The sequence below is a fragment of the Aquarana catesbeiana genome, linkage group LG03 (assembly GCF_042186555.1).
Source record: "Aquarana catesbeiana isolate 2022-GZ linkage group LG03, ASM4218655v1, whole genome shotgun sequence".
In the NCBI taxonomy this organism is placed as follows: Eukaryota; Metazoa; Chordata; class Amphibia; order Anura; family Ranidae; genus Aquarana; species Aquarana catesbeiana.
In genome coordinates this window covers 645,613,420-645,674,367 of record NC_133326.1, presented here as the reverse complement: position 1 = coordinate 645,674,367, position 60,948 = coordinate 645,613,420, and the positions used below count along the sequence as shown (strand labels likewise).

Genomic DNA, 60,948 nt, shown 5'->3' with positions numbered 1-60,948 from the left:
CACCGTCAAGCGTTCTAGGGACATAAATTACACATATCATTTCTTGACTACCTCTTGCACTTTGGAAGGCCCTGGAGCACCAGGACAATGCAAACACCCAAAAATTGACCCCATTTCGGAAAGCAAACACCCCAACGTATATTCTATGAGGCATAATGAGTCTTTTGAACATGTCATTTTTTTCCCACAAGTTTTTGGAAAATGCGGAAAGAGAATGAAAACGCATTTTTTTTTTTACACAAAGTTGTCCATTTATACAATATTTCTAACACACAACATGTACATAGCCAAAATTACACCCCAAAATACATTCTGCTACTCCTCCCGAGTATAACAAAACCACATGTGTGAGACTTTTACACAGCCTGGCCACATACAAAGGCCCAACACGCAGGGAGCACCATCAGGTGTTCTAGGGACATAAATTCCAAATCTAATTTGACCACCTATTAGACTATTGTGAGGTACTGAAGTGGCACTGATGGGCACTGTAGTGGCATGGATGTGGCACAGGTGAGAACTGATGTGGCATGGATGAGTTGTGGATTGTGATGGATGAGCCATGGATGGGGATGGCTTAGCCATTAATGTGGATGGATGAGCCATGAATGGGGATGGATGAGCTGTGGATGGGGATGGCTGAGCATGGGTGGGGATGGCTGAGCATGGATGGGATGGCTGAGTATGGATGGATGGAAGAGTAAGGATGGCATGGCTGAGTATGGATGGCATGGCTGAGCATGGATGGATGGATGAGTATGGATGGCATGGCTGAGTATGGATGGTGTGACAGACTCACCCGGGACAGAGGCTTTTGGAGGGGACTGAATGCTAGCCTCTTGCCTACCGACTATGGGCCCTGGCATTTGAGGGAGCTACAAGCATTTAGGAAGATATTCTGTGTTATGTAATGCAAAAGGACATTATTAAGTAGGCCATGATGGTCTTTGCCAGCTTGGCACTCAGTGGACAGATGTATGTAAAACAAATGCTGATTAATGAGATCTGGAATTAGCAGAAGAGCTGGTATCAGGGCCGAACTTCACTGAGCTCTGCCCAGCACCAACAGCGGTATCTGTGGAGTTACAAGGAACTTTCCCAGCTGAAGCGCTGGCCACCGGACAGAGGGTCCAAGACCTCTGCCCCATATCTGTGGCAGTTCCGGAGGCTCAGGGTGGGAAGCAGCAGATCAGGATACAGGGGGAGAAGGGAGAGGAGGTGTCCGTCATCCCTCCCCAACAGTCGACCAGGGTGGAGGAAGCAGTCTTTCCTCCCCAGCAAAGATCTGTGCACCTGGGAGACAGTACCACAGACATGTTGTCCTAGCAGCCAGATGAGGGAATGGAAAAGGAAGCAGCCGACTCACCTCCCCAATGGCAGCTACACAGTTTGGGAGTGGAGGAAGCCAGCCTCCTGCCCCAACAATTAGCCGAGTGGAGGATGTGGAGTCCCCACCAGAAGTGCTGGCAACAGGGCAGAGTGCTACCAACCTCTACCCAGCACTGGCAACAACTGTGGAGCTCCAGGGAGCCGGGGCAGTCTCTCCAGCGACAAGCTGATGTAGTAAAGCTTCTACTCCCAGCTGAGTCACTGGCAACAGGGTAGAGCGCCGCTTGCCTCTGCCTGGCACCTACAGTGTTTCTACAGCTTCAGGAAGCTGGGGCGATCGGCCCCTCTGCCCAGCAGCAGACCGAGCCCCGGAAAAGTTAGAAACCACCCAGCTGAAGCTCTGGCAGCCGGACAGAGAGTCAATGACCTCTGCCCCACACCTACTGAAGTCAACTATTCCTTGAAGCCAAGATTGGAGATCATGAGGACTGACTATGTGAATTCACTCTGCCCGACTAACGTATGTCCAGACCAGGTGGAGGTCTGGGACCCTGTTAGTCGACTTTTGATGAGGGAGAATTATTTAATGCAAAAAGACATATTAAGGAGGGTATGATGGTCTCTGCCAGCTTGGGACTCAGTAGACAGATGTGTGTGAAATAATGCTGATTAATGAGATCTGGAAAGCGCAGGTCTTTCACCCAATAGTTTATTGTGCTCATTAACACACCTTTGTCTCCTAGCAAACTATTGGGGGATGTGTTTCTGCTTATGTGTATTGTAAGTTGGGAGTGAGGAGATGGCAAGTCTACCCTGAAAGGTCATATCTCTGAGTCACCTGTCTGGGTAAATGATTAGATAACTAGCTCATGTTAATTAGATTTCTGGTTACAGTTTGTGTTGTCAGCCTGTTGTATATATTTGTGTGTCATCTCAAATAAATCAGTTCAGTCCATGTTCAGCAACCAAACGAGTATTGTCTTGATTGTTGTTTGGAGCGGTTGGAATATCTGATACCTATATTCAGACTGGGAGGAAGCGGTATATGATGAAAGCACTCAATCGGAGTGTGGGACATTTTGATACAGATGGCATGGGTGAGTATGGATAGGATTGGTGAGCATGAATGGCATGGCTGAGTATGGATGGCATGGCTGAGCATCGATGGCATGGCTGAGCATGGATGGATGGATGAATATGGATGGCATGGCTGAGTATGGATGGGATGGCTGAGCATGGCTGAGTATGGATGGCATGGCTGAGTATGGATGGCATGGCTGAACATGGATGGATGGATGAATATGGATGGCATGGCTGATAATGGATGGGATGGATGAGTATGGATGGCATTGCTGAGTATGGATGGCATGGATGAGCATGGATGGATGGATGAGTATAGATGACATGGCTGAGCATGGATGGATGGCTGAGCATGGATGGGATGGCTGAGCGTGGATGGGATGGCTGAGCGTGGATGGAATGGCTGAGCGTGGATGGAATGGCTGAGCATGGATGGATGGCTGAGTATGGATGGGATGGCTGAGCATGGATGGATGGCTGAGTATGGATGGATGGCTGAGCATGGGTGGATGGATAAGTATGGATGGATGGCTGAATATGGATGAATGGATGAGTATGGATGGTATGGCTGAGCATGGATGGATGGCTGAGCATGGATGGATGGAGGAGTATGGATTTTATGGCTGGCATGGCTGATTATGGATGAGATGGCTTATGGCTGAGCATGGATGAGTATGGATGGCATAGCTGAGTATGGATGGCATGGCTGAGTATGAATGGGATGGCTGAGCATGGATGAGTATGGATGGCATGGCTGAGTATGGAGAGCTGTGAGTATGGATGGGGCTGAGTATGGATGGATGGCTGAGGCAGGAATGGGCACTACAGATCCAGCCCACAGTGCTGCTGCACCCGATCTCTCCCCCTCTCCTCTCACACTGTACAGATTGGTACAGAAAGGGGAGAGATGAACCGGGCATGCCCTGGATTGTTTACAAGTGATCGCTCCGTAATTTGATGGAGCAATTACGTGGTAAAGAGTCGCTGCCATCGGCCCTATACCATGATCCGTGATGTGCTGGGTCTCCCGGACTTAAATTGGTTACTGCAGAATTTGCTGCCACTTGCACCTTAAGGGAGCTCAGACCGAGCCCCAACTCAAGACCGGTCTGAAGGAACCCCAAAATATTGGAAGTAGAGGGGGAGATTGGATCGAAAATTCTTCCCAGTAGCATAGGATAAGAACCTGTCCCAGATCTTTGCATATATTGCATTCGTTGTCGGTTTCCTGGCTTTAAGAAGGGTGGATATGACCTCCTGGGAACAGCCTAATGACTCAAACCTCCTCCTCTCAACTTCCATATTCAAAGAGCCAGCCTCTGCGGGTTTGGGTGAGCTAGTTTCCCCTGTGTCAGAAGTTGAGGGAAAGGAGGAATCCTGATAGGGGGACTCAAACTGAGATGCATGGCTAGCGGAAACCATGGTCTCTTCGGCCAGTATGGTAAGACTGCCAGTACTTGTATTGGTTCTCTTAGAAGCCTGAGGAGAATCTTCGAAATGAGTGGGCGAGGAGGGAAGGCATATGCCATTGTGAACCTCCAGGGGCATCCACCCCCTCTGTCTGTGGATGTGGAAGGCGAGAAAAGAATCTCATGAGCCTGGCATTCTCCAGTGTAGCAAAAAGATCCACCTGCGGGGTTTCCACCAGTTTGGCAATCTGGTGGAATATATAAGGATGAAGCGTCCACTCGTTGTTCCCACATTTTCTTGACAAGGTGTCTGCCTCTGTGTTCATTCTGCCTGGGAGATACATCGCTCTGAGATCTACTAGGTTTCTCTCTGCCCAGATCAATATTGGCTCCACTTCCCATAGAAGCGTTCTGCTGCGGTTGCCTCCTTGTCTCTGTAGAGACTGCTGCCCTGTTGTCTAGGTGCAGAAGCACCCTTCGTCCCTTGACCTGAGGTGTTAATGAGGTTAAGGCTAGGAATGCTGCTCTCATCTCTAGGGTGTTGAATACTAGGCCGATGGTGGGAAAAAAACATCTTCCCTGTATCCTGAATTCTTCGCACCCCTGTTCACTTGCATCGGACGTAATTATGGTCCATGAGTGGGAACCCAAATGATGGGATTTAGGGAGATTCTCTGGATTCATCCACCAGTGGAGGCTCCTGCGCATTAATGTTGTCAATAGAATTATCTGAGAGAGTTGTCGTCTCCTCCACTGTGCTAGGAATCCTGTCTGAAAGTGTTTTAGATGCCAGTGAGACCCCAAAACTAGAGGCATACACAAGGACGTTGTGCCTATGAGGCTTAGGCACTGTGAAGCCTTTAGATGAGACTTCTGCATGATCTTGAACATCCTTTGAATGATGACCCTCATCTTCAGTTGAGGTAATGATACTGTGCCCTGGCGTGTATTGAACATTGTCCCTAAATAAATCATGTGCTGTGTTGGTGCTAGCTGGCTTTTCTTGTGATTTACACTATCAACCATCCTAGTTCTGACAGTGACTGCAGAAGTATGTTTGACAGCAGGAGAATATCGTCCAGATAGTGGTAAATCCTTAGTCCCCTCTCTCTCAGAGGGGCTAGGACCGAGATCAATAGGTTCTTGAATACCCGAGTGAAGGTGCACAGGCCAAATGGCAGAGCCTGGAATTTTTAGGAGGACATGACCCACCGCAAACCTTAGTTATCTTTGGAAAGAAGGTAGGATGGGAACATGTAGGTAAGCATCCTGCAGATCTATTGATATTAACCAATCCCCTGGTTGTATGGCTTGGATGATTGTATGTAGTGATCCTATTTTGAAGCTCTCGAGATGGATGTATCTGTTGAGCCTTTTCAGCTCTATCACTGGCCTCCAAACGACCGTCCTTTTCTGCACTAGGAACAGGGTGGAATAAAACCCTGTAAATCGTTCCAGTGAGGGGACAGGCACTGCTGCCCCTTGGAGCTGTAGTGACAATATAAACTGGCTTAAGGCCAGTGCTTTCTGCGGGGAGGCTGGTGTCTCTGTGTTTTTGAAGGAAGTCTGAGGTGGCTGACGAAAAAAGGTCCAAAAGTGACCGTATTGAATTGTTGACAGAACCCATGGGTCCCGTCATCCGACAGCTCAGACTGGAAAAAAAAAATGCTTTAGCCGGGCCCCTAACGGAAGCATCTCAGCCTTTTGGCGTCAAAAAGACTTTGTCCCCTACTGGGGGGTGGTGAGGGTCTTATTTCTTCTGGCTCCTAAAAAAGGATGTCTGTGTGCCTCTCCACGATCTTTTGTTGTCCTTAAACTGTTGCGACTGCCTGAAGTCTCTGGAGTTTGGCTGTCGAAATCTTGATAAGTAGGCTCTTGTCCTCCAGGCCTTACTATCCTGCGGAAGCAAGCCGGATTTGCACCCTGTTACTCGGGAAATAGCACTCATCAGTACCCATCAGTGAAGGAGAAAGCATACTTATTTACAAAGTTTTGTAACAGAAACAAAGAAAAACTTTTTTTTTCTTTTGTTTTTAATTTGTAGTGCAAAAAATAAAAACCGCAGTGGTGACCAAATACCACCAAAAGAAAGCTCTATTTGTGGGGAAAAAAATGATAAAAAATTTTGTTACTTTCGGTATTGTGTTGCATGACCGCACAATTGTTATTCAAAATGTGACAGCACTGAAAGCTGAAAATTGGTCTGGGCAGGAAGGGGGGAAAGTGCCCGGTATTGAAGTGGTTAAATGTGTTTATTGACCACTGATTAAAGTTTGAATGAGCCCTAATATTTTATATATTAATATGTTAACATTGTTTAATGTTGCAAACTTTTAGACTCCATGTCATACATCCAGCACTGTATAGTGAGTGTCATGAATACAGTACAATGTGTGGGATTCTCACATCACAAAGCCTCCTGATAGACAGGAAAAGCAGAAAAACCAGAACTGTCACCCTGAGCCCCTCCCCTCCCCCTGTCCCTGGGTGTCACAATGCAGGGCAGCTCTCTGTGCAGAGGGAAGGGGAGGAGCTCTCCTGCTCTACCTGGCTGTACCTGGCCTGCTGACGTCACACAGGTGCAGGAAGGAGGAAGAGGAGGCAGAGGAAGATCTCAGCCATACATGATCTGAGTGCACAGGATCCCCAATTCACGTCCTACAAGTCACCACCACCACCAGCCTGCACTGACAGCCCCCCCCTGATCACCATGTCTGCCTCTGCTGTGTTTGTCCTGGATCTCAAGGGGAAGGTGAGTGCTGGGGGCTGGGGGAAGGGCACCCTTCACTGAGACTACCACTCCCATCATCCCCTCCAGGAGCTTGCTGGGAGAGATCACAATGTGCCCCTTGTAGGTAGGCGATCACTGTGTCGTAAGTACAGCTGAGTGTGTCTGCTTGTTATATGTGTGACAGAGGAAGTGTGACAATGTGTAAATGACCGGTGACAATTTGCTGGTGAAGCCAATTCAATATGTTACTCCCTTCTACTTTTACATACACTTAGCATTCAAACTCTGCGAAAACTTTTTTTTTTTTTTTTAAAGCAGAACCAATACAAAGGCAAAACTTTTTAATTTAGTTTTTGTGTATAAGGGCTTGTTCACATGCGCTTTGCTTTCTGAAGAGCGATCCACATTCAGATCACTCTTCAGAAAGCATTTGGGGGCCGCTCTGCATAGCACCAGCTGAATGCCATGCAATAAAGTTAATAGGGGGGCCCTCTGCATTGTACATAGTTGTCACATGCCAGTGCGGGATTTTAGGGGTTGAAGTAGGCACCTGTCAAATGCTCTCTGAAGATAAATCTGAATACAGATCGCTCTTCAGAGAGCTTTTGTCAGGTGCCTGCTTTAACCCCTTAAATCCTGCACTAGTGGCCCACAACCTGCGTGCATTGCAGAGCGGCCCTAATGGGTGGCATTTGGTTGGCGCTATGCAGAGGGGTCCCCATGGGTGGCATTCAGCTGGTGCTATGCAGAGGGGTCCCCATGGGTAGCATTTGGTTGGCGCTATGCAGAGGGGCCCCCAAGAGTGGCTTTCGGCTGGTGCTATGCAGAGGGACCCCCAAGGGTGGCATTCGGCTGGTGTTATGCAGAGGGGCCCCCATGGGTGGCATTCGGCTGGTGCTATGCAGAGGGGCCCCCATGGGTGGCATTCGGCTGGTGTTATGCAGAGGGGCCCCCATGGGTGGCATTCGGCTGGTGCTATGCAGAGGGGCTCCCATGGGTGGCATTCGGCTGGTGCTATGCAGAGCGGCCCCCATGGGTGGCATTCGGCTGGTGCTATGCAGAGGGGCCCCCATGGGTGGCATTCGGCTGGAGCTATGCAGAGGGGCCCCCATGCGTGGCATTCGGCTGGTGCTATGCAGAGGGGCCCCCATGTGTGGCATTCGGCTGGTGCTATGCAGAGGGGCCCCCATGCGTGGCATTCGGCTGGTGCTATGCAGAGGGGCCCCCATGCGTGGCATTCGGCTGGTGCTATGCAGAGGGGCCCCCATGCGTGGCATTCGGCTGGTGCTATGCAGAGGGGCCCCCATGCGTGGCATTCGGCTGGTGCTATGCAGAGGGGCCCCCATGGGTGGCATTCGGCTGGTGCTATGCAGAGGGGCTCCCCATGGGTGGCATTCGACTGGTGCTATGCAAAGGGGCCCCCCATGGGTGGCATTCGACTGGTGCTATGCAAAGGGGCCCCTATGGGTGGCATTCGGCTGGTGCTATGCAGAGCAGCCCCCATGGGTGGCATTCGGCTGGTGCTATGCAAAGGGGCCCCTATGGGTGGCATTCGGCTGGTGCTATGCAGAGCGGCCCCCATGGGTGGCATTCGGCTGGTGCTATGCAGAGCGGCCCCCATGGGTGGCATTCGGCTGGTGCTATGCAGAGCGGCCCCCATTTGTGGCATTCGGCTGGTGCTATGCAGAGCGGCCCCCATGGGTGGCATTCGGCTGGTGCTATGCAGAGCGGCCCCCATGGGTGGCATTCGGCTGGTGCTATGCAGAGCGGCCCCCATGGGTGGCATTCGGCTGGTGCTATGCAGAGCGCCCCCCATGGGTGGCATTCGGCTGGTGCTATGCAGAGCGGCCCCCATGGGTGGCATTTGGCTGGTGCGATGCAAAGGGGCCCCCCATGGGTGGCATTCGACTGGTGCTATGCAGAGCGGCCCCCATGGGTGGCATTCGACTGGTGCTATGCAAAGGGGCCCCCATGGGTGGCATTCGGCTGGTGCTATGCAGAGTGGCCCCCATGGGTGACATTCGGCTGGTGCTATGCAAAGCGGCCCCCATGGGTGGCATTCGGCTGGTGCTATGCAGAGGGGCCCCCATGGGTGGCATTCGGCTGGTGCTATGCAGAGGGGCTCTCATGGGTGGCATTCGGCTGGTGCTATGCAGAGCGGCCCCAATGGGTGGCATTCGGCTGGTGCTATGCAGAGGGGCCCCCATGGGTGGCATTCGGCTGGTGCTATGCAGAGGGGCCCCCATGGGTGGCATTTGGCTGGTGCTATGCAAAGGGGCCCCCCATGGGTGGCATTCGACTGGTGCTATGCAGAGCGGCCCCCATGGGTGGCATTTGACTGGTGCTATGCAGAGGGGCCCCCATGGGTGGCATTCGGCTGGTGCTATGCAAAGGGGCCCCTATGGGTGGCATTCGGCTGGTGCTATGCAGAGCGGCCCCCATGGGAGGCATTCGGCTGGTGCTATGCAGAGCGGCCCCCATGGGAGGCATTCGGCTGGTGCTATGCCTGCTGAAAGCAACAGGAGGTATAATTCCTGTTGGCCCTAAAGCAAAGTTAAAGGGGGCAGCGGTTGGGGGTGGTGAAAGCGCAGATCAGTCGCTGGGTTTTACTGCCTCCCAACCTAACGTGTGAGTGAATCCTCAGGGTGAGTTGTAACCCTGTCAGGTTTTTTTTTTTCATCCGTGTCTCATTGAGCCAAAATAGGAAGAGGAAATCCCTCCTAAGTGAGGGGAATCCCTGGTTGTCATCAGAACTAGTGTCCCCATTGGAAGATTTTCTCTCTATTCCTGTTCTGGTGACCACTCATAAATAGGGATTTTCTTTCAGTTTCACCAAGCACTGTAAGCAGGAGAAATAGAGGGGGGGGGAATCTGCCTAATGGTCATACACGCTTCAATTCTTTTATTCTATTTTTTATTCAGTCGATCTGCAATAATGCTAATCTGAATGGGGTGATTAGGGTGTGCCCAGGCACATCCGGCATACCATGTGCACATGCCTATGGATCTAGATCACATCTGTGCGTTTTGAACCTGTGCGTTTTTTTGAAAAAGGGTCAGGGACACCCCCCCCCCCCCCCCCCCCCACAGCAGATTGTGTTTTCAGAGTTAAATCAGTTAGTGACATATCACATCCTCATGTCTGTCAAACACCTTTTGAAAAGCGATAAACCGTGGATCACTGCAGCATGTATGAATGAGTCCTAGGAGAATTGATCAGCTGTTGAAAGTTAATTCAAATCTGAGGGTTTACTGTCACTATAAGTCTACTTTCACACTGGGGCTGCTGAGCGTTAGCGCTAAAGCGCCGCTTGTTTTAGCAGCGCTTTTTGGCTGCTAGCGGGGTGCTTTTAACCCCCGCTAGCAGTCGAAGAAGGGGTTAAAGGCGTCCGTGTTGCTGCGCTTCTGAATCGCTGCCCATTCATTTCAATGGGCAGGATGTTTTGGGAGCGCTGTATACAACGCTCCCAAACCGCCGCAAAGATGCTGCTTGCAGGATTTTTCAGAATGTCCCGTAAGCGCACCGCCCCAGTGTGAAAAGTCAACTGTAATGAATGGGAGGCGGTTTTCAGGCTTTATATAGAGGCTATTTCTAGCGCTAAAATGCCTGAAAACCGCCTCAGTGTGAAGCCAGCCTAAGACTAGGTGGTTGGGGTAGGAGAGGGGATGAGAAAAGGTAGTTCTATATAAATCTGGCCCTAAACTCACTTCATACTAAGATTTGCTGAGGACCTGTTACTGGCTGAGCGGAAACATCTAAGTTGTGGTGTAAATGGCAGATTGTGTCATCTGTGGTAAAGTCCATTTCCTTGCAAGAATCCACAAAGTTTAAAGTGACAGTATAAAAATATTTTATTGAAGAATGTATTCTCACAAAAAGCCCCTTCTATTGGGCTCAGCCTCAATCTCCCAGATTCCTTTTTTTTTTTCTGCGGCTGTGATCTGACTTCCTGTTAGAGGTTGGCTACGTTCATTCTCCATGATCCCACTGTACTGTATGTAGAAGTGTAGCCACCCTCACCTGCTCACTCCTGAGATGGACTAATGGATGACTATGGGATGTTTTGTGTACATAGAGCAGAGCATGTGACTGCAACTAACACGCACTGCTTGTTCCAAACAATCAAAAGTGAGGGGGAAAAGGAGAGGCTCAAGTGCTCACGGAGGACGATGCAAGGAGGCATAAAAATGCAGTAAGAAATTATTTCATGAAAATTGGATTGCAGGGATAGATTAGAAGTAGTATACATGTGGGAATTACAGATCAGTAGAATCCTTTTTAACCACTTGTTTACTGGGCACTTAAACCCCCCTCCTGCCCAGACCAATTTTCAGCTTTCAGCGATGACGCACTTTGAATGACAATTGCGCGGTCATACAACACTGTACCCAAATGAAATTTTTATCATTTTTTTCCCCACAAATAGAGCTTTCTTTTGGTGGTATTTAATCACAGCTGAAATTTTTATTTTTTGCTAAACAAACAAAAAAAGATGGAAAATTTTGAAAAAAAAATCATGTTTCATAGTTTGTTATAAAATTTTGCAAACAGGTAATTTTTCTCCTTCATTAATATGCGCTGATGAGGCGGCACTGGTGGGCACTGATAGGCTGCACTGATGGGGACATATAAGGTGGCACTGATGGGGACATATAAGGTGGCACTGATGGGGACATATAAGGTGGCACTGATGGGGACAGATAAGGCGGCACTGATGGGGACAGATAAGGCGGCACTGATGGGGACAGATAAGGCGACACTGATGGGGACAGATAAGGCGACACTGATGGGGACAGATAAGGCGACACTGATGGGGACAGATAAGGCGACACTGATGGGGACAGATAAGGCGACACTGATGGGGACAGATAAGGCGACACTGATGGGGAGAGATAAGGCGACACTGATGGGGACAGATAAGGCGGCACTGATGGGGACAGATAAGGCGGCACTGATGGGGACAGATAAGGCGGCACTGATGGGGACAGATAAGGCGGCACTGATGGCCACTGATGGGTGGCACTGATGGGCACTGATGGGTGGCACTGTGGGCACTGATGGGTGGCACTGCTGCCTATTGCTAGGTGGCACTGGCAGGGGGCACAGGTGGGCACTGAGGATCTTTAGCAGCTTGCCGTGAGCGGGACTGATGTCCCTTTCACGGCCGCCGGTGATCGGCTTTTTTTTCCTCCTCGCACTGTAAGCGCAAGGAGAAAAAATAGCCAATTACCGGCTCTGTTGACATCACATGATCAGCTGTCATTGGCTGACAGCTGATCATGTGGTAAGGGGTCGGGATTGACCCCTTACTCCGATCTGTGATCAGGCGAGTCTCATAGACTCGCTGATCAGAGTGTGCCTCGCGCGTCCTGCAGGGGGCACGCAGGCAGCTCGTGCACGGGACGACGTCAATGGACGTTGTCCCGGCAAACCAGGTTTGCGCTGTAGCCGTCATTCGGCTATAGCGCGGATCTCAAGTGGTTAACCATCTTGCTGCCACTGATATATGGCATACACCAGTAGCAGTGGGCTGTTAAGCACACACTCCCAGCTGCTCTGGCACGTGTATAAAGCCAGCCATAGATGGATTGAAATTCAGCTGGTTCAGCAGAAACCGGATGAATTTTGATCCCTTTATCGGCAGGCTGGTAGTACTGAAGTCGACCTACTGATCGACTTCAGCACAACCATTCTGTCTTTTTTTTTTTTTTTTCTTTTGTACAATCACTGCCAGTGTCTGTAGCTACTAACAGTGATCATTGTATTCTGATGGCTGGGAAAGCTCTTGCTGTCAGAATACAATGATGCAACGGGAGGAATTCCCCCATCTACACTGACTATGTTGATGCGGGAATCGAGCAATTTTTCTTTCCTTCCACCCGTGGTTGAAGGAAATAAAACTACATACCAGAGAAGGAAAAAAATATTTGATCCCCTGCTGGTTTTTGTACATTTGCCCACTGACAAAGAATCGATCAGTGTATCATTTTCATGGTAGGTTTATTGTAACAGTGAGAGACAGAATAACAACAAAAATATCCAGAAAAATGCATTTCAAAAAAGTTATAAATTGATCTGCATTTTAATGAGTGAAATAAATAATTGATCGCCTTTTAGGCTGGGTTCACATATGAGCCGCGTCCGGCTCACAGTAGGTGTCCAGTGTGTCCTGGTTCACCATTCCAGGTCCAATTTCAGCCTGCATTTTTGGCTGAATTAAGACCTGAAATGGACCAAAAGACGTTTTTGTGCAAATCGCACTGGACCCACTGCGGAGATATGTGAGAGCCTGTCAAAATCTCCTGCTATTGCGAATTGGATGCGGGAACCCGCATCCAATTCACAATGGTGTGAACCCAGCCTTAAAGTGGGGTTCCACCCAAAAAAACAAAAATACCCGAAAAATTCTAAAAAACAAAAAAAACAAAAACATTTGGATATTTTTTTTTTTTTTTTTTACTTACCTCTAAATGCCTGTTGCTAGGTGGTCCCTCGTAGTCTGCCTCTTCCTTTGCCTGGGCTGGTGACATCACTTCCCCCTCGGCACAGGAAGGGCTCGGCTCTGCTCCCTCCCTCCTGTCAATCATCTGGGACCCATTACAGGTCCCAGGTGATTGAGCGGCCAATCACGGCGCGCGGCGCCACTTGCGCATGCGCAGTGGGTGCCAGGCTGTGAAGCCACAGCCCGGCGCCGACTAGTGGAGGGGGGGAACGAGCGGGGCTTCGATCCCCCGCATCGCTGGACCCAGGGACAGGTAAGTGTCCAATTAAAAGTCAGCAGCTGCAGTATTTGTAGCTGCTGACTTTTAATTTTTTTTTTTTTAATGGACCCCCTGGGTGGAACTCCTCTTTAATCTGCAAGATTTTTGGCTCCCAGGTGTCTTCAATACAGGTAACGAGCTGAGATTAGGTGCACTCTCTTAGCCTCGGTTCACACCAGAGGCGGCACGACTTGCAGGTCGCCTCACCGAGGCGACCTGCACACGACTGTCCGGGCGACTTGCAAAACGACTTCTGTATAGAAGTCTATGCAAGTCGCCCCAAGTCGCCCCCAAAGTCGTACTTGCGTCGCTCCGATTAGAACGGTTCCATGATACTGAACAGGACGCTACTTGTCAGGCGACCTAGGTCGCCTGACAAGTCATCCTAGTGTGAACCGAGCCTTAAAGGGAGTGCTCCTAATCTCAGCTTGTTACATGTATAAAAGACACCTGTCCACACAAGCAATCAATCAATCAATCAGATTCCAATCTCCCCACCATGGTCAAGACCAAAGAGCTGTCCAAGGATGTCTTAGACCTACACAAGGCTGGAATGGGCTACAAGACCATCGCCAAGCAGCTTGGTGAGAGGGTGACAACAGTTGGTGCGATTATTTGCAAATGGAAGAAACCAAAAATAACTGTCAATCTCCCTCGGTCTGGGGCTCCATGCAAGGTCTCACCTCGTGGAGTTTCAATGATCATGAGAATGGTGAGGATGGAATCAGCCCAGAACTACACGGGAGAATCTAGTCAATGATCTCAAGGCTGGAACCATAGTCACCAAGAAAACAATTGGTAACACACTACGCCATGAAGAACTGAAATCCTGCAGCGCCGACAAGGTCCCCCTGCTCAAGAAAGCACATGTACAAGCCTGTCAGAAGTCTGCTAATGAACATCTGAATGATTCAGAGGAGAACTGGGTGAAAGTGTTGCGGTCAAATAAGACCAAAATCAAGCTCTTTGGCATCAACTCAACTTGGAGGAGGGGGAATGCTGCCTATGACCCCAAGAACACCATCCCCACTGTCAAACATGGAGGTGGAAACATTATGCTTTGGGGGTATTTTTCTGCTAAGGGGACAGGTCAACTTCACTCAGTGTTGCCAACCCCCCCAAGTGAAATTTACTGGCAAGATGCCTAAAAATTACAAACAACACCAATTTTTAAACTGAATTTCTCTATTTACATGAAGGTCATGTTAATATAACACAGCCAGCACAGAGTTCCCCATTACAGTGCAAGGGAGTACTCTGCGAACCTTCATGTAAAGGACAATGCCACAGATCATGATCTAAGGGGGAACTCTGATGTAAGGGGGGGGGGGGCTCTGCGCGCCCCTTTACATCAGAATTCCAACTTACATCAGGGTCTGCAGCATTGTCCTTTACATCAGGGTCCACAGAGTTCTCCCTTGCACTATAAGAGGAAATCCTGCAGACTCTGATGTAAAGGGGAACATTGGGAACTCTAATGAGAGGGGGGGGACTCTGGTGACCAGAGATTACCTTCCGCAGAGTGAATACACTAAGGTAAGGGGGGGTTACTGATATAAGAGTTAACCTTTATTTCAGTGCCCCCTTACATTATTTTGTTCATCCCCCCCCCCTTACATCAGTGCCCCTTCCTCAGACTGACCTCTCAGTTGCACCGTGCAAGGCAGCAGGGCTCAGTCAGGCAACAGGCAGCTTGGCGGATATGGTTTTATCCGATAGTCTCCGCTACACAGTCCACACACAGTCCACACATGTCTGACTTCTCTCGTGATCCCCAATCTAGCAGCACTCCCACTCTTGACTCCTCTCCAGGCTCCCCCTCAAAGACTGCAGACATGATAAAAGATGAAATTGTCAGAGACTGCAGACATGATACAGGAGATGATCAGAGACTGCAGACATAGTACAGGAGATGATCAGAGACTGCAGACATGGTACAGCAGATGATCAGAGACTGCAGACATGGTACAGGAGATGGTCAGAGACTGCAGACATGGTACAGGAGATGGTCAGAGACTGCAGACATAATACAGGAGATGGTCAGAGACTGCAGACATAATACAGGAGATGGTCAGAGACTGCAGACATAGTACAGCAGAAGGTCAGAGACTGCAGACATAGTACAGCAGAAGGTCAGAGACTGCAGACATAGTACAGCAGAAGGTCAGAGACTGCAGACATAGTACAGGAGATGGTCAGAGACTGCAGACATGGTACAGGAGATGATCAGAGACTGCAGACATGGTACAGGAGATGGTCAGAGACTGCAGACATGGTACAGGAGATGGTCATGTGGACAGTCCCCAGGTGCCCCAGCCAGCAACCAAACTTACTAGCAATACTAACTGCAGCAAGCATGCATCTTCCACTGAGTGGACTGTGGAGGGAGCACAGCACTCATAGGTCAGGGGCAACCACTGAGGGGCTTTGTATGGGCCCGCCCTGAGCCTCTGCACAACAATGATGAATGATAACATCAGCACCACTGACTGAATTCAGAAATGCTTGATCTTTGGGTCCCACTCCTGCAAGTTGCAGCCTCACACACACCACAATTATTAATTTTAGAATCTCCCAGCAGCAGGGGCCAGGCCCAGGGCAGCAATGCATGCATTAACACAATACATCATTAATTGCTGCGCACCACTGGTCCACCTGAGACTCCCCCCCCACAACACATGAATCATTCATAATGAGCCATCAATCATCAGCCTGGGAATTTCCGAATCCGACCTCTGGTCCTGCCGCAGCCTACCCATCTAAGACTGACTGACTCACTCTCTTACTGGGTGAACTGGAGACTGGGCCTGAGACTCCTGCGGTGCGGGCACTGGGCTGGCCTGTCTGTCTGTCTCTCACAGTCATCATCAGAGAGAGAGAGAGAGAGACACCATCTGTCCAACTAGTCAAGCGAGCGAGAGGCTCCAGTCCACTAACTCCTGTGTCCCTGACTCGTCCTTTATAGCTTGGCTGGTAAGTTTGGAACTGCAGCTGCTTACTGCTACACTCACCAGGCAGAAACTGTTGACACACTGGGCAGCAGGGCAGGCTGTGAGGTCACAGTGTGCTGTGTGTGTGGTCCAGTATGTACACTCCATAGTCCGCCGCTGCATCTCCATTTCCACTCCACACGAGGCTCAGCCTGGCCGCTGGCTCCTCCGTCCACCCGCTCGGCTCCTGCCTGTTTATAGGCTGGCGGGAAAATAGGCTGATATCATTGCGTCAGGTGGGCTGAGCAGAGGCTGCAGGAGTCAGACTAGGCGACTCAGAATCGGATTTTCTCGGGTATTTCCGGATTTGCGCATGCGCAGTTCTGACCCGATCCGATCACCGCCATTTTTATGGTCACTTTTCCCGTACTACGGGCTTTCATGGGCGCCGGGGCAATGCCTTCTTTTTACGGGCTGCCCGTAAATCTACGGGCGGTTGGCAACACTGACATCACTGCATCAAAGGGACGATGGCTGAAGCCATGTACTGTCAAATCATGGGTGAGCACTTCCTTCCCTCAGCCAGGGCATTGAAAATGGGTCTTCCAGCATGACAATGACCCTAAAAACATGGCCAAGGAAACAAAGGAGTGGCTCAAGAAGAATTGCCTAGCCAGTCTCCAGCTCTTAATCCCATAGAAAATATGTGGAGGGTTCGAGTTACCAAATGTCAGCCTCAAAAACCTTAATGACTTGGAGAGGATCTGCAAAGAGGAGTGGGACAAAATCCCTCCTGAGATGTGTGCAAACCTGGGGGCCAGCTACAGGAAACGTCTGACCTCTGTGATTGCCAGCAAGGATTTTGTACTAAGTACCAAGTCATGTTTTGCAAAGGAATCAAATACTTATTATTATTATTATTATTATTATACAGGATTTATATAGCGCCAACAGTTTACGTAGCGCTTTACAACTTGAGGGTAGAAAGTACAAATACAATACACTTTAATATAGTAGGAATCAGAGGGCCCTGCTCCTTTAGAGCTTCTTATTTCACTTATTAAAATGCAAATCCGTTTATAACTTTTTTTAAATGCATTTTTCTGGATATTTTTGTTCTGTTTCACTGTTAAAATAATTATACCATTGAAATTATAGACTGATCATTTCTTTGTCAGTGGACAAACGTACAAAATCAGCAGGGGATCAAATACTTTTTTTCTCTCACTGAAAGCTATGAGCAGCCTAAATCCGACAAGCCGATTATCGCATTCATGTCAATTTCATTACGTTTTTAGGTACAATACATAGCGTAAGAAAATATTTCGAAACAGCCAAAAGAGAACTTAGCTGCTGAGAATGTAAAAACATCCAAAAGTATAAATAGCATATTAATAAGCAGAACATGTAGCCTATAACGGTAGAGTAGGTATCAGTGAGCCAAGTAATTTGCGGCAGCCCACAAAACAGTAAGCAGATCCGATTATCACATATATTTCAATGGTCTGCCTTATTTGCAACTATTGCACAAAAAAAGTGCAAAATGGCATCACATTACAACACACAGCAATAAGTTACCATGCATTGTGGTGCGACTTTGATGTGTTTGGGATGCTGTTAAGAATGAATGGCACCTGCTAGAAAATAGCACATTCTCATGTGCAAAGGGCATGCATGCAATATTGCACACAACTTATTTTGCATTGTGCTCTGATTATTCCTAACTGTTCTGTACTAATCTATTTTACAACAATGCTACTAAAATTTTTCTAATAAAAACTTTTGTAATCAAAATATCTGGCAGGCATGCTCTTTGAACAATGGCAGTGCAATGTATGGTGGGATGTGTAGTCTGATGCCGCGTACACACGATCAGAAATTCCGCCAGCAAAACTCCTATGAGAGCTTTTTGTCAGAAAATGCGACCGTGTGTATGCTCCATCGGTCTTTTGCTGGCCGAATTCCAGCCAGCAAAAGATTGAGAGCAGGTTTTCTTTTTTTCGTTTGGGAAAAGTTCCTATCCGAAAATGCAATCGTCTGTACAAATTCCAACGCGCAAAATTCCTACGCATGCTCGGAAGTATTGAACTTTATTTTCTCGGCTCGTCGTAGTGTTGTACGTCACCGTGTTCTTGATGGTCAAAAGTTCAGCGAACTTTTGTGTGTGACCGTGTGTATGCAAGGCAAGCTTGAGCGGAATTCTGTTGGAAAAAAAAAAAAATGGAAAATACGCTTATGTGTACGCGGCATTAGGCTAGCCGTACGTGTGAAATGACGATATTTACGCTGTTCAGGCCTCATTCTTGGGCCACGGCATTTTGGAGTATTGCATAGCTCCCAACTGTCCTGATTTTGAGGGACTGTCCCTGATTTGGAGCAATGTCCCTCTGTCCCTCTTTCCTCCTCATTTGTCCCTCATTTTGATCTGATCTATATAGATGTATGTAGCCAATATAAAGGAATAGTAGTGGTAAAAAAAAGCACTTGTGTGTTTTAGTTTTTGTACAATTCTCCTTTAAGGGGCGTGACAAGGGGAGTGTCCTATGCCTGCATACTTTTGCTGATAGGTGTTCCTCATTCCCATCTCAAAAAGTTGGGAGGTATGGTATTGTGGGGGGCAAACCGTAAGAACTGCCACATAAAATAGACTTTTGGACCTCTCCTTTATGCCTGAATTTCCATGCAGTTAGCATTAATAATATGTGGTATGCTGGCACGTGTGCTATAATGCAAGGGTTGAAAACTGGCAAGGAAATCAGAGCCCTTTGGGGCTCCTTTTACATAACTGATTAGGGCCTTCTATCCGGATCAGCATACTTCTGCAGGGGTGTTTCTGATTAGGAGCGGGCTTTGGTTGACTATTCGCTTATAATCACACATAAAGCGATTACCTGCGGTTAGGGACGGATGTGCGCCCTGGACCCAACTGTTGGGCCCAGGTGTGCACATCTGCAGGTAATCACTTCATGTGTAATTCTATGCAAACAGCCATAGCAGTGTCAGCTCATCATGGATTTCTACTGGCCTCCTGTCTGTGGCTGATCAGTAACACCTGGCCATACCCAAACTATGTTGATCTAGGTCAGTGATGGAGAACCTTGGAACCCCAGATGTTTTGGAACTACATTTCCCATTATGCTCAGATACACTGCAGATTGCATGAGCATCATGGGAAATGTAGTTCAAAAACACCTGGAGTGCCAAGGTTCACCATCACTGATCTAGGTGGTGTGCTGCCATAACCAGCCTCATGCATGAGCCCTCCTTCTGTTATGGAAGCGTAGACTAGAACTCCATTATGACCTGGGGATGTGTTTAGATAGATGCCCTGTATGCCTCTGGTCACACTGACCTGGTCTTGTCTTTTCTGTAGCCCCTCATCTGCCGGAATTATAAAGGCGACCTTGATATGACGGAGATCGATCACTTCATGCCATTGGTGGTCCAGAGGGAGGAAGAAGGGAACTTGACACCGCTTCTCGTTCACGGCAAAATCCACTTTCTATGGATCAAGCACAGCAACCTTTATTGTATCCTTATGTAAATGTAATACCCGGCTTCCCTCCATGGTGTCTGTTTAGTCCATATCAGACATGTGCTGCCTTCTCATTCCTACTTTTTGTCCCTCAGCTTGTTAAAAGAAGACCTTGCAATAAAATTCAAGGTCCTTCTATTTAGTAGCCCCCGCGTCCCTTCCCAAACGCACACACATTACCAGTAAAAAATAAAAACGCCTTCCTTACACCCCGGTTTCTACACATTGGATCATCAACTTTTCCAGTATCAAGCTGAGCTACATCACCCTTGCCTATGCAAGGAAACCCGTGGTAAATAATCTTTTTCACTGGGAATGTGATGCATTTTTTGGGGTAGGGGGGCTACTAAATGTGACCTTTCTCCTATTTTTTTGTTTTTTGTGTGAGTGTGTGTGATTTAGAGATGTATGGGTTAGTGCTCACAGATGCATTTGCCCCTACAACGTAATAACCAGAAGTAACAGGTGGTGCGTGCAGCCTGTCAAAATCAATGAAATCAAATAAAATATGCAGCAATTGTACATGACTGTCAACCAGCTTCAGAAAACTAGAGGTGCTGTTCCAGGCTCCTGCATCCCAATCCAGTGGCTTGTGGGTGCTGGCAGGGGAGAACTTGTCCAGGCTCAGTGCATTCAAGTCCAGCAAAAGAGATGTCCCAAATGCTGTACACCAACATGCCGCTGTTGGTGTGCAGCGTTCAGGACATCTTTTTAACTGTACGCGTCATCGGCTCTATTTTGCAGCATTTTCACCATGTCTTGTAACTTAGATAATTGGGTGCCCTGGGAATGGGAAGCATCTTCTACCTCTGAAATCCTGTCCTCAGCTACTGTGAGTCTGCTTCTTATCTTATCCAGATCACGCCAGATTAGTGTGCACTCAGTGGTTAAGTGATCAATGTCTCAATTCATAGCACTAAGTGTCATTTCTGTCTGCTGCTTCCTTCCTCTGCTATTAGCATGAATCACTTCTAACAAGTTTTCCTGACACCAAGAAAAAATTGTGACATAGGAGGGACCTCCAGCTGATTGCCAGCTTCATCTCTGTTCCTGTGTGGGTGTGTCCCTTCCCTCCAATCGGCATTCAGAGCTCTCCTCACTGAACTCTACTGAGTGTAACTTCAGCTCTCCGCCCCTTTCTTTTTAAATGCTCAGACAAATATCACATATATACCCTTTGTCACAAACTACATCTAGAATTTATCAGTGCTGGGCGTCTTCCACCATCTGGGGACTTTCTTTTTGTAGCTGACTCTGACTGTTCTATTAAACATAAATGAAAGAAATTGGATATTTGTATTTGAGCCCCATAAAGAAAAGAAGGTTTCTCCTATGTATAATCTTAATGTAACAAAAGAAGAATCCATCTCCCTTGGGACTTTGTTGTAGCCAATAAAAGAATATAACAATGAATATAAAAGACACATTTTTATTGTACAAACAAGTATAAAAGGTGAGTATTAAACTCTGGTTTCTGTACATACATATGTAATACCCTCGCAAATTGGGCATATAAGGCATCAAGCAATGTATTGTTGGCAGAATACTGATGAGCTGCAACTTCCAACGCATTTCGATTATTGAAAAATCTTCATCAGGGGTTAGTTATGATGTATAATCTTACTTTTGCTCCTTAACTCTTTACTTTTTCAGTGGTTGCTTTAACAAATAAGAATGCAAATGCCTCCCTTGTGTACTCCTTCCTTTATAAAATGGTAGAGGTAAGTTATCTCGCTTTATAATAAGATTGAATATATAAATATAAAACCAGTACATTTGAATGGATTGGCTGTAAATAGGTAAAGGGGCTTTCCGCATGTGACAAAACTTGGAAAGTAGCAACACAGTGGGTGTAACACCAATTATGGTGGTGGTCAACTTGGACGTCTGAAAATTATTTGTAGAACTTCAGTATGGTGTGATTGTAAAGTGTAACCATGCAGTGATTCCCCCCCTTCCTGTCCAGGCGTGTCATGGATTAGTAGAAAAAAATACTTAACTTATTCCTGGCTCCCAGCAGCCAGTGTTCTCTCTGCTATCCAACGTTCCCAGGAAATGGTGGGTCCTACATTGTACCCAAGACAAACTTGCGACCGGCAAAGATGGACTCGGAGAGGCTGGTCTTGCACCTGGGAGGAAGCCTGCTGGAGCTCTAGGAAATACGGAAGTAGTACTGCTGGTTCATCACCCCCTAGACAAACTAAGCATCTAACTAATGCAGTGTGGGGGCAGGGCCCACTACATGGCTACATTGTACACCAACTTTTTTAGTTGGGATCTTATAGGGAACATTTTGAAATGTAAGGAGAACCCCAAAATTGTAAAATATAACAAATTAGACTGTGTCAAGAAAATAAATAGCAAATATGTCAGGCTGCAAAACTGCATGCACCTACAGAAAAACTATGATGCCCAAATTTGTACATAAAAACATGGAGGAGGTTTAAAATCCTCTTTACTCTAAAGAAAATATTTTGGGCTGGAAGTATACGTTATTACTCTATACTTTATTACTTTAGTTTTTGGACATTTCCTACAGTGGCATGTTATACTCCATGGACCTCGTTTATTAAAGTATCTGACACCGGAACTGTCTGGTTGCCCAGAATGTCTACTGTAGTCTGGTAATTAGAGGAACTGTTTAGTAAGTGCAGCATAGCAGGTTTTCCCTTCAAACAATCTTAATTAGGCTATATGTGGGTGCAGGGCCTCTGATAAGGTGGTACCACTGGTCCTCCTATATAGGGTCCAGGCACACAGAGGGGCCCAGGCAGCAGGGGGAATCGGATGTGAGCAGAACAGGAAGGATGATTGTTGCTGCGGGGGGGGGGGACAATGCTCTGTGCGACTCTCTGAAGCAGCTGAAAGCAAGTTTCTCCACCTCTCCCTCCCCCTGGCTTACGGCTGCTGCAGGGAGAGACACACAGGGCATCATTCCTGTAACACAATACAGTTTTTTTTCATCTCCTAAATTTAACAGGAATTTTGTGAGTTATGTTATGTTTGTGTCCGCTAATAAAGATTTTAGTGTATTTTTAGTGGAAATGTTGTTTTGATATTTTCAGGGAAGGTGGGGCACCTGTCAAGTAGGCGGTATGGGTGCCCGGACAGACCAATTGTCATCCTAAGGAACTAGGGCTTGTATTTTGTGTACCTTTTCTCATGCCTATGACTTGATACAACATTTAGGTGTTCACAGAGTACTTCAAGGAGCTGGAAGAAGAGAGTATCCGGGACAACTTTGTCATTGTGTATGAACTGCTAGATGAGATTATGGACTTTGGCTTCCCACAGACCACTGATAGCAAGATTCTGCAGGAGTAAGTTGCATAGCATTACAATTTTGGGTGGGAACCAACTGTTCAAAACACCTTCAAGTTTCTTGTGGCTTCTGGAGACAATAGTGAGATTTTTGGTGTCCCCCTTCTCAAAGGCCACAAGTAAGGTGTGACTCTTGTAGCTGAAATTCACAGAGATTTATCATATTTGCAGAGACCATGCCATAAGCTGGAGTCTCTAGCCCTAATTTAGTGTTGGACAGCTAAGCTGTAGCCAGCCTAAACGCTCCTTGTTTACGTTATCTAAGGTTATAAGGTTTCTCCAAGGCCCAAGGTCATTGCTTGCTTCTACCTGACTCTGGGTAGTGTTACCCAGTAGATAGAGTGAGATCATACAATGTTTTGGGTTATAAATATTTTACTTTACTCTGGCCAGTCAATGAAGGGTATATTGGGGAGCCCTTCTAGGAGTTTTTTGAGAGTGTGTGAGTGTGTGTGTGTGGTCCCTTGCCTCCCATGGTGCTAGGGAAGGATGTGGGTCCAGAGGCCTTTGCCTCCCAAACTTCCTGCCTGTTGAGGATATGGATGCTGAGAGTTCTAGTTTTATGCTTCTCGGCCTTAAAAAGGGCAGCTGAAGAAGATTTCTGCTTGGTCAATTGCCACTGTCAGCTTAAGGGTACAGAACTACAAATTGCTGGCCTTGGTTTAAAGGTACACTACTAGCCTGTGAGAGGTGATGAAGATATATAAGAGTATCTGGCCTACCAAATCTGCATCAGCCTGTGGCAGAAGTTAAAGATACTTCAAGGTACTACTAGGGAATTTTTTTCCTGCTCTTTTTGGGTATCATATACCCCCACCCTTCTCTCCCATGAATAATTGAGCCAATTCATTTTTTAAAAGAAGACTGACAAAGCGAAAGTCTGTTGTATGTAGGCCGGTGCAGTCTACTTTCTCCACTGCAGGTGGCACTCCTCCGCAGCGGCATGGCCGCTGGAGAGGAAGTCAAGTCAGGAACACAGTTCCTCCATCACTTCCTGAGTCACTGGGGAACTCTCAGCTTGATGCTGCCATCCCATGTGACTCAGCAAGCCATATTGGGTCAGGCAGAGCCTATTTAGGGTCTGGCTCCCAGGCTTGGAGAGCTTTCTGCAAGTTTGTAGAGTAGGGATAGGTACCCCACCTGTTAGGGACAGTACTAGCGTTAGGGAAAGGTTCCTGGCAAGAACGGAAAGGGAAGGGTCACAATTCCTTTTGACATCTTGCCATTTAGGCACTGGACGGCAAGGCTGTATTCTGCTTTCTTAACAGAAGCTGTCTACCTGTCGTCTTTACATCATTGGAAATCGTGAGTGCACCTGTTTGGGCAAGCATCCCTCCGGGTTGTTGTGAACTGTCGTTGCATTATTTCAATACACGTTCTCTTTTGCACCTGTGTGAGTTACTGCCGCTGAACACCTTGCACCCCACCTACAGTATGTCTATCACCATCGGTGGGTCGGTGAATGTGCATGCTACATATTCTAGAGAACGCATCCACCCAGTGTGATGCCATAATTTGGCTTTGTAATGGCTCTGGCCGTTAGAACTGAGAATTCTAGTGTAGCATTATCTCTACTGGGGTGCCAGAGATCTGTAAAAATCCTACATGTGTTTCAGATTGCCAGCAGTTCATATTCTCCTTTCTGCCTGATACAGGTACATCACACAACAAGGGAACAAGCTTGAGACGGCCAAGTCTCGTGTGCCCACCACTGTCACTAATGCTGTATCGTGGAGGTCTGAGGGTCTCAAGTACAAGAAAAATGAGGTCTTCATAGATGTCATAGAGTCTGTTAACCTGCTTGTAAGTGCCTGTGATATAAACACGCTCTATTCCATGCCGATTTACTGCATGTCAATTTGATGTGCAGTGGAACGCATTTCTATTTACAATAACGGTGTAGAGTGGATGACTATTCTGAGGGTGTATTTGACCTGCTTTGGTTTGCATTGTATTTCTTTGCATGCAGAAGGTCAGTCTTTAGTTGCTTGTTTAGATAACAGGATTCCCCTATTTGAGGGTTGATTTAATAAAACTGGAACATGCAAAATCTGGTGCAGCTCTGCATAGAAACCAATCAACTTCCATGTTTTATTGTCAAAGCTTAATTGATCAAGCTGAAGTTAGAAGCTGATTGACTACCATGTGTGGCTGCAGTAGATTCTGTGTTCTCCGGTTTTAGTAAATCTCCCCCATAGTCTCACTCCCTACTCTGAAGAAGTTTTACAGTATTCTAATGCTTCCTTCATCCTTACTGATGCCTGATGTGTTGCTACATAATCCGAGCTGAAATAAAGCTGAACTAACTTTGCTAATGAGTTTTACATTGAATTGACTTTTATGAATGGTAAACACCCCAGAAATAGTGGTCAGTGGCAGGCAATAATGGTAACCCCCCCACTAATATTGGTGGTCAGTGGCAGGCAGTAATAGTAAACTCTCTCGAATATGTGATCAGTAGCAATCAATAATGGTAAACACCCCAGAATTGGTGGTCAATGGCATTCAGTAATGTTAACCCCTCCCCACCCCAGCATTGCTGGTCAGTGGCACGGGGTAATGGTAAACCCCCAGCATTGGTGGTCAATGGGACACAGTGATGGTATACCCCCCTCCCAGCATTTGTGGTCAGTGGCAGGCAATAGTAGTAAATCCCCTAGGAATTGGTGTCCATTGGCAGGCTTTAATAACAACCCCCAGAGCATTGGTGGTTAGTCGTTTAATTACTTGAACACATGTTCCTGCGCTGTGCTCTTTCTCCCATTTGGGCGGTAACTATACTTCCTCTGTCTGTTATACAGAGATTAGTCCACCTGACATTTAAGGCTCTTTTTATTACTGAATGCTGGAACACAGGGAGGGATTCATCACCTGGCACTCTGCTACTACTCTGCAAGGCCAGAGCCCTCTAAGTGGTGGTAAATGGTGCAGGGCCCTCCCACCAAAAAGCACCATTGGACATGAACCTCTTCTATGTATATCAATGTATAGTTACAAAGATATATTGCTTATTTTCTGTGTCCTGTATTATTGTGTATTTCAGGTGAACACTAATGGTAGTGTACTTTTGAGTGAGATAGTAGGCAGTGTCAAGCTGAAAGTCTTCCTCTCTGGAATGCCTGAGTTAAGGCTTGGGCTGAATGATCGGGTCCTATTTGAATTAACAGGACGTAAGTACCAGTTACTGGAGGTGGGAGAGATATATTTTTTTTTAACCTATTTCCATCAGTGTGAATAATATAATGTTAATACTAATTTTGCTCGTTAGAGGGGAGGATCTGTAGACAGTTATCCACTTCTGACATAGGTATGCAAGGTAAACACTTTGACCATCGCTGAGTAGCCTTGCAGCTTCGGGTCCTGAGTTGCAGCCAGGGGCACTGTCTGCATGGAGTGGATATGTGGGTTTCCTTATCATGCTCTTTTTTTTTTTTTTTTCTTTTTTCTCCCATAAACCAATGACAATACTCCTGCCTTGGGTCCATAACATACTAGAGATCCTGTTGCTGGCACCAATATGCCATTGACAGGATTACTAGAGAGGTCAGAGAAACTGCTCACCTTTTTCTATGGTATCGCTCTCTCAAGGGCAAGGCAAAGCACAAGTTTGCTTTAAAGTAGAACTCAATCTGGAAAAAAAATTCCACCAAGGGAATTTCCCTTCACTTAATGTGTCCCTGGGAAAGAAAAGAAGGAGAATCTTTCCAACATCGACATGGATGGAAGAAAAACAATCATATTAGAGGAGTGGGTACAGATTAGATTTCCTTTTTAGTTAATAAAAAAAAATTCTTTATTTATGGAAAAAGCGGAGTACAAAAGGCATACAAGAAAAAAATATCACTTAGAATCTAAGCTATACACCACTGACATGTCTGGATATCTGGACCAGTTATTTGGTGACCAATAGGTGATCAGTTCCTAAAGATGTTACATACATATTCAATCTCCTGGCCCATCATGGTCTTACAGACTTCAGTAGAGATGTGTCATTTAACATAGGGCAGATTACGTGCAAAGCAGGCACCATTACAAAATGAAGGTCCAAAAGAACGAAGAAGAAAAACAAAAGGGGGGGGGGGGGGGAGTGGGAAGCTCAAAAGGGGCGTCCTAGGTACAACAGTGGAGAGGAAGGGGAGAAACTGTCCTCCTACCCCAGGTCTTCCATCGACACTACGACGCCAGACTGGACTGCCGAGATCAGGTCGTGTTCAAAAGAGCTTTATAAGCAGGGGAATACACAAAGTCATGCCAATAAAACTATTTCCTACGAAATGTCTCCCGTGTGCCCTCCTATATCTCAGTTAGGGCATCCTTTTCATTTATTTGCTCAATTTTCACTAGCCAGATGGTGAATGAAAGAGCTTGACGTTATTTCCAGAAAATAGGAATACAGCTTCTTGCTGCATTCACTAGGATTGGGACAGTGGAGCATCTATAGGTTTTACTCAGGATCTCGTGATGGTGTTACAGAAATAAGGTATTGTCCCGTGGAATCTCTTGATCTATGAATTTCTGTGTAATGTGAAAAACTTCTGCCCAGAAAGCTTTGAGTTCATTGCTTGACTAGAAAATATGGAATATGTTTCCCAGCGCTTCTCCACGCCTCCAGCAAGTCTCTGCACACTGTAGAAACATTTTGTCTATCCTGTTGGGTGTGCAATACCATCTTGTTGAAGAGTTCAAATCCTAATATTTGGAGCACACTGATTTTTTTTTTTTATAGGTGAAGAGAAGTATTCTCTCAATCTGTTTGGTGGAGAGAGAGATGCCTAAGTCCCATTCCCATTTGGCAACATATGGCAGTTTGAAATATGGCACAAGAGATTTAGGTGGACCATACATCAGGGATATGGCATGCCAAAGAGGTGTCCAGTCATTGCAGAGTTGTTCAAATTGTGTAAGATGAGGAAGTGGCTGAGGGAAGGGAGGCTCAGAAATGTCAAAGCCGTAGTATATTTTAAAAAGCTTTTTAAATTTTTGTTGCTTTCTGTGTCTCTGCTGGTGAGATTTTTCAGTAGGACAGGAAGTCAGAGTAAATCCCCCCCCCCCCCCCCCCCCAATGGTTTTAGTTTTCTGTTTTTTTTCTTCTCTCTGAACCCACAGGGTGGAGTGAAAATCAAAATGCCAAGGTGAACCAAAAAAGTGCATGTGAACACACACGCACACAGAAAGTGCTCTAGGGTGTGTCCCTTATGAAGAGGAAGGACCCCTCCCTGACCCCCCCCCCCCCCAAGGTGCAAGACTCCTGACCTGGGCAAAGCATACTCACGTCTCCCTAGCCAAATGGCCCAGTGGATCCAGCTCCTCATGGTCAGCCAATGCCAACCACCGAGTACTGGGCGGGGGCCTCTCCTGAAGAGAGACCCTGCAAGGCATGGCAGGAAGGAACCTGATGGCCACATATCCTCCCCGTAGACTTTAGGGTAGGCCCAAAGACCCACACTCTACAATCCGTGAGTAAAGCTAAATGACACATATATAAAGTGCAGTGACCATGAATAAAAAAGTAAAAAGTGCCAATGTTGTTCACAATGGCTTGACCTTGTGGCCTGGTAACAACAAAAAAGGCCTCGTGCCTTTTGGCTGGCCCAGTCTCAGCCAAAAGGCACAAGGCAATGTGCAGAAAAAAAAAATCAAGAGGTGTTGTAGTCAAGTGCTCATTTCCACAAACCCATAGTGATACTTAGAGCACCCCTGGGGGAAATCTTCCCCCTGACCCCCCCCCCCCCCCCCCCCAATGGTGACATAGCCAGCAGTGAAAACCAGACCAGTTTTAACCTTTTTCAGGCATTTGCCTTATACAGAGGTGTGATTGTTCTTGTCTGCTTCCCATCATAGGCAATAAGAACAAAACTGTTGAACTAGAAGATGTGAAGTTCCATCAGTGCGTTCGTCTGTCACGCTTTGAGAACGATCGTACAATCTCATTTATTCCACCAGATGGAGACTTTGAGCTGATGTCCTATCGGCTAAACACACAGGTATCTATCTAGTGTAGTATGTAATATCACTATATAAGCTTACAAAATATACACTAAAACTCTCATTACACTCCAATACTACATTGATTATTTTAGATTTGATTTGTAAATTTTGATTGTCTTTGGAAGGAAATTTTCTTTATATGGTGCCATAATTTTTAATGCTTTTCTTTAACCATTATACTAAAGAATAATCGTCGGACAATTTTTTTTTTTTTGCTTGATTTCTTTTTTTCTTGTGTTCTTTTAAAGATCAACTGAGAAAAAAACACTTTACTTTTGCTAGATGCATTACAACCTAATAGTTACATAGTTAGTCAGGTTGAAAAAAGACACAAGTCCATCTAGTTCAACCAAAAAAAAAAAAAAAAAAAAAATATATATATATATATATATATATATATATATATATATATATATATATATATATATATATATATATATATATATATATATATATATATATATATATATATATATATATATATATATATATATATATATATATATATATATATACAATTCTTCACCCACAGTTGATCCAGAGGAAGGTGAAAAACACCAGCAAAACATGATCCAATTTACTACAGCAGGGGAAAAAATTCCTTCCTGATCCCCCGAGAGCCAATTGGATTTTCCCAGGATCAACTTTACCTATAAATGTTAGTACCCAGTTATATTATGTACATTTAGGAAAGAATCCAGGCCTTTTTTTAAAGCAATCTACTGAGCTTGCCAGAACAACCTCTGGAGGGAGTCTATTCCACCTTTTCACAGCTCTTACAGTGAAGAAACCTTTACGTATTTGGAGATTAAATCTTTTTTCCTCCTAGATGTAAAGAGTGCCCCCTTGTCCTCTGTGATGACCTTACAGTGAATAACTCAACACCAAGTTCACTATATGGACCACTTATGTATTTGTACATGTTGATCATATCCCCCTTAATCTCCTCTTCTCAAGAGCGAATAAATTCAGTTCCTCTAATCTTTCCTCATAGCTGAGCTCCTTCGTGCCTCTTATCAGTTTGGTTGCCCTTCTCTGCACTTTTTCCTGTCCCCCGATATCTTTTTTGAGAACTGGCGCCCAAAGCTGAACTGCATATTCCAGATGAGGTCTTACTAATGTAGTTTTCTATACATTTACAAATTGATCTTTTCAAGCCTGTAAACCGGGGGGTCAGCAACCTGTAGATCGACAGGGGACTGGTAGATCGCGGTCTGGGCTTGCTTACCTGCCATTCCAGAGCATCAAAGTGCAATGCAGAGGGATTACATGTAAGGTTGGAACTGTAATGGGGAGCAAGAGCCACATAAGCTTATGCCTCCTCTGTAGTGCTGGCTTCTGTCTCATGTGGAGTGATACCAACTGCACTCCACCTCTTATCCCGGCTAGCGTTCTCCACAGTGGTGCCAGCAGCAGGAGATCTTCAGGTCAGTGTGAGGCAATACACTGGGCATGATAGTCAAGGGCTGCTTTCACACTGATGTGCCAACGCTTTACCCACACCGTGGGTGCAGTGTACCTGCAGCTTAGCCACTTCTATTACATCCTGTGAATTTGGTACACATTCTGAGTGCTGGAGTTTTAACCCCCCCCCCCCCCCAAATTTTACGCGTGAACGAGCCCTAAGGGTGCCGCTGCCAAATGCAACTAAGGGCTCATTCACAAGTGTGGCAGACACTGATGCTCCTCTGAAATGTGACTCCAGTGTCTTTGACAGGTGGTGAGGAGGCGATATGTTTCCTCCTCACCTCCTGATTTAAACCTATGATTGCCATGCAATGCACTTGATTGTGACATGGTAGTACAGCAATTAGACGTTTAACCACTTTTTAGCTTTCAGCGCTGTCGCAATTTGAATGACAATTGTGCGGTCATGCTACACTGTACCCAAACACATTTTTTATTTTGTTCCCACAAATAGAGCTTTCTTTTGGTGGTATTTGATCACTACTGGGATTTTTATTTTTTGTGCAACAAATAAAAAAAAGACCGAAAATTTTGAAAAAAAATTTTTTTTCTTTTTTTTCTTTTTTGTTTCTGTTGTAAAATTTTGTAAATAAATAAGATTTCTCCTTTACTGAAAGGCACTGATGAGGCTGCACTAATGGGCACTGATGAGGTGGCACCAATGAGTTGGAACTGATGAGGTGGCATTGATAGGCACTGATGGGCACTGATAGGTGACACGGATGGGCACTGACTGGCACTGATAGGTGGGCACTGATAGGTGGCACTATGGACACCGATAGATGGCACTGCTGGGCATCACTGATGATACATCTGGCAGGCACTGACTGGCAAGATGTGTGGGCACTGATTGGCATTATTTGGGCACTTACTGGCATCCCTGGTGGTCTAGGGTGGCATCCCTGGTCATTCATCTGTTGTGGGCATCCCTGGTGGTCCTGGTGGCGTCCCTGGTGGTCCAGTGTGGCCATCCAAGGGGGGCTGCGCAGATATACAATCAGTGCAGACCCCCCCTGTCAGGAGAGCCACCAATCGGCTCTCCTCTACTCTTCTCTGTCAGATGCGAGTGAGGAAAAGCCAATCAACGGCTCTTCCTGTTTACATCGTGATCAGCCATGATTGGACACGGCTGATCACGTGGTAAAGAGCCTTCGTCAAAGGCTCTTTACCGAGATCGTTGTAGCGGTGTGTTAGATTGACACACTACAACGCCGCGATGCACACCCCCTCAGGCGCGCGGCGGCTGTTATCCTGCTGGACGTCATATGACGCCCAGTCAGGATAACTGGACCACAGCCCGACTGTCATTCTGCTATAGGCACGGGCGGGAAGTGGTTAAATCAGGTGTGAGGAGGCGACACTGTACCGGTGATCTTTGACTTCTCCCATATTGTTCAGGTAGATCTCCACCTCTTTAAGGTTGCCTACCCCTGCTGTAGACTTTACCTTACACATTAGCTGTGTGTGGGGAACTGTGTCAAACACTTTTGCAAAATCCAAGTATACCACAGCCACCCCTCTGTCCAAAGTTTTACCTACCTCCTCATAAAAAGAAATCAGGTTTGTTTGACAACTTCTGTCTTTCGTGAATCCATGCTGTCTGTTCCTTAAAATATTTTTTCCCAGCAAGAACTCATCTATGTGGTCTTTTATTAGACTCTCCAGTATATTCCAGACTATAGAAGTTAAACTAACAGGTCTATAGTTACTTGGTAAAGACTTTGATCCCTTTTTAAATATGGGCACCACATTGGCCCTACGCCAATCCAGTGGTACCATTCCAGTCATTAACGAGTCCCTAAACATTAGAAACAATGGCTTTAAATGACAGAGCTCAATTCTTTAGGATCTGTGGGTGGATGTCATTTGGTCCAGGTGCTTTATCCACCTTTATTCTATCTAAATATTTCTGGATCATATCACTTTTGAGCCATTGTGGATCATTTGGGGCTGTGTCAATACCATCCCCATTAAGGATATGAGCTCCCCCATGCTCCTTTCTATACACAGAACTGAAGAAAGTATTTAATATATTTGCCTTCTCTTTGTCCCCAGTCACCCACTCTAGATTATTTTGTAAAGGGCCTACATGCTCAGACTTGACATTTTTACTATTAATATATTTGAAGAATTTTTTGGGGTTTGTCCTACTATTTTGTGCGATCCATCTTTCGTTTTGAATTTTTGCATCCTTGATTTCCTTTTTACACATTCTGTTATGTTCTTTGTAGCATTTAAATGATAGTGTTCCTTCATTTTTATATTTTTTAAAAGTTATTTTCTTATTATTAATAGCCTTTTTAACTTTGGCCGTGAGCCACATTGGTTTTATTTTTAGCCTTTTAACCTTATTGCCCATGTGAATATACTTTGCATTGAGTTTGCATACAGTCTTTTTGAAGAATTTGAAGGCTTCAATAAACTGAACCATAAAATTGTCTTGTAATAGGTTTATACGTTTTTGCCCTTTAACTGTCCCAGCAGTGCCAATACTCCAGGTAGTTAAAATCCCCCATTATTATCATTGTCCCATCCCTTTCCATCTGTGCAAGGAGCTGAGTCTCCACCTCCTCATTAACACTGGGAGGTCTATAACAAACTCTAATGATGACCTTTGTAGTTTGCCCACCCATGTACAGTTCCACCCATAATGTTTCCGACTCATCACATGCTCCATCAACTAGGTCCTCTTTCACACTCCGTTTTGAGATCATTTTTCACAGAGATACAGACACCACCACCCCTCTGTTTTACTCTCTTTCCGAAAGAGAGCATAGTCAGAAATATTAATAGCCCAGTCATGAGAAGAATGAAGCCAAGATTCAGCAATACCAATTAGATCATAGTTCTCCTTGTGCACCAGAGCTTCCAACTCGCCTATTTTGCTTGGCAGACTTCTGGCATTGGTGAACAAACACTTTAATTCATTGTCGCATTTTGTAAACATATGTTGCATGTTTTTTATTTTAGTACAAATAGTACCATTTCCAATGGTTGTTTGTAACATAGGAACCTTCATATCATCTGCCCTCCGCCCATCTTTCCCCATTCCACCCAGGGCCGCTGATAAGGCAGTACAGCCAGCCCTCCTGTACTGGGCCCAGGCCCCATCAGTTCAGAATGGGGGCCCGGGCACCCACTGAGCAGGAGGGCTGGCTGTACTGTCTTATTGCAGACACTGATCCTCTTCTGCCTCTCCTGCAGTGCTCCAGCTTCTCTTCTTCTTTCTCTCTCTCTGGCTGCATTGCAGGGGGATTGGTTCTAGCACATGGGCCGCTTGAATCTGCTAACTGGGCCCCCTGTGTGTCCCTTTCCCTTGCAGCACTGCTGGCTTTCCTCCTCTCCTCCCCCACCAGCAGTTGCTGCACGCGCACAGATGAATGTTTCAGGATGGAAAGCGGGGGAAGGGGCAGGTAAATATGTAATTTTCTGGCCCCTTTCTTTTACTGAATGAACACAGTGAGTGATCAGTACCAATCACTCTTGGGTCCATTCATCACAGACGCATAGTAAACTGTATTTGCTATACTTAAGTTTGTGAATGAGCAGGAAGCCTCAGAGCACTTCCAATTCATTCAATTCTACAGATGAAGTTGCAGAGAAAGTGAATGATAAATCTATGTCACTTTTGGCTGGGGGGCATTGCCAGGTCGGCTGTATGGGGCCCCGTGATTACTAACAGCAGCCCTGATTCCACCCACCAATAGGAGCTGACCCCTGTCTGACCTGTCTGCCCCATTATAATCTAATTCATCCTCCCACCCACAAACATAGTTTAAATACTCCTCCAGCCGTCCCATAAACCTCTCCCCAGCACAGTAGACCCCCTAGATTACAATGAAATGTTCCAAAATGCTTCCTCTTCAATTCAACTTAAAATCTTTTTGACCGTTTGATCAAAATTATATAGTTGTGGGTGAGCTATTGTTTACTTGTATGTGCTGTGGTATTCACTTCTGATCTGACAAGGAAAGAATACTATTAAGCAACAACAAATTCCAGAATTCCAGTAAAAACCTAACTATACTTACACTTGTTCCCACCCCATTCTACGCCAATTCTAACTACCTTGTAAATGAAAGATCTATACTTATCTACTCTGCGGGTGCTCTGGTCAGGTCACATGAGTGGCTCCCAGCGCTGGCTTCAGTGTAGAAGAGGGACAGCCGACAATGGATGCCCCATAGTAAGCCTATAGGCAACCCAGGCTCTGCAGCCGTTGTAGGTGATCTCTCCTCTTCACTGAAGCCAGCCACTGGGAAGATCATATGACCAGACCGGAGCACCCTCAGGATAGGCGAGTATAAGCATCTTTCATTTACAGGGTAGTTAGAATATGTTTAGAATTGGGGTTGGAGCAGATTAAAGTATAGTTAGAATTTGACTGGAATTCTACTTTAATTTCAAACAGGTAAGGCTGCACTGCTATAACAATAAGAATAGAGATTTAAATTATTGCAAATGCTTATTGGTGACCGGTTCTGTTTAACGGGAAATCGTATCAATTAAATAGTGACAACTGATATAATGCAACAAAGGATCACCAATATATAATGGACAAATCCATTCTAAAGGATAAGTGCCTCCGTGAAAATTGATGCAAACAGTCTTGAATGTGATATAACTTTATATCATATGTATTCGATTGTGTTTTCTTACCATTTTCATGATTTTGTATGCTAGTGTCCAACTCAGCTAGTACTATTAGTGTCTGGTTACATATGTCCCATAGAAATCTATAAAAAATGTAATGGGGAAGCTTTAGCTGACATATGAATAAAATATATTTTAAATTTTGTAGGTGAAACCGTTAATATGGATCGAATCAGTGATTGAGAAGTTTACTCACAGTCGATTGGAAATCATGGTTAAGGTAAGGTTATTTTTTGTCTGTTTTTTTCTAAAGCTAGGTGATATTCCTTCCACCACATGGTCCCACAGAGAAGAGGTGCTATGTGACATTGAGTCTGTGCATTCTGCCCCGGCTAAAACACAGGAGGAGCTATATGACATGGAGTTTGTCCCTCCTTCCACAGCGTGAGACAGAAAGAGAAGAAACTATGGGACATGGAGTCTGTCCCTCCCGCCACAGGGTGACGGACAGGAGAAACTATGTGACCTGTAGCTGGTCCCTCCTACCCCAGCATGACACCACCCAGGAAGAGCTAAGTGACATGGGGTCTGTCCCTCGGACCACAGCATGACACAGACAGGAGAAGCTATGTGACCTGGAGTCTGTCCTTCCCACCACTGGGTGACACCACCCTGGAGGAGCTACAGTATCTCTCAATACTGAGTACATCCCTCATATTTTTCTAAATATTTTATTATATCTTTTCATGTGACAACACTGAAGAAATGACACTTTGCTGTAAAGTAGTGAGTGTACAGCTTGTATAACAGTGTCAATTTGCTGTCCCCTCAAAATAACTCAACACACAGCCATTAATGTCTAAGACCCTGAAACTGAGCTGCAGCACGGTGGCCAAGACCGTACAGCGGTTTAACAGGACACTCATAAATTAAAATAAAATTGCATTTGCGCTAGGAAAACAAACCGTATAAAATAAATAATTATATAAAGTGCTTGGCTATCAAACAGGAATATACTCAAAAATCTATTATAATCCGTGTAACATTAATATTGTGATACAACTAATAAAGTGCAACTTGTGAAAGATATTAAAAATACAGGTGTAAACTCAGGATAAAAATGTCCACTACTTCACCAGATCAATTTATAAAAACCATAAACGTTCATCAAAATTAAAGTTTTTAGTGCATAAATCCAGTGTTCATAAAAAGTACTTTTCATCATGCTCCTTAAAACCAGTGCAGAACATATAGCATGCTTCAGTGCTTTTCCAGTGTTCCCCAAAAGCCTATGCGCTCACCTCAGAGCGTGTGACACAGTACCTAAACTATGCCAAAACACGCTTGGGAGCCACTCCTGGGCTCTAACGATATTCAGGTGATGAAATCCAACTCGCTCAATCAATAGCATTCCAGATCATGGATAAAAGAGAAAAAGCTCCATAGTGTGATATTGTAAGGACTTTATTAAAAGTAAATATTCCCTTCATAAGGGTACTCACATGATATAGGTGCGTGAGTGCACCATCCTATTCAGGGCTCTGTATGTGTAAACCAAATGGTACGGCGTGCGGTGTGGTGTGTCTGTCTCGTCTCACTACCTTTGCTGACAGCTCCGTCCTGGCCCCTGACGCGTCTTCGGCACAGGGATCACGTGCCTTCTTCAGGGGGATCCGAGGATGCAAAAATCAAGGATGCAAAAATTCAAAACGAATGACGGATCGCACAAAATAGTAGGACAAACCCCAAAAAATTCTTCAAATATATTAATAGTAAAAATGTCAAGTCTGAGCATGTAGGCCCTTTACAAAATAATCTAGAGTGGGTGACTGGGGACAAAGAGAAGGCAAATATATTAAATACTTTCTTCAGTTCTGTGTATAGAAAGGAGCATGGGGGAGCTCATATCCTTAATGGGGATGGTATTGACACAGCCCCAAATGATCCACAATGGCTCAAAAGTGATATGATCCAGAAATATTTAGATAGAATAAAGGTGGATAAAGCACCTGGACCAAATGACATCCACCCACAGATCCTAAAGAATTGAGCTCTGTCATTTAAAGCCATTGTTTCTAATGTTTAGGGACTCGTTAATGACTGGAATGGTACCACTGGATTGGCGTAGGGCCAATGTGGTGCCCATATTTAAAAAGGGATCAAAGTCTTTACCAAGTAACTATAGACCTGTTAGTTTAACTTCTATAGTCTGGAATATACTGGAGAGGGGAGGGGCCAGGACGGAAGCTGTCAGCAAAGGTAGTGAGACGAGACAGACACACCACACCGCACGCCGTACCAACGATTTGGTTTACACATACAGAGCCCTGAATAGGATGGTGCACTCACGCACCTATATCATGTGAGTACCCTTATGAAGGGAATATTTACTTTTAATAAAGTCCTTACAATATCACACTATGGAGCTTTTTCTCTCTTATCCATGATCTGGAATGCTATTGATTGAGCGAGTTGGATTTCATCGCCTGAATATCGTTAGAGCCCAGGAGTGGCTCCCAAGCGTGTTTTGGCATAGTTTAGGTACTGTGTCACACGCTCTGAGGTGAGCGCATAGGCTTTTGGGGAACACTGGAAAAGCACTGAAGCATGCTATATGTTCTGCACTGGTTTTAAGGAGCATGATGAAAAGCACTTTTTATGAACACTGGATTTATGCACTAAAAACTTTAATTTTGATGAACGTTTATGGTTTTTATAAATTGATCTGGTGAAGTAGTGGACATTTTTATCCTGAGTTTACACCTGTATTTATAATATCTTTCACAAGGTGCACTTTATTAGTTGTATCACAATATTAATGTTGCACGGATTATAATAGATTTTTGAGTATATTCCTGTTTGATAGCTAAGCACTTTATATAATTATTTATTTTATACGGTTTGTTTTCCTAGCGCAAATGCAATTTTATTTTCAATTTATGAGTGTACCTGCACGAGTATGAAACATGTTTAGCGTTTGCAGCTTGGTTACGTTACGTGCTCACTTTTTTAGTACTATCCCATTGTTGGCTTGCAAGATCCGCTTTATTATTTTCGGTTTAACAGGACAGGTTCCCCTCAGTACAGGCCTCGCAATGGTCGACCAAAGAAGTTGAGTGCACCTGCTCAGCGTCAGATCTAGAAGTTGTCTTTGTGAAATAGACATATGAATGCTGCCAGCATTGCTGCAGAGGTTGAAGGAGTGGGGGGTCAGCCTGTCAGTGCTCAGACCATACGCTGCACACTGCATCAAATTGGTCTGCATAGCTGTCGTCCTAGAAGGAAGCCTCTTCTAAAGATGATGCACAAGAAAGCCTGCAAACAGTTTGCTGAAGACAAGCAGACTAAAGATATGGATTACTGGAACCATGTCCTGTGGTTTGTTGAGACCAAGATAAACTTATTTGGTTCAGATGGTGTCAAGCGTGTGTGGCGGCAACCAGGTGAGGAGTACAAAGACAAGTGTGTCTTGTCTACAGTCAAGCATGGTGGTGGGAGTGTCATGGTCTGGGGCTGCATGAGTGCTGCTGGCACTGGGGAGTCCAGCGATGTCGGCACCGCAGCTGATGTTTCCATCAGCTGTCTGGGTGCTGCCGCCTCCATTGCGAGTAAGGGAACTCGGCAGTGTAGCCTTACGGCTTCACGCCGGGAATCCTACTGCTCATGCGTGAAGCTCCGCTCCTCTCTCTTACTGGCCTGGCGGCTGGGGAAGGAGGAGGGAGCCCGAGCATTGACGCAAATATCCGCGGCTGAGGCTCCCGGAAGTCTCCCCCCGAAAGGTGCCAAATGTGGCACCGGAGGGGAGAAGGAGTTCAATGAGCGGAAGTTCCATTTTTGGGTGTGTTGAGTTATTTTGAGGGGACAGCAAATTTACACTGTTATACAAGCTGTACACTCACTACTTTACATTGTAGCAAAGTGTCATTTCTTCAGTGTTGTCACATAAAAAGATACATAATAAAATATTTACAAAAATATGAGAGGTGTACTCACTTTTGTGAGATACTGTATGTGACATGGAGTCAGTCCCTCCCACCATAGGATGACACAGACAGAAGGCTGACTTAGCTTTATTTCTACCTTTGCTGGTCAAAATAACATGACATAACTGACATAGTTTAGGAACCAGCCCCTTGGGCTAAAAAAAAAAAAAGCTGTAAGAAATAAAAAAAACATTAATATAAATTTTTTTGGAAAGGGGCGCAAGTATTAAAATCCTGATGGCAGCCCTAGATATATAGTGACTCTTCCTAGTCACAGAAATTTGACTTTTACGCTTTCCCTTGAAATCTCCTTCAAATGTTTCACTTTCTGGTTTCTCTTACACTAGGCAAAAGGAAATTTTAAGAAACAGTCTGTAGCAAATAATGTGGAGATCTCCGTTCCAGTTCCAAGTGATGCAGATTCTCCAAAATTTAAAACCAGCGTTGGAAGTGCAAAATACGTCCCAGAAAAAAATGTGGTTGTTTGGACAATCAAATCCTTTCCAGTGAGTAAATGTCGTGGATTTTTCTGTATATTTAAATGGGACCTTTTATTTGCTTTGGGCATACCCAAGCACTGGAGTGGAGGGCCTTCATTTCACTGCGATTAAAGCTCAGACATGACCTTCAAATAGCGGGAACCCCTGAGAGATCCACACTGCATTGTGGGAAACAGTCCAAAGTCTTGATTCTTGTCTCAGGGAAGCCCTACTGATAATTATATGTGCAGATCACAATACACCAGTATAATGACCCCTGGGGAAAATGTTCCTTACATTTGTGGTCATTGGAAATAATCCCCCCCTTACAGATAGCTAAAGCTGGGCATAAATTGAAATTTTGAATTGAAATTCAGCCAGCTGAGTGGGGACTGGTCAAATTTCGATCCATCTATTCCCGTTCGAGAGGAGTTGACCTAGTGATCAACTACTCTTGAATGGGACTGTTGTAAAATTTGTGTTCGATCAGTGCATGCAGCCAATTGGCTGCAGTACTGATTAGTGTATTCTGACAGCAAAGGAGTCCCCTCTGTCAGAATACATTCCTTTATCCACCTTGAATATGTGGATGGGGAAATTAGTTTTTTGTCTTTTTGATCAGCTGACTGGTCATTGGTTTCAGTGGTTTTCTATCTGAGAGGTAGAAATTTTACACTGCTCAAGGAACTCCTAGCAACCTGTTGGAGCGGCCATTCTCAACCAAGTTTCCATGGAATCCTAAGGCTCCTCCAGAGGTTTCTATGGGTTCCTTAAAGCAGAACTTAAGTCAGTTTTTTCATCTTTCCATCTATTACATCTTCTGCCCTTGTTGTTTTAACTTTGGATAGTAAAACATTTTTTTTCTGCCAGTAAATACCTTATACAGCCCACTTCCTGTGTCTTGTCTGGTCATTAGAGCTCTCTCTCACTTTTGTGAGTTTGCCAGGAAGGGAGGGGAGATGAGTCATAAGAGGGCCAATGAGAGCTGCAGACCTGGAGGTGTGTCTGTGTAAATCCAGGAAGTGAACAGGAAGCAGCTTCACAGTTAAAATGGGTTGCAGCCAGCCTCAGTGGAGGGAGATTTCTGCAGCATATTTGGCAAGCACAGAATCACAGTATATATAAAATAATATGCAAAGTGGTTGGAGGGAAGCTTCAGAATGGCAAAGATGTTTTTATTACAAATGATGTGAGCAGACAGCAGTTCCTCTTTAACCACTTAAGCCCCGGACCATTTGGCTGGCCAAAGACCAGAGCACTTTTTGCGATTCGGCACTGCGTTGCTTTAACTGACAATGGTGCGGACGTGCGACGTGGCTCCCAAACAAAACTGACATCTTTTTTTGCCCACAAATAGAGCTTTCTTTTGGTGGTATGTGATCACCTCTGCGGCTTTTATTTTTTGCGCTATAAACAAAAAAGAGACAATTTTGAAAAAAAAGCAATATTTTTTACTTTTTGCTATAATAAATATCCCCAAAAAATATATAAAAAAAGCATTTTTTTTCCCTCAGTTTAGGCCGATATGTATTCTTCTACATATTTTTGGTAAAAAAAAATCGCAATAAGCATTTATTGATTGGTTTGTGCAAAGGTTAGAGTGTCTACAAAATAGGGGATAGTTTTATGGCATTTTTATTAATAATTTTTTTTTTTTTACTAGTAATGGCAGCGATCAGCGATTTTCATCGTGACTGCGACATTATGGCGGACAGATTGGACACTTTTGGCGCTATTTTGGGACCATTCACATTTAAACAGCGATCAGTGCGATTAAAAATGCATTGATTGCGGTGTAAATGTGACTGGCAGTGAAGGGGTTAACCAGGAGGGGGCGCTGCAGGGGTTAAGTGTGTCCTAAGGATGTGTTCTAACTGTGGGGGGGGGGAGGGGCTACGTGTGACATGACACTGATCACCGCTCCCGATTACAGGGAGCTGTGATCAGTGACAGTTTCACTAGGCAGAACGGGGAAATGCTTGTTTACATTAGCATTTCCCCTGTTCTTCAGATCTGTGAGACGATTGCGGGTATCCCAGCGGACATCGAGTCCGCGGGACCCGCGATCACACTCACGGAGCTCGCGTAAGACCACTACTATAGGTGTGTGTGTGGGGGGGGGGGGGGGGCATTCTTCCAACTGGCTCCAAATGTATGTGGCATTTTTCCTTGAGATCTGGAAACTATTTCAATGTTCCATGGGGGTAAAAAGATTAAGAAAGTCTGTCCTGGAAGAGGCTGTGTTCTCTTTTGGTGCCAGTTATTTGGTCAGTATGTAACTTTAATAAATTTGTCATAGCATTGACTTTATTATTAACAATATATTTATGAATTGGTAAAGAAATAAAAGAAAACGTTATGGCCCTTAGCTATCGTATCAAGTCATCGTCATATCCACCCTTTCAGTCACAAATTGGGCAATAAATCTCAGTAATGTTTCGTCAGAAATCTGTTACTACAATACATTTTCTCTATTGTTGTTAGGGGTTCCTTTATTGTTAAAATTGAAGAACCCATTCTTAAAGTGGAAATTCACTTTTTACAAAAATGGGGAAAAAAATTATAATTTGTACCCTTTTGTGCTGTAACTTCCTGCTTTCTGGCCAAGGCCAGGCCCCACTGCTGGCTATGTCACAGCTATCCCAGGAGGCAATATGTTACGATGTGCACACATGTGCTGCAAGATTCTTCGCATATGCCGACTCTCTGCAACTGTGTGGTGCATCTGCCTGTGCAAGGGAATTTTCTGCGCATGCGTACAAATGCTGTGAGCCGCTATGGTGCCCATATACCAGAAATCGGTGGCATTTGTGCCAATGCCCAATAAATCCCCTGCATCTACACAGTCCGCATGTGCCACCAGTCTATGCCAAGTCCCAAATACCTAGTAGAGACCTGTGGTGCATCTGTGCACATGCTGGATTTTGGAAGGGGCAGGGGGAGGGATTGATGCAGTGGTGAAGTTCAACTGTAAGTGAAGCAACTGTCCCTTTTTTTTTTTTTTTTTTTTTTTGCATTCTAAACAAGATTACGATTAAATTAAACTCTGTTGTTTTGCATCTGTAGGGTGGTAAAGAGTATTTAATGCGGGCACACTTTGGACTGCCCAGTGTGGAGAGAGAAGAAATGGAAGGAAAACCTCCAATCGGCGTCAAGTTTGAAATTCCCTATTTTACAGTTTCTGGAATTCAGGTATATATATTTTTATACTTAAATGATAAACCCACCAATAGAAATTATTTTATCACAGTTTACCAGTCTTTAGATGTGTTGGCTGCATTGTTTGTTTCATTTTTTTCGGGTTCAAAACATTTTCAGAAAGTATAGAAAATACCTGTTGATCAGGTATTGTATGTGATTAACCCAGAGCACAAACAATGTTATCTTCCTTCTGTAAACCACAAAGCCCTGTGTGATGGAGATGAACGAAAACAATTGTTTATCGTCCAGCATGAGTGGCAACCATGGCTCCCTCCATACAGTACAGAGAGTGAGTGTAGCCTTAGGGTTGCCACCTGTCCAGGATTCACCCGGACAGTCTGGATTTTGAACCATGTGTCCGGGTTTCAGACTGCATGAAACCTGGACACATTTATTTTACCGAACTGTGGCTAACTGTCCCGGGCAGAAGGAACATTCTACTACCACCCCCCCCCCCCCTCCACAGAGTTGGGCAATCTGTTGATTCGCCACACAGAGCACTAATCAGAAATGGACAGATCCTCTGGCCCCCTCCCCCTAAGGAGGGAGGGAATACATCCATCCACCTAATTTTGTGTGGATAGAGGAATCTGTTTTTTTCATTCAGTCCACAAATCATATGTATGGGAAGAGTTTATTTTTTAACTATTGTGCTGAGGTTTATACATGTCTGTAAGAGTCTTACTTGTGGCACAGCATTCTAAGCATATTTTATGGGTACAAGAATGTTCGGGATTGGCTTGCAGAAAAAGTGGCAACCCTATGTAGCCTCCCAGAGGCAGGAAGTGTTACAAGCTGAATCGCCAGGTTAAAATAAAGGAGGAAAAAGTCTGGAAGGAAGAACTAATGCAGGCAACATATCAAAGAACTGGTAAGCTGCAATATATTATGTTTTAGGTTTAGGCATGATTTAAAGAGAACTAGTCAGAAATAGGCATTTGTGAGCATCTGAATCTCCACCCTTAAAGAGGAAGTAAACCTTCCTGTATTCTGTGTACCCATAGGTAAGCCTAGAATAAGGCTTACCTATAGGTACTGTAAATATCTCCTAAACGTGCACCGTTTAGGAGATATTTCCTATATACTGCACCGATTCCTGTATACTGCATCGGCGCATGCGCTCTGAAGGAACAGCCTGCCCGTGCTGTTTCTTCAGAAGCCTGTGCCGCAACCGGCGACTCCCACGTGCATGCATGGTAGTGACGTCACGCGGCTCCAGCCAGTCACACAGCCAGAGTCCGCGGCCCCGGTAGGAAGACAGGCGAAGATGGATGCGGCCTGCAGCGGGGACAAGGAGGGCTTCATTTGCAGGTAAGTGTCACATAATGTGCTAGTAAGCGATGCATACTAGCACATTATGCCTTTACTTTGCAGGGGAAAAAAAAAACCCACCTGAGTTTACTTTCTCTTTAAACTCGGCAATAGATGGCTCAAAATTTGAACCATGTGTGGCCCTGCAAGTAAGCATGACTAGTCAATTGAAAAAATTATTTGAGCCGGGTGGAAAATTATCAGAAAATTAGGACAGTGGCATTTTTTTACATATTTTTGTCTTTTTTTTTTTTAAGGTTCGGTATATGAAAATTATTGAGAAGAGTGGGTATCAGGCACTTCCATGGGTCAGATATATCACACAAAGTGGAGGTGAGTATTGTGTATTAATGTGAACATGAACTATAAGAACTCATTTAAGTTGAGATATAAGCTGCCTATACTTTGCCTGCCTTCCCTGGTTCCTCCTTTTATCCACCATCAACATGTTGAGGACATTTTTTAAATAAAACCTCTGTTTTCATTGCATACCCTATTTCAGATCCAGTCATCACTGGGCCTTTGTGTTTCTGTATGACTTGCAGGCAGGTCATGGCTGCTGGGAGGGGCTGGCAGGGTACTGTGTATAGCTTTCTAAAAACATCACAGAACGCTGTCTCAGTACACCTCTCGATAGTCCTCAGCCCATATGCCAGAAGTGGGCTGGTTCTTGGGAGGGTCTGTGGCCTAGGCAAAAATAATGTCATACATCCCAGGAGTTGCGCTCCTGCCTGCATCCCTGAGCTATGGGCAGGTGGATTCCAGAAAGTAAATGCAGAATCATCGGCACTTGGGGGTAGGGGTTCAAAGTGATTTATCAACAAGATAAAGCATAGAGACATGGATTGGTGAGTTTGCTTTGAATATTAAAAAAAAACTAATTTTATATAGTGTTTTCAGTTTGTGGTGCTTTACTTCCACTTTAAAAACTTGAAAAAAGTCACACAATACTGTCACCCTCTCCTTGTTTCATCGGCCATCAGGAGGCGTGAGATTTACACCACTTGGGAGAGAATATATGTCCCTAAAGGCATTGCAACTGCCATAGTAGTAGGCCTAAAAATGTACTGGAGTCACCAATCAAATTTTATTGTGGGTGAATTGTGTAGAACAGATAATCTCAACCCGGGTTCCGTTGAATCATAGGGCTCCTCTAGAGAAGGGGTGTCAAACTGTTTCATTGTGGGCCACATCTGCATTATGGTTGACCTCAAAGGGCCGATTGTATCTGTAAGAATATATACATTTATCCAGGGTTTTTTTTTCTCAGAGAATAGGTGCAGGAACTCAACCAGGAGCCTTCTTCCTACTGGCCACCACACTAATGTACCATGTGCTGTAGATATACAAATTGTTGGCAGGGGTTCCCTGCGACCAGAAAATAATTTCAAGGGTTCCTTTGTATTATAAAGGTTGATAAAGGCTGGTGTAGAACTATGTATTGCAGTAATGCCCACTCATTACACCACCAGTGTGATTTATGCTGTGGTTTAGAGGAGCCCGGGGTGTATCTCTAATGATGGATGACCTGCTTGGTCAGGAAGTTCTGGGTCATGCTGGGTGTTAGTTGAGCGTTAATTGATACTTGAACTACGGAAAACTTTGCAGGTACGCAGCGGGGAGGGGATGATAATGGAAGGGCTTTGTGATTATGCTACCAGGATGGTTTGCTCTTTGAAGGATCATCTAATAGGTTGGAGATTGGATTATACGGAAGTGTATTAGACTACAGGATCACTGGGGTACTTTTTCCACTATAAAACTACTTGTGTGGCAGCTGTGGCCAGCTACTTGCAGGAATTCAGGAGGTGAAACAGAAAATGTTTTCTTTACTCCCTGCTGTCGTTATTTCGACTGACCTAGCTAAATTCATGCGAGCAGAGATACTTCCAGATGCATAAAGATAATAATGGGACCTGGTATAGAGCATAATTGCAGTTCATGTCAACAGCTTGGCACAGCTTGTGCCGACTGAATACCATAGTACTCAGCAGCAAGGTAAAGGATCTTGGGGTGAGGGGGTGTTATAAAGGGTTAGGTCTTTTGCACTGTGTCCTCATAAAAGTACAGTCTCACTTTTAAAGCTGAACTCCAGGTATGATCTTTATTGTATAATTACATTTGGGACGCCTGCCTTTACATGAACTTTAATTGCATCCCAGTCTTAGTCCGTAGGGTTCAATATTGAGTTGGCCCACCCTTTGCAGCTATAACAGCTTCAACTCTTCTGGGAAGGCTGTCCACAAGGTTTAGGAGTGTGTCTATGGGAATGTTTGACCATTCTTCCAGAAGCGCATTTGTGAGGTCAGGCACGGATAGTGAACGAGAAGGCCTGGCTCACAGTCTCATTTCAATTCATCCCAAAGGTATTCTATCGGATTGAGGTCAGGACTCTGTGCAGGCCAGTCAAGTTCCTCCACCCCAAACTTGCTCACCCATGTCTTTATGAACCTTGTTTTGTGCACTGGTGCGCAGTTGTGTTGGATCAAGAAGGGGCAATCCCCAAACTGTTCCCACAAAGTTGGGAGCATGAAATTGTCCAAAATGTTGGTATGCTGATGCCTTAAGAGTTCCCTTCACTGGAACCAATAGGCCAAGCTCGACCCCTGAAAATCAACCCCACACCATAATCCCCCCCTCTCCACCAAATGATTTGGACCAGTGCATAAAGCAAGGTCCATAAAGACATGGATGAACGAGTTTGGGATGGAGGAACTTGACTGGTCTGCACAGAGTTCTGAGTTGAGACTGTGAGCCAGGCCTTCTCATCCGGCTTCAGTGCCTGAGCTCAGAAATGCGCTTCTGGAAGAATGGTCAAACATTCCCATAGACACATTCCTAAACCTTGTGGACAGCCTTCCCAGAAAAGATGAAGCTGTTATAGCTGCAAAGGGTGGGCCAACTCAGTACTGAATCCTACGAACTAAAGCTGGATACACACTATACAATTTTCTGTAGATTTTTTTTTCCTTCAGATTTACCAAAACCATATAATATGAGGCCAAACTTTAAGCGTTTCAATTTGTATGCAATCAGGCAGGCCCTTGTGCTACATGGTTTTGGTAAATCTAAAGGAAATCTGACAAAAAAAGTAGTATAGTGTGTATGGGGTCTAAGACTGGGATGCACATTTTTTTTTTAAAAAGAGGCTGATGTGCTGATGACACATCTTACTTCCTGCAATTTGATCACAGCGCCATGCGTTTTATGTCAATGCAGCATTTAGAAAACAAAAAGTTTAAACACCGTTTGGAGTGCACCGTATCTCGATATTCAGTTTGAACAGCCTGACAGATTGCATCAGCCAACACTATTTTTTCCCATTCATTTAGATTTCATGTTGTTTATTTATTTTTTTCTTACAGATTACCAGCTACGCACAAACTGATGCACTCAAGAATCCTTTTTGAGGAAGAACTCAAAGTGCTGTTAACATCAAATGACATTTCTACTTATACTAAAAATATATATTTGTGATCAAGAAAAAATGGCAATAATGTTATTCTGCCATTGTTAAGGAAACTACTTTTATAAATATTTTATTTCTACCACTGACTTTTTTTGGCTGTACGCCTGCAGCTGTACACTTCTTAACCCTGTTCTATGATGCAGTACATATCTGATATTTCACATGATCTTGCATTTCCTGTGCTATGATGAAATGATTCTTTTACATCTGTCATGTCATTGTACATAAGCAGGTGTCTGTCCTCATCCCACCTACCGCTCAGACCGTAGATGACTACTGCCCTCTGCAGGTCATGTCCATGCAGTGTACCCTTTATAACGGGATACCGTCCACTGAAAAAGGAAAGTTACTTTTTTTGTAGTCAAACATGAATATTTTTCATTTTAATATGACTTTCAGATATAAATTTCCACCAATAATCTCCTATGATTGTCTGTCACTCTTGTTAAATCCCTGGGCCAGTGTTCTTAAGGCTACAAAAAAAATAAAGGACAAGGGTTCTTTGGCTCCAGCAGATGCATTGAGCCCTCTGCAGCTTTGGCTACACACATTTTTGTCATAAGAGAGCCTAGACGGCTTAATTTAACAAAAGCCTGAATGCAAAGGGATTTTATAAAACTTAGAATAGTTGCTGTGTGTTTTCTATAATATTAGCAGGCCACAGACTGCTCGGACCTGCACTGTGATTACTAAAGCTGAAATGCAGGGTCTGCTTTTTGGATTTAGGTCCCCTCCCCATGTAAAAACAAAATCTCTGCTTAATATTACTTGTGTACCAAGTACCAAGTGTACAAGTAAAGACAAAAAGTTAGATTATATACTTACTTTACCTTTTATCTGTGGAGTTAGGCATAGCATCACAACCCTTCCAATGAACATCTTGGGGAATGAGATGTTTCCCATAACTCCAGTGCAAGAGCATCTATTAGCAAGATTTGGGCTGCTCTGCATTCCCTGAGATCTCGCTGGAAGGAGTGTGACGTCATCCTTGCCTAGGCATTATGGGTGGAAGACGAAATAAGGTAAGAACATAATCTAAAGCTGATCATACATGTTTGTTTTTTTTTGTATTCAGCCAGTGGGCTGAGTGGAAAAAAAAAAACAAGTTTTCTCCACAAAGAGTGAGAAGGATGGGGGGAATCCCCCTGCCCGGACGTTGTGTTCTGACAGTGGATCAGTGGCTGCAGCTGATTGGCTACAGGTGATTAGGCAACCCGTCAGAATTTGTAACGGAAGTGATGTTCAGTCGCCGCCATCTTGCTACACCCCACACTCGTCCACAGTAAGGATACAATGAAAAGGTGGCAAGCGGACATCTTGTTACACCTACTGGAGTCTTGCATTTTACACTTCTTTTTAACAGTAAACTCAGCTTATATAGTGAAATTCAGTATTTTGAAATCACTCAGACTGTTTTGATGTTGATTTTTTTAAAGCAGCGGTGTTCTGTCATATTAGCAAACCTGTGAGGTCAGCAGGCTTGCTGCTGCTTTTAAAATTCAACATGTAAACAGTCAGATGGATTTTTTAAAAACTGAATTTCACTATATAAGCTCATTTTACTCTTAAAAATAAGTGTGAAATGCAAGACTGGTGGGTGTAACAAGATGTCTGCTTGCCACCTTCTCACTGTATCCTTACTGTGGCCGAGTGCGGGGTGTAGCAAGAAGGCGGTGACGGAACGTCACTTCCGTTACAAATCCTGACGGGTCGCCTAATCTGACGAAACACTGGCTCTGATCAGGGAAAATTTTCCAACATGTCTGTCAAGTGGGGTCAGCCACACACTGATCGAAATTTAGCCAGTCCTTGCTCAACCAGACACATTTTGTTTTGATCAGTGTATGGCCAGCTATAGTTTAGTGTTTTTTTTTAACTGGTGTTTTCCAAGTACTATTAGGCAGTTATTTTTATGGGGAAAAAATGTAACCTAATAAGGGGACCCTGTATTTGACATAAACTCATACATCAAGTTATAAAGGCCACCATACGCTGCTCAATAATCTGTTGTGCAGCCTGTGAGTTAAACAAGAGCAAAATCAATCGATTCCCACATCCACACTAACAGCGTGGGTGGAAGAATGTCCACTGGTGCCAATTCCAATACAATGGCACTGCTGAACGGTCTCTGCATCTTTTAGGATATAGTTGCTGATCGGCTGATAATTTTCCACCTGGCTTAGTCAATTTTCAAATTGACTTGTAAGAGTCGGGTGGTGCTTGCAGAGCCCCCATAGATGGCTCAGATTTTGGCAAGAAATGGCCAAAATTTGAGCCGTCTACAGGGCCCTTAACTATTCTAAGTAAATGTTTGCCCTTAACCAGAAGCACATTGCTTTTTACTAATCATATGGATTATAAAATGTGGTATCATCATCATCATCATCATCATCCTCATCATCATCCTCGTGTGTTTTTTTACTTGGATATTCCCTTTTATAATATAAAAAAAGAGCAGGTTTTAAATATTAATTCCTTAGTCCCTTTAAAATAATATTCCAAATACTTCACCATGTATTCTTTTTATGACCTATTTTGTAGATCAAACAATTTCCTAATACTTCTACACCTATTTTATCATGTACTGTAGTAATTTTCCAATATCTTGTGAAAGCTGCAGTATTGTACTTTTCTATTTTTTCATGATGCTTTTGGTCTGAGTGGAAATAATGTTTTGGTTTTCCATTTTGCAGCATCTGTGTTCATCTACAAGTTTGTAAGTTGTGTTTTGGGTCTGTCATTTTGTGTATTCTTATCTATGCACCATTTATTGAATGACTTTGGTGGAGGTCTTGCCATGACTGTTTTATGGTGAGCCTTCCGGAATGCGGAGGCTCTGAAAAGACAGATCTTTTTAAAAGGTTACATTAATTTCATAAGCTGTTTTTATTTATTTTTTGTTTTAGGCATTCACTGATATGTACTGATTGCAGGAGATTATTATATCAGGCTTTCACTAAATGATCTCCCCCTCTTTAAAATGTACCGCCTTGGCTGTCATGCTGGTCCAAGTGCTTCAGTACTTTCTGAGCCACTACCAGATGGAGCGTTCTTGTTGACTTTTCTGATCTGCATGCTTTTTCCAGATTAGTGCGTTTGAAAGTATTAAAGCCAGGGACAATCAGGAAGTCATCTTTAGAAGAATGTCACAAATTTTATTCTCTATGTATCAGTTCTGGCTTCCCTTCAAGCTGAACTCCAGTGAAGGGAAAAGCCACCTTTGCAGTGGGGCTCCCCATGCATTGCAACGGGTTAAATGCTCATTTAGGTCAAAGGGGCTGCAAAAAGCACTTACCTGATCCTCATCTCCCACAGGCTCCCTACAGACTGTAAGACCCATCTCCCCTACGCTCCAGCAGTTACAGGTCATCTGATGTCATCAAGACCAATGGAGAGCCCATAGCCTTGGACTGGACATAAGCATACTGAGGAACAGTTAACTGCCAGGGTAGGGGAGTAGAGGAGAGGGATCACAGGATTGGGTGCTTTCTGTGGCCCCCAATACCAAAACAATCATATGAGCCTTCCAGTACGCCGGGCAGCCCCAATTTTTCTTCTTTCTCTGGAGATGGGCTTTAAAGCGGAGTTCCACCCAAAAAATGTAACTTCCGCTTTAAGTGCTGGTGACCCCCAGACATGCCACATTTGGTATGTAATTTTTTTTTTGGGGGGGGGGGAGCGGGTACCCTGTTTTTACAGGCACCCAGCTCCCGCTTCCTCCCCTAGTGCCTCAGCGCCAGAAGATAGATCACCTCTCCCCCCTCTCTCCAATCTTCTGGGACACGTTACAGGTCCCAGAAGATTGCCTGGCCATTCACAGCGCCGCTCGCACATGCGCAGTGCGCGCCTGGCTGTGAAGCCACAGCTGGGCGCCCACAGTTAGAATGCTGGCACCGCGGAGAGGAGCGGGGCTTCCTGCACCTGCATCGCTGGACCGTGGGACAGGTGAGTGTCTGGTTATTAAAAGTCAGCAGCTACACTATTTCTAGCTGCTGACTTTTAAATGGGTGGAACTCCGCTTTAAGCTATAGCTAATACTTCTATTAATGAAAGCATTTAAAGCTTGTCAGATGCATTGCAGATATTGCCAGAAGCTGATGTTCTTCACACTAGTATTTACATGTTAAACTTTTTAAAACACGTTGCATTGAATGGAACCCTAGCAAATCTCCACAACCCGAAATAAAGCATGCACCAGAGGCCATCTCAAATATTTTTGTATTGCCTATGTTGTGGTGAATTGACTCCTCAGTTAACATATAACTGTCAGGATAGAGAAAAATACTAAAATGCTAACAGGATTTTGCCCTGAATTAGAAGTGACCCTATACTCCCCCCCCCCCCCCCCCCCCCCAATAGCTTATGTCGCCTAGTTTTTCTCCATTCAAGCACTGCAGCCTCCATCAGTGTCTTCAGGATTTGACACTTCAATAGTGTCAGATGCCTTTGTCCCCTATCCTGCGCTGTGGTTCCTTCCTCTGTCCCCTACATCATTGCAGAGTACAACCATGAGGATCGAACCACAGCACACTGCAGGAAACACGTATCTGAAATGAATGAATGCCGAAGAGACTGATGTAGGCTGCAGCACTGGAAAAGAGGAAAGATGCTTCATCTATTGCAGGGCGTCTACTTTTTTTTTTTTTTTTTTATGATTGTTAGCCTTTTAAGACATGGCAGCTGCCACCAAAGGTTAAAGTGGAAGACCAGTCAAATACTAACTATACTTAAACACGCTCCCACCCCCATTCTAAGCCTATTCTAACTACCCTGCAGAGGAAAAATATCTATACAGTGTAGTAACTATTCTGAAGAAACTCCGGTCCAGTCACTTAATTGGCTCCCAGCAGCAGCTTCAGTGTAGAGGAGGGACCGCTGACAACGTATGCCCCATGGTAAGCCTATGAGTGACGTCCCCCGCACCCCCAAACACTGCAGCCGTTGTCGGCGATCTCTCCTCTTTACTGAAGCTGGCTACTAGGGTGATCGTGTGACCAGACTGGAGCGCCCTCAAAATAGGTAAGTGTAGACGTTTTCCTCCACATGGTAGTTAGAATAAGCTTAGAATGGGGGTGGGTGCATGTTTAGGTATAGTTAGTATTTGACTGGAAATTTATTTTAAATACATCTCTAAATGTAAGAAAAATGTGTACCAAAAAATCTGAACTCCTAAGTAATAAATTATATTTGTCTTAGCAATGTGTTGCATTCTTAGTCTCCTGTGTTTTGTATGTGAATACTTCTCTTGTAGTGTAACTCATCAAGGAAGGTCAGTACATGAGATGAGTGAACATTTTTCTCGGTTGTCCTAAAACTTTTTTAGGTCATCCTTAATGAAGGGCATGCAGCAAGTGACGTCACAGTTAAGTCTGAACTCCCCATCACCATTAATTTCTGGGTTTTTTGACACAAATTTTATTAAAGATTCAGCTAGGTAGATATCTTTTAAAAAGTAAGATGTCAGCAATGGAGACCAACATAGATTCTCAGTACAGGTTCCCTTTAACCTGAGAGTTCAAGTTTCAGTTCCATGTTTGAGCAGGTGAGAAAATACCTGAATACATACAGTTGTGCTCATAAGTTTACACACCTTGGCAGAATTTATGATTTCTTGGCCATTTTTTTCAGAGAATATGAATGATAACACAAAAATGTTTCTTCCACTCATGGTTAGTGTTTGGCTGGAGCTATTTATTATCAATCAACTGTCTTTACTCTTTTTAAATCATAATGACAACAAAAACTACCCAAATGACCCTGATCAAAAGTTTACATACCCTGGTAATTTTGGCCTGATAACATGCACATAAGTTGACACAAAGGGGGTTGAATGGCTATTAAAGGTAACCATCCTCACCTGTGATCTGTTTGCTTGTAATTAGTGTGTGTGTGTGTGTGTGTGTGTGTGTATAAAAGGTCAATGAATTTCTGGACTCCTGACAGAACCTTGCCTCTTTCATCCAGTGCTGCACTGGCGTTTCTGGATTCTGAGTCATGGGGAAAGCAAAAGAATTGTCAAAGGATCTGCGGGAAAAGGTAGTTGAACTGTATAAAACAGGAAAGGGATATAAAAAGATATCCAAGGAATTGAGAATGCCAATCAGCAGTGTTCTGACTCTAATCAACAAGTGGAAAATGAGGGGTTCTGTTGAAACAAAGCCACATGTAGTGTGGCTGTTTCAAGATGCACAATAAGGAGGCACTTGAAGAAAGATGGGTTGCATGGTCGCCAGAAGAAAGCCATTACTACACAAATGCCACAAAGTATCCCGCTTACAATACGCCAAACAGCACAGAGACAAGCCTCAAACCTGGCACAAAGTCATTTGGAGTGATGAGACCAAAATTTTGCTTTTTGGCCACAACCATAAACGCTACATTTGGGGAGGAGTCAACAAGGCCTATGATGAAAGGTACATCATTCCTACTGTGAAACAGAGGTGGATCGCTGATGTTTTGGGGATGTGTGATCTACAAAGGCACAGGAAATTTGGTCAAAATTGATGGCAAGATGAATGCAGTATGTTATCAAAAAATACTAGAGGAACATTTGCATTCATCAGCCAGGAAGCTGCGCATGGGACGTACTTGGGCATTCGAACATGACAATGATCCAAAACACAAGGCCAAGTTGACCTGTCATTGGCTACAGCAGAATAAAGTGAAGGTTCTCAGTCTCCTGACCTCAATATCATTGAGCCACTCTGGGGAGATCTCAAACGTGCAGTTCATGCAAGACAGCCCAAGAATTTACAGGAACTGGAGGCTTTTTGCCAAGAGGAATGGGCAGCTTTACCATCTGAGAAGATAAAGAGCCTCATCCACAAATACCACAAAAGACTTCAAGCTGTCATTGATGTTAAAGGGAGCAATACATAGTATTAAGAACTGGGGTATGTAAACTTTTGATCAGGGTCATTTGGGTAGTTTCTGTTGTCATTATGATTTAAAAAGAGTAAACACAGTTGATTGATAATAAATAGCTCCAGCCAAACACTAACCATGAGTGAAAGAAATGTTTTTGTATTATTCATATTCTCTAAAATATGGCCAAGAAATCATAAATTCTACCAGGGTATGTAAACTTATGAGCACAACTGTATCTAGAATGGTGTATAGGGGAATATTGTTTTTTGCCAAAGAGTGTTTTTTTTTTTTTTTGCTACATACACTTTTGGTCAGATTTTTAGTTGCCAAGACATAGGTTCCTATTATATGAATAAGCAGTGTCTAAGTAAAAAGTTAATGAGATAACCACAAGGAAGGTGAGACAAGATTTTCAAAGATGGCATACATAATGTAACCAGATATCAAAGGATCCCCTTTTAAAACCATGCTAATGACGTCCTCTGATTTGCTACCAGCTTTAGCAAAGGATCTCAGATTCTTTTGTTATTTTTGTTTTTTTTAGAAGTGGTACGCGATCTGATACAGTGGTTCCCAACCTCAGTCCTTAAGTACCCCCACCAGACCATGTTTTGGGAATTTCCCTTCGATTAAAATAGCTGTCAAAACATACCATGCCATTAACTTTGATTTAAATCCTCTGTGCAAGGTGAAGGAAATCCTAAAAACATGGCCTGTTTGGTAATTGCAGACTGAGGGTGGGAACCATTGATCTGGTGGGAACCATTATAATTGGCGTCCTACATGGTGAATGAACTATCCCAAAAAATGGTGACCTAGGATATTCATGCCCTAGAGGATTTAGCACACCAGTGGCGGATTTATATGGTATTGGGGGGGCACAATTGCGGTCTATGGCATTGCCAAGGGTTTGCACAAAATATTCAGTGTATGCCAGGGGTAAACTTTTGAGAGGTGGAGATCATCTATCTGAACAACATGAAAGAGATCAAAGATCACTTGGGTCTGGTGCTTTTTTTTTTTTTTTTTTTTTATTTCTCTTCTTCAAAGAAATTAACTAGCAAGCCTAACTACAGTAGATAGTAAGGAAAACTTAGAAAAATATAATAAAACGAATGTCACTGTAGAAATATAAACCTGGCCTACCCAAAAAGTGGACAGTGTCTGTCAGTAGAGCAGTGGACTTTGTCAGAATGGCAGAAGATGGTGTCAGTAGTTTTTTTAATTTTTTTTTTTTTACAATTTTCTTTTTTTATAGCAGCCCTGTTGCAGGGATTTGGTGAAATATCAGGGGTCTTAACCAAACCCTGATGTCTCACTTTTGAGACAGAAAGGGTGGCATTTACTGGAACGGATCCCTCTATTTTCTTCCTGCAGCAGCTGAATGTCGGCAGGAGAGAGAGGAGGAGAAGCTGACTCTCCTGCTGTAGCAGGAGGAAAATGGAAAGGATCAGTTCCGTAAATGCCACCTCCTGTCCGGGTTCCAGGGGTCATCAAGGAAGGGACGGGATCTACCCATCACCTGTCTGTGATCAAGGGGTTTTCGATTCCAGGTGTATGGAATACTAGTAAAGAAGACTGTAATGCTGCCTACACACGACCGGACTGTTCTTCATCAAAGGTCCAACGTGCCCTGTGCATACAGATGCATCTCCAAAAATTTGAATATCATCAAAAAGTTAATTTATTTCAGTAATTCAATTCAAAAAGTGAAACTCATATATTATATATATATATATATATATATATATATATATATATATATATATATTCATGATTATGGCTTACAGCTAGTGAAAACCCAAAATTCAGTATCTCAGAAAATTAGAATATTACATAAGACCAATAAAAAAAAAAAAAGGATTTTAAATACAGAAATGTTGGCTTACTGAAAAGTATGCCCATGTACAGTATAGTATATACTCAATACTTGGTTGGGGCTCCTTTTGCATGAATTACTGCATCAATGTGGTATAGCATGGAGGCGATCAGCCTGTGACACTGCTGAGGTGTTATGGAAGCCCAGGTTGCTTTGTTAGCAGCCTTCAGCTCGTCTGCATTGTTGGGTCTAGTGTCTCTCATCTTCCTCTTGACAATACACCACAGATTCTCTAATGGGGCTTAGATCAGGCAAATTTTCTGGCCAATCAAGCACAGTGATACTATGATGATCATTAAACCAGGTATTGGTACGTTTGGCATTGTGGGCAGATGCCAAATTCTGATGGAAAATGAAATCAGCATCTCCCTAAAGCTGGTCAGTAGAGGGAAGCATGAAGTGCTCTACAATTTCCTGGTAGAAGGCTGCGCTGACCTTCACACTGGAGCTCATGCAACTTGGATTCTGTGCCTCTCCACTCTTCCTCCAGACTATGGAACCTTGATTTCCAAATGAAATGCAAAATTTACTTTCATCTGAAAAGAGGACTTTGGATCATTGAGCAACAGTCCAGTCCTTTTTTTTTCCTCCTTAGCCCAGGTAAGACGCTTCTGACTGGGCATGTGCTGGACATGTCCAGAAAATTTTGTTTCGTTTCTTTATTTACATAAATTTTGTTTTGCTAAATTTGTTCAGTCTGTTTAATTTTCGCAATTCGTTTCGTTTATTCGTATTTTAATCGATTCAAATTCTCTGAATTCGAATTTGAATCGATTTGAATAGTTTTCGAACCAATTTCGAATCATTTTCAAATTCGAATTCAAAAAGTTTTCGAATTTGAATAGTTTTCAATTTTGGTTTCCAATTTTCAAAGAGAATAAAATAGAATAGAAAATAAAGGAATAGAATAGAAAAAAATACAATAGAAAAGAATATAACACAATAGAATAGAAACTAATAGAATAAAAAAGAATAGAATAATAGAAATAGAAATAGAAAATAGCTATCTTCTGAAATTCGAATAGAAAAAAATAAAATAGAAAAGAATAGAATTAAAAAAACAATAGAATAGAAATAATATAACCATCTTCCTATTTTAATCTATTCTATTCAAATTGATTCTATTTGAATTTTTGGAAATGCTTATATTCTTTCTATTCTATTTTTTTAATTCTATTATTTTTCTATTTGTTCTATTCTTTTGTATTCTATTCTGTTCTATTCTTTTCTATTCAAATTTATTCTATTCAAATTTTGAAAGATGGTTATATTCCTTTTATTCTATTCTATTCTGTTGTTTTTTTTTTCTATACTATTCTGTTATTTTCTATTCTAATCTATTATTTTCTATTTGATTCAAATTCGAATTGATTCTTTTTGAATTTTGGGAAATGGTTGAATTCTCTCTATTCTATTGTATTGTTTTTTTTTTTTAAATCTATTATTTTCTATTCTATGATAGACTATTTTATTGTTTTTTTTTTCTATTCTATTATTTTCTTATGTATTCTAATTTATTTTTATTCTATTTGAAATTTGAATTTCAGAAGATGGGAATATTCTTTGTATTTTATTCTATTCTTTTTTTTATTCTAATCTATTAGTTTCTATTCCTTTTCTGTTATATTCTTTTATATTCTATTATATGTTTTCTATTCTATTCCTTTATTTTCTATCCTATTTTATTCTCTTTGTAAATTGGAAAACAAATCGAAAACTTTTTGAATTCCAAAACTTTTCGAAATTGTTTTGAAAACTATTCGAATCGAGACGAATTTCGTCCGGTTATTTTTTAGTTTTTTTTTTTGTTATTTCAGATTTGTTTAAATTCAGTACTATTGTAATTTGGAAATTCGGGTACATCCAAACTTCCAAAAACAAGAAATTTGTCCGAATTTCAATTTGGAACTAAATGAAAAGCACATGTCTACTGTGACATTGCACAAATTGGTGAAAAACCACTAGATAACTGTAAAAGGGCAGTCTTTAGTCCTGACTCTTCAGCTGGCTAAGGTCGGGGCCCAATGGTGTGTGTGAGGACAGTCAATAAGGCCTGCAGTCAGTAATAGAGCTAAAAAACAGCTATGTAGTCAGTTCCTAAGGGCTCAATTTCTAGTGGCAACAGGTCATGGTCATAATGCCCTCTACCAGACCCAGTTCCATGTACTTGGTAGCAGAGTCTGATATGATGAGGAAGGCTTGTCTTACATCTCTGACTCCTGTAGACAGGATGCGCAGGAGTACAGAGTGGCAGGAGTGTCTCCAAGTCTTGCTAGCAGCAGGGCAAGTGTCCATGCTGGGCAGGAGAAGTCAAAAGATGGCTTCAGTAACCAGGCGAGCAAGTGGGCAGCTGGTACTGGCAACGGCAGGCAGAGTCAGGCAGGCCGGATCATACACAGACAGGATACAGTAGATTGGGTACAGGCAGGAGCGTGGTCTGGAAACAAGCCAGGTCTTGAACCGATCAGTAAAGTAGGAGCCGAAGGAGCAGAGAGAAGCGGAGGTCAGGGGACAAGCCAAGGTCGGTGCAGGTGGAGTTCAGAGAAAGGCCAAGACAGGTCAGGTCAGCAACTGGAAACAGGATACAGAGTCACAGATTATACAGGAGGCTGATGACAAAGCAGCACTGATGCTGAGCACTGGCCGAGTTTAAATAGCCTGTTTTGGCACCAGCATCTGTTACAGGTGCATGCAAGCGCTGGCATATGTGCAGTGAATATGCACATGCACATGCACATATGCATTAGCCAGTGTCCAATTCCTCCAAGCACGAGAGGGAACATGTATTAGCCTGTGCACAGATGTCCCTCCCGAGAGGTTATCTCTTCTGTTTGCAAGCCTTTCCTTACACCCAGTGACACAACGGCAGTAGGCCCTCTGGTTAGATGTCTATTTGCTCTTAGTTGCCTGGGGTGACTCAAGTAGTTAGCACAGCATGAACTGTATTCTGGTAACGGCTCAGTCCCTCGGCACAAAGGTCACAGCTCTGCATTCTTTGGGCCACAGCACAGCAAAAGTCTTTTCCATCAGTCTCTTTTTCCATCTCTCCTCACAGCACAGTCCTTTAATTTTCCCTTTCCTCACTGCACTTTCCCTGATCTCTGCTCATTTTACCCAGGAAAGTCATCAGTTCCAGTCCTCTGGTGTGCGCTGGAATCCTGAGTAATGAAGTCCAAGCCCCAACCCATTTGTGCTGTGCAGTGCCCCTTTAAGAACTACAAATCCCAGATTCCATTGCAACCACATCCTCATCCTTAGAGCAGCTTCCCTACCACTGATTCTCCAAAATCCTCCACAGGCAATGTTTTAAGCCTTTACAGGTCATCAGTTTAGAGTAAATACTCTACTATACTTCACGTGTGGGGCAATTGATGTTTACATACCAGTGCTTGGCTTACACTGTTCTTTTTATATGGGGTATGTAAGGTGTCACAGGGGTGCTATAAATATATTTTTTTTAATTCTATATAATTCTTTTTTTACACTTTTTTTTTTTTGCTACTTTATTGCAAACACAAGGGGGCTAACAAGCCCCCTATGTGATAGCGTCTCTTTATGGAGACTTTGGGGGTCTCCTAGACACCCAATGTCTCCCCTTTCCTCCAATGCAGCTATTCAAACACAGAAAGCCCTCTGCTGGCTGGTAAAGCCAGTACCATGCTCACAGCAGCAAGCTTGATTTAAAGGGATTGTAAAGGTAAATTTTTATTTAAGAAAAAATAACAAACATGTCTATACTTACCTGTGCAATATTTGGGTCCCCCACTGGCGCTCCTGGTCCCTCCCCTCTGTTCATGCGTGCTCGTACCTGAGCGCCGGTGCTGCGTCCATTGACACAGACAGCGGGACTGAGCCCCGCACCCCTGCGCCAATGGTGCCCCAGCAAAGCCAGTGAGACCCGGAGGTGAGGGAAGAGAGGACCTGCAGACGTGCACAGCGCTGGATCGAATGAGTGCTCAGGTAAATAAAGGGGGGGCGATGCTGCCACCTAAACATTTTTTACCTTAATACAAGGAATGCATTAAGGTAAAAAATATTTAGGCTTTACAATCTTTTTAACTACTTTTTCACTATATGGTTTTTAAGCACGCCTTGGTAGACAAGTGACCACCGGGTTCTTGGTCACCTCCCTGACTAAGGCCCTTTCACCTGATCGCTCAGTTTGGCCAGGTGGCCCACTCTAAGAAGAGTCCTGGTCAATAGCGGCTGGTGCTCAAAAATTTGGGGGGGGGGGCAAGCCAATGCCAGCTCCCCGGACGGACGGGAACTCGGAAGGCCTCCTTACCTTACAAGATGACACTCTGATCTCCCCTGTCCAAGCCAGGGAGTGCTGGAAGCAGTGGCAGCTGGTGGGTCGGGCTTCCCCTCATGGAGTAATGTCCCACGGTTTGGACTCCAACTCGGACTCTTCACTGTCACCAGCCAGCTCAGAGGGGCAAGGATCGCTCAGGGGCCCTGGGATCTCCAAGAAGGACCCGGATGGCAGGACCATGGATGAGAGGTTCCCTGCTGCCTGTATCCAGGAGCAGTGGCTGCTGGTGGGTTGGGATTCTCCTGAATCTCCTCCGGCCCTACGTCTCCTCCCTCCTCCATCCTCTAGGCCAGGGGTCTCCA

General features: G+C 44.2%; 1 protein-coding gene across 1 annotated transcript; it reads left to right on the top strand.

Moving 5' to 3' along the window:
• Positions 1-6,315: 6,315 nt before the first annotated feature.
• On the top strand, positions 6,316-52,787 carry AP1M2 (adaptor related protein complex 1 subunit mu 2). Its single transcript, XM_073622575.1, has 12 exons — positions 6,316-6,570; positions 19,615-19,771; positions 21,430-21,497; positions 22,966-23,096; positions 24,753-24,900; positions 26,141-26,267; positions 28,939-29,081; positions 35,354-35,425; positions 39,476-39,634; positions 42,674-42,799; positions 44,377-44,452; positions 47,485-52,787. The coding sequence occupies exons 1-12, from the start codon at positions 6,529-6,531 to the stop codon at positions 47,505-47,507; spliced, it is 1,272 nt and encodes a 423-aa protein (XP_073478676.1). The 5' UTR covers positions 6,316-6,528; the 3' UTR covers positions 47,508-52,787.
• The last annotated feature ends 8,161 nt before the right edge of the window (positions 52,788-60,948 follow it).

Coding starts and splice junctions, on each gene's coding strand:
- AP1M2 (XM_073622575.1), top strand. CDS start 6,529: ATGTCTGCCTCTGCTGTGTTTGTCCTGGATCTCAAGGGGAAG. Junction 24,901..26,140: donor TAGAGTCTGTTAACCTGCTT/GTAAGTGCCTGT, acceptor TGTGTATTTCAG/GTGAACACTAATGGTAGTGT. Junction 39,635..42,673: donor GGACAATCAAATCCTTTCCA/GTGAGTAAATGT, acceptor TTGCATCTGTAG/GGTGGTAAAGAGTATTTAAT.